We start from the raw sequence: 63,358 nt of genomic DNA on the forward strand, positions 1-63,358 counted from the left end.
GTATGCTGTTGGCACCGTGGTCGCAGCGGAGCTCTACCCGGACACGTCCAGCTCGCTCGGCTGCAGACCACGCCCCCCGCGCAGGCCCTTTTAAGAGACATTTTACGTCATCATTGATTATTAGAATATCAGCAAATAAACATCATTAATTGGATTAATTGTTAAGTGTCGGGATTAGTGTCCACCTATCAATATTATTAATTGGCTCAAAACCTAAGTGGTTAGTTCCGTGTCCACCCACCAAGAGGTGGGATTGTTCTGGACACGGGTGGGGACAAAGGGGTCTTGAGCGTCATTTTACACAGTCAGTGATCTCAGGCCTCGTGGCCAGGTGCAAGGTCTCTTATGAATAGAACATTTCATTACTACTGTGTTCTCATGGCCTTCAAATTATACTATGTTGCAAGTTTAAGGAAAAGTCAGCAATTCCTGTGTTAATCATGTCTTTATAGAAAATACAGTCTTTGTCTATTGTATTAGATGTGCTGGGAAATTCTGTCATGTAAGGTAGTTTTAAAATGAACAAGTTAGGTTATGAGGACAAAATGGAGGATTGAAGAAGTCAGGTTAGGAGGACAAAATGGAGGATTGTCACAGTATAAAGTTAAAATGGAGTTAGTGCAATAATTCAATACAAGTACAATAAGGATTTTTAATAATCCCACATCAGAACCATGTGTCCTGTTTCTAATTTGTTCAGGTATCCCAGTAGCAGAGTCTCAAGACCTGTTGGCCGGCTGCATGGTCCCTGTAGCTGGGACAAAGTCGAAAGAGCCTTTATAAAGGCAGGAGCTGTCACAGTGCTGGCAGAGGTGGACACCTGCCTGGAAGAAGAGAGCTGCAGCCTTATCGGGTGGAAGAGCTCACGCGAAACCTCAGTCAAGCTTTGGTGACTGGGGTTGAAGTGTTGCAGGATCCCTGGAAGTGACTAGGAAGCAGACTTGGTGGAGTTACTCGGTCATAGCACAAGAGTTCCATCACACTTATTCAGTGCTTTTATTTGTTTTACAAATGCGGTATTGTGCAATATATTAATATATTTTTACAGAATGCACCCACCATAAAGTATATATATTTCTTTATTTCAATGATCATTAACTTTTGGCAGCAGGAGCAGAAACATACCAACTTGTCTCTTTTAGAAAGTGAATGACTTTTATGCTGAATAATGCACTAGGCATATGATAGTACAAACTGCAGAACCTTCTTCAGTTATAGTAGCCAGTCACATCAAAGCAGGTCAGACCAGGCGATTTTCCAAATCACTGTCAAACTGCATCTACAAATATTATTCCCTTCTCTACAATACAGTCTTATATAACAATAAGAACCTAGACCAGTGTGAATTAATGACAGAAAGAAATATGTATTCAAAGCATCCTTATCATCATTGGCTATCATAGGGTGTGACTCTGATGGAATGCTTATTCTGAATTTAGTTGAATAGATAACATGATTTGCCGAGGAATTTCTTCACAGAGCAGCTGCAGCTCTACCAATTTAAGATTATATTTATAAACGTATGCATCAGATCAGTGTACAATGAAACATATTAATTCTACCAAAAGCAGATGAACATTAACGAAAAGTCAGCTGGAGTCACAGATTCACATCATTAAACTTGAACATTAGCCCAAGCAGCGTATATGCACTAAACAGAACTCCATGAATGCTGTTCACAGTAATTAAAAGGGGGAGCAACAGCGTCACACAAATTTACTTTCCCTGATATGTCTCTCAGGTTTTCTTTTTTTACTTTCTAAGAACATGGTATCTGAGATGGAGTTGAGAAGCTGTCAGATTCTCTAATATCCGGTCCTACCCTTCTAGATCACCAAATAATGATATGGTCACAGGACAAATCATCCTGCACCCTTTGCTATCCATATACTGTAGTTACTCCACTGACTGGACTGCAAACATTACTTCACTTCCCGCGTAACATATTAAAACTTTTATGTGTGTTAAGTTTTAACTTATCCCTAATCCAGACGTAGTGAAAGGATACTTCACAGCCATATACCGCCACAAGACCCGCTGGTTTACCCCCTAAATCAGCAGGGCCACCCCAACACCAAAGCTATGGCCTCTTCCAATGCATCTTGCAAAGCTAGGTTAAACAGATCAAGTCCTACACCATCAGGTGGACCCCATCATTCCTAAAATAAATAGTTGCGTTATGCTCAAAGATGCAGTGATGCACCGAGAGCCCCCCCCACCCATTCCCCTTACAAACTTCGAAACCTGCTTGTTAAGCATAATTTTGCCCCGTCTCTTGTCGCCTTACAATAGTTCCGAGAGAGAACCTCGGACCACACCAGCTCCGCCAAATCCTTCTAGATCATCTCCCCCAGATCCCACACCGGTATAGTGACAAGATCGTTCCCCCCAGCATGAATCAGGATAACATCAGGAACACCGAGCAGGCCTGACAAATGAACCAATTCGGGCAACAGGTGCACACAGCGCATCGCCTGGGTACCGAACCAACGGACTTCTGCCACCGCTGGCGACAGGCCCAGTTGTAGTCCCCCGGGATGAACCCGCTGCCCGTTGTTGTGCCCAATGAAAATAGAAATGACTGATGACCCATACTCGCTTTCCGGCACCTACAACGACAAAAGGAGAAACGGAATCAGTCCAGTTGGACGAACATATGATCAGAACCTCCCAGATTCCCATCTCCAAATCATCTAGATAACTTCTTCAGCCAACCCCAGGCGAGATGCCTCAGTGGCAGCCCTTATCTAAAAGAAGTACCCCCCAAACTCTGCACCTCCAAATTCATGCGGAAAACCCTGATAAATTGGAACCTGGAGAGCAAACTGGCATCCCTGTGAACCAACAAATGACCCACGCCCGCTGGGCAAACCTCCCAGAAAGCCAAAGGACAGACCATAGAGCCAGGGATTCCCACCACTGAAAACAAAAAAGAGTATCCACTGTAATGTTAGCAACCTCGGGCACATGTACTGCCATGCAAGACACATTCAGAAGCAAACAGCGCAGCACGAGGCACCACAGAAGCCAAACCACCGGAGGAGAGGAAGCTGACAAATTGTTGATGGCCTGCACTACCCCCATATTGTCACAGTGGAAGACCACTCTGCGATCCCTGAGGAGATCACCCCACATCTCTATAGCCACCATGATAGGATAAAGCTCCAGTAAAGCCAAGTTCCTGGTCAACCCCGCCAAATGCCAAACTTCCAGCCAGGCTTCATCACACCAGTGGGCCCCAAAGATGGCCCCAAAACCACATGTGCGTTGTCGGTGAACAGATTAAGTTCGGCATTGGACACCTCAGGCGCCTGCCAATACGATCGACCATTAAACCCGTCCAAGAAGACGGACCACACCACCAGATCATCACGCAATGGGCAAGTGATACGCACATAATGATGGGGGCGTTCCACCTTCTCAGCGGCAATTAAATACCCTACTAGGAATAAGTGGGGATGCAAATTGAAACTTACTCAAGAGCGAGTGCAGGTGTCACAACTGAATCTTCCTGAGGGACATGGCGGCAGAGACCAAGCTGCGCACCTCCAAAACCTTATCCAAACAACATTCCCCAGCAGCAGAAACAGACAGGAAGGACCCACCGTCTTATCAGGGGCAAGCAAGACCCCAAAGAATGGAGAGATGGAATCCAGGGTTCGGAGAAGATGTGAGCACACATTCGAACTGGCTGGACCAACACACAAGAAATCGTCCAAATAATGCAACAGCGAGTTACACGCTGCCTCTTCCCACACCACCCATTCCAGAAATGTACTAAAACATTCAAAATAGAAGCAGGAAATAGAACAACCCGTGGGCAAACACAGGTCCACGTAATAACTGCCCTGGAAAAAGCAACCCAACAGATGATGGCAGTCCGGGTGGACTGGAAGCAACAGAAAAGCAGCCTCTATATCCGCTTTCGCCATCACAGCCCCTGGGCCTGCCCCCCGAACAATCTGAATGATGCGTATGCCACCCTACACAGCTTCTCATTGATATCCCTATTCACCGAAACCCCCGAATGGGTAGGACAAAAGGTGAATCAGACGAAAAGTACAAAGCTCCTTCTTAGGTACCACTCCCAACGGGGAAACACTTAGGTTAGGGATCGGTGGGCAGAGAACGGGCCAGCCATCCATCCCAAAGACAGCTCCTTTTTGAGCTTGTCAGCCACCACCTCAGGGTGCTCCCGAACCAACTTGAGATTCTGACAGATCCCGGGAGAATCTCTCACGCGATGAGGAATCCAAAACCCATCCTGGAAACCCCTAAGGAGCAGCTCCTCTGCCCTGCGGTTCCTATAATGGCTTAGTCACGGACCCACCGGCGTCCTCGCCTTTCAAGACCATGGTATCTCCGCGTTCCGTGGCTGTACTCATCTTGAAACAGCTGGAGGCTGAGTGAACATCCCCACACCAGGAGCTTTTATGCTTAAACCTGCAACTACTCCTCCACTTACACTGACTTTTATTGTATTGCCAGCAGCACCCAGTGTGCTTGGGCAAGGCTGACGCAGCAGAATGACCCACCGCGCCACCCCCCAGAGAAAGGACGACATACTGCCCTAATGCGAGGCAGGGGGAGTCATAATCGCCAGTCACAAACCAATATCCATTTGATCCCAACCAACAAACGGACGAACTGCCATCGGCTAGCGAAACTGTTCTTCATAGCACCACCAGCTCAACCCCCAATATACCCGACATGCAGTCCAAACCGTATCCTGATAAGAGAACAGGGCTGAGCATTTTTCAAGCGCTTTTTGCCCTATGACGCTGGCCAGGATCGAAAAGGCCCTAATCCAATTCGTTTTCGGGATCTTCCAATATCAAAACTTTACTTTGTCCTTCTCAGAGTCCTTAGCCTTCTTATCAGGAGGGGGCAAATCTTTCAAGGGGAGCAAGGAGAAGATCTCGACAAACTCCCCCTTTCAAATTTTGTCCCGCACCTCCGGGCGCGAATGCAGCCCCAGGGGGCCTGACCAACACATATAGACCAACACCATGAGTGTCTGGCGCAACTTCACTACCCGGCTGCACCACCGCGGGCGGGGAGGATTCCAGGACCATTGGCGCAGAGGCTAAGGCCGTCCAACGCGGGACAGGCACCCCCAGACGTCCAGACGAAGTAACTGAAGTAGGGTTTAATCTGCGCGTCCAAGGATAGGGCTGCTGAACTACAGTCCCAGTTATCTAAGAGTCCTCTCAGACACCCCATCAAGGAACCCAGGCACAAGAACTGCCCAGGGTACCCCCACCCACCGCCCAACCCTCTACCAATTTAGAACCGGACTCACCAGAGGGCGCGGGAGTGGATTGGAGTAGCGGAGCCATAACCACCGGAGGCTGGGCCGGAGCTGCCACCTCCATAGGAAGTAAAAACCAGTGTCACACTCAATGAGGCCCGGTCCAAAACCACCTGGGGTGAAACAACAGGTGAAATCACATCCCTTTCCCCTTGACACAGCAACATAGGCCCATCTCAGAGGGACAGGGAAGGCAAGGGGTGCCTGGTAAGTCCAGAGGGAGGGTATGGGGCTAGCAGAGCTACCAGGGGAAGGGGTAGAAGACAGACGCCTCACACTACTCCCAGCCACCACGCTCACTTCAGGAGGGGAGGCCTCTGCCACCGGGGTTGGAGACGGGAAAGATAAGCGGGCACGGACTGCTGCGGACCACCCTGCCACACGTACAGAGGCAGAAGCCCGCAAGGGAGGTGAAGCAAGCCTCGCGGCCACAGACCAGCGGATCCAGGAGATCAGGCCTGCACTCCTTAACCCAGGAGGGCCCGTAGCTTCCCCTTGCAGGGCAAAATGTTCCGGTGGCCGAGCCCACCTTTGGGAACCTGCGCTACCACTGGGAGGGGAGGAGGCATCAGCCGCGTTGGCCTGAAGGTGCAGACCCCCATCTTGTAAGGCCTCAGCCCTGAGGGCAGAGAAGACAACTTAGATATGCACAACCGTGACGCAAACAGCAGTTGGAAATCAGGTATATTGAGCGCAACAACCAGCAATTACCAAGCTGTTACCAACTGATAATTAACAAGGCTGCTATCCTGTAAGATGGCAACCTATTTATACTATGCCACCCATCTACCCCCTTACTACTCTGCCCACTGTCCCAGGACCACTTTACCACATTCCTCTGTATACACTACCCTCACACTCACATGTCCCTGTTCTGCCTAGGACTTGCCTGGCTCCTCATGGTCTAAACACAGCATAGATGGAAGCAAAACACAGATACTAGTAAATCAGCTCTCTTATTAAGAAAACAGGTAATCTCTGATATACATTTTTTTGTTTTTTTTTCAAATCACCTTATTGTTATTAAGTATCATTTGGCAATTGAAATCCTTTCTGCTAAGCAATAAAACTGCCACCATCCAAATAACTGATTATAAGACCAAATGAATCAGCAGGGAAGTGACTATACAATGTTTTCAGTCTCACTTGTTAATTAATGAGTTCTGAGTGTGTCACTTTATCCGTTATCCACTTTAGGGATATCATTAAGTGGCCTGGGCAAACTAATTGGTCAATTTTAAGAACTGATTATTCAGTTTAAATGAGAAACACAATGCACAGTTGAGTATTTTGTCTTTCTCAAGGCTGCTAAAAAGAAGAAATACCATCAAACATACTGCAATATCTATGTTGTGCATAGAATATACAATAGATGCAGAATTAAAGCCGGGCATACAAAAACATCAATCCTTTATGAACACTCAGTGCCTCTCTTGAATTACATGTAATTACTTGTGTACAGTTTTATTTTTTTATTTTTTAAATCTTAATTTAAATAGTTCATTAGGCATTTGATGAACAGTGTGATAAGGAGGGAGTTGAAATATTTCTGTGCCCAGCTTTTGCATTTTATTTATGCCGAGATCTCTGTGTCCTTTAAGTAATGAGTCCAGTCCAAGTCACTCTTCAAAACCATAGTATACTTTATTGTGGGCTAGTAGTTGTTCTGCTTTTACATGTTCTTAATCCAATCTGAATCATCTTGTTAAGAAGTTCATAATTGGAGATTTACTATTGCATTCAAGAAACGTGCAGATCTTTTCAAGACGTCGTAACTGTCCTAAACTTTATAGTTGTAACTGGACACACACAGTACAACAATTTCAAAAACATTCTGGGGGTTCCAATCTTTATAGTGAAAAGTGTACCCCATCCTAAACTTGAGTAATAATAAGCAGTAAAGGTTGGCTGGTTTAGTTTGTGATTATCTAGCAGTTACAAAGAATGTTCACTGTGATAGGCTAAAAGCTCAGAGTCCATCATCATCTAAAGAAAATTATTAAATTAAAGGGACTATCCAGTGCCAGGAAAACAAATCCATTTCCCTGGCACTGCAGAATCCTGCAGTGCCCCCCTCCCTCCCATCCCCCATCCCATGTTGCTGAAGGGGTTAAAACCCCTTCAGTGACTTACCTGAATCCAGCACCGATGTCTTTCGGCGCTGGGTCAGGAACCGCCCACGCTCCTCCCCCACCGACGTCTGCCGGTGTGGGAGCACAATGGCTGCACGTCTGCATGCTTTCCTATGGGGATTCCGGCGACACTGGAGGTCCTCATGCATAGCGTAAGGAAGTCCAGCGTAATTTAAAACACTTTTCGTGTTTTAAGAACCCGCAGGTCCCTCTAGTGGCTGTCTGATAGAGGGTATGGGAGTTGGCACCCAGACCACTCCAATGGACAGAAGTGGTCTTTGTGCCTGGAGTGTCCCTTTAACATGCTACTCAAAAAATGGAAGACATACCCCCAATGAAACCATGTGTCCATTCTTTGCTGCATGTTGTCATTTGGGTTATAGCTAAGACAAACTTACAAAAGCTGCAGTCCATTAAATTATCAGCTCTATCATTTAATTTATTAAATGACAGTAAATTCATATTATAATGAAAGAGAAGTTAACATATAATGTATCACATTAAACGTTTTTTAATACATATATATTTATGTTCTCTGTTTTCCGTTTAATACTGTGCTACTCTTCAATTTGTCTTTAAAAACATGTTTGTAAGTGTGTTTGTGTGGATGCATGTATTCACTATTTAAAATCTGTTTCATATTATGATCTAATTCTGTTAAACAATACTTGGAAAAACTGAAAGCCCACAGGCTAAGCATATTTATAAAATCAGGTACATACAGGTACTGCACCATATTTAAAATCTTTTTTTTATTCATGATTTACTATTTATTATTATTATTATTATTTATTAATGGTTTACTTTACCAAACATAAGCTTGTTAAGCTATACATTATATAAGAGAATGCTGGCTAATGTATAGATCTCTGTTATGTGTTGTATACACATCAAAATAATTAAATGGATGACTAAGCCAAGGTTTGTGCTAAATTAATTTGCATTGCTTTGCACATCACTTACTTAATCATAATATGGAATCATATCTAATGAATTACGACAGGGCTACCATTTAACTGTGTAAAAGGGAGCAAAAGAGAGTAAATAGCACTCCATTACTTTTTTAGGTATATTTAAAGCAGTTAGAGAATATATAGGGTATGTACGTATTTTATGGAGCAATAGTTAGAGCTCATATAACACAATTGCAAAATAGTTCAAATAGCCCATATGGAAATTAATTTTATTATTATTTAATTTATATACTCATTTTATTATATACAGATTAGCAGCATCGTAAGCAAATTCACATATATGCTATATTTAGTATTCCTCCCTCCCTTGAAGATGGAGTAGACCAATTTTTTTAAATAAATCTATATCACATGAGCTGTTATGGTTAATTTACCTACAAACATGTCTATTTTGTTATGTGAAAGGCAGGCATTGTACTAACTACATTTCAAACTCATTTTAGCTTAATCAATATATTGATAGAAATATAGGAAGTCTTCTTATGCGCTGTTAACCAGATGGCATGACTTAGACCTGCCTTTTTATGTTATGTCCCCACATGCCTTTCTGATGTTCAACAAAATGAAAGTGTAGCCAGAAACAAGAAACACTCTGCATAGTCAGGTATTAAATGCAACCACGCCATTCTATCTAACTTATAAAGGGGTGTGTGTGCAGCATTGTTCTGTTCCCTAGCACCCCTCTGGACAGTCACCTGGGGGGACCAAACCACTATGACCACGTATTCTTTTAGCAGTGGTCATGGTGCAAGCAATCTGTTTGTACAGCTTGAAACGCTCCTCCCCCATCCCGCCCCCTAGCAACATCTTTATAACTTGTCATCCTGCATTAGATGTAGGCCTTTCTTTTTGCTTTGTTTTATCTTGCCTTTCATACACAAAGTTAAAAGGAACAAAATATGTAAGCATTTACTGAAGTACATTTTTTTTTTTTTTTAACTACATACAATTCCAATATTAGAAAGGGGATACGTAATAATATTTTATCATGTTCAGCTAATTCTGATTAAACAGAAATGACAAAATAAAAACATGTTTATACTGATTAAATTCAATAAATACTCAAGGAATGGTGGGCACGAGAAAAACGGACAATTAAACTAATGGTAAAAATAGTCGTATTGACAAATTCTGACATATGCATTTAGGAGATGTATAAAATAAATTCATGCACATAAATGTTGAATATTCAGAAGACCTTAGATATACATAAAAATGTATAGAAAAAAATATCACCTGCACATTTAGTCATCCATTACTACATTAAAGGATGTTAAAATAACTTCAAATATACTAGTCGAGATAATAAAGTCCATATCCATTAGAAGTCTATTTGTAAAGGATTTTTTAGATGCAAGGTCGGGTTGTTAATAGTCAAATACTGTACTAACACAATGTTCATTTTAGATAACGTATCCAGGTGTTTCCACAGCTGGGGTTGTGGCAGCCTTTTGGATCCGGAATGCTGATAGTAACATTGATGGGTCCACTTCTCCCTAAAGATCCATATAAATGAACAGCCTCTCGGAGTAGGGCAGTAGAGTCTCCCCACTGACCTCTTCTGGGTCTCCTCTCAGTCGGACATTCCGGCGCCTGTGCCGAGACTCCATGAAGGCCATAGCTCTTTGCATTCGTTGGACTTGCTGTGTAAGTTTCACCATATGGGTATCAGTGGATTGTAGCCTGTCATCCCTTGCTCTCTCTCTCCTCCACCCCTTTGATCTTCTGGACTCAGTTGCACCATACTTACCCAAAACAAAAAAAAACTTACTGAAAATTTAAAAAAAGGTAAGTTTTAACCCTTTTTTAAGGGGGGAAAGAGGGGGACAGCCACTCAACATATTTGTAACACTACAGAGTCAGAAATACACATTTGTATTCCTGACCCTATAGTGTTACATTAAAATAGAAAAAAAGGCAGAGAATGCAAGCCAACCAAAGACAGGGAGGCTCTAACAAATAGCGTAGTGAGGATAAGCCAAAGTAATAACCAGGATATCAAACTCAAATGCTAACACTGTTTCAGATGGACAGGAGCCAGCTGCAAGTGGAATTCAAATGGTGTCTTGTAATAAGGCACACTGTGCCTTATAATCCCTCACAGTCTTGGGCTTTACAGTTGTTGATGCAATAGGCAAAAAACAGGAAAGCCAGTGCAGGGGTTACAGGCTGACTCAATTTTTCCACCATGCATGTCCGAGCTCAATGGAATCAAAGCAGAGCACATGTGCCTAGACACAACCCAATGAGAGTAACATTGTCTTTCCTCTCCCAGTTAGCTGCCAATCTTTTTTGCGTCAGTTCTTGTTAAATCAATGTCTGGTTGAAGGAGAAGAGTATGAGTATTACCAAAAATTTTGTATTTGTACCTCATTTATTGAACTTTTTTAGACAGTATTTGAAATTATTTGATCATTAAAAAAAATAAAAAAACATTAGCCCAGTTTTTCATCCTTCAACAGATGGACAGAGAGACAGATACAGGCCGAAATAGTCGATCTGAAACATATTGTGACAGCTTGTCTATTTTACTATGGATTTTATAATCAGTTTTCAATTTGTCACAATTTGTGAATGGACCCTAAAGTAATTGATACATCACATTGCCTTTTCTAAGATTAAAATTACAGTAATTTGTCCTGCTGAAAACAACATACATCAAATATTCAAGATAATATTATTTCTCACTAACCATAGTTTACAGCTACACGCCAGTGAGAGAATGGTTTATAACAAACAAGAACAAGGTAGACACAAGTTGTTTTTCAACAAATTCCCTTAGGTTTTTCCACTTACCACAACTGTCACTCATTATTTATACAGGTAAAGCATAAAGTATAAGTATAAAATGGTAATTAGTGCAATGTTTGTAACAGAAATAAATACACCTCAAAATTAAACATGTATAAAAAACCACTAATAATGGAATACTTACAGTACACAACACAAAGCATCTTCAATGGGTTAAATATCTAAAAAGCAGGTTTTTACTTCTTCTTGCACTGATTAAATGCGTCAATTATCCTGGAATGTCCTGTATATTGCGTATTGAGATGTGAGAAAGCAATCTGACTCCACTGTTAGAAAGGATAAGAGCTCAGTTGGATATTGTGCACATGTAGAAAGTATTCAATATGAAAGAAGGGATCTCTCTAATGGATCATAATATCCCTTGCTTGGTAGTCATTAACGTATCAGAGATGCCCTCCAGTATTTTCCTATAATGATGTGTTTTTATCCAAGAGGAAGACGATACAAGAAAAAGGAGAACTGTGAGATTTGTGGTAAAATCTATCTTTACAGAATATTCTAGTGCTTACAAATTTAACTGTTCCAAGAACAAATATATAATACTGTAACATAAATATATATATATTTTATTTGTTTATGAATAGTCAAAATGTTCACCCTCCTACCTTCATAGAAACATAGAAACATAGAATGTGACGGCAGATAAGAACCATTCGGCCCATCTAGTCTGACCAATTTTCTGCATACTTTCATTAGTCCCTGGCCTTATCTTATAGTTAGGATAGCCTATGCCATGCATGCTTAAACTCCTTTACTGTGTTAACCTATACCACTTCAGCTGGAAGGCTATTCCATGCATCCACTACCCTCTCAGTAAAGTAATACTTCCTGATATTATTTTTAAACCTTTGCCCCTCTAATTTAAGACTATGTCCTCTTGTTGTGGTAGTTTTTCTTCTTTTAAATATAGTCTCCTCCTTTACTGTGTTGATTCCCTTTATGTATTTAAATGTTTCTATCATATCCCCCTGTCTCGTCTTTCCTCCAAGCTATACATGTTAAGATCCTTTAACCTTTCCTCATAAGTTTTATCCTGCAATCCATGAACCAGTTTAGTAGCCCTTCTCTGAACTCTCTCTAAAGTATCAATATCCTTCCGGAGATACGGTCTCCAGTACTGCGTGCAATACTCCAAGTGAGGTCTCACCAGTGTTCTGTAGAATGGCATGAGCACTTCCCTCTTTCTACTGCTAATACCTCTCCCTATACAACCAAGCATTCTGCTAGCATTTCCTGCTGCTCTATTACATTGTCTGCCTACCTTTAAGTTATCAGAAATAATCACCCCTAAATCCCTTTCCTCAGATGTTGAGGTTAGGACTCTATCAAATATTCTGTACTCTGCCCTTGGGTTTTTACGTCCAAGATGCATTATCTTGCACTTATCCACATTAAATGTCAGTTGCCACAACTCTGACCATTTTTCTAGTTTACCTAAATCATTTGCCATTTGGCTTATCTCTCCTGGAACATCAACCCTGTTACATCCTCCTGTACCAGCTTAGTAAAGGTTTTAAGGGTCAACTGTCGCTTCCTATGTTTTTTGAAAAAAATTTTTTACTTAACTTTGTTACTTTGTTTACCCACACTTTAACAAATATATGTAGTTGTGATATGTTTAAAATAAAATAAAATGTAGAACTGTACACCAATGTATTTACTTCAATCCTGGGACTGAATGTTTCCATCTTGGCTCTCTGTCAAATAAAGGTTATAAAATCTCTTCTTTCTTTTCCCATTAAAATAAAAATGAAAATAAATAACCTGTCAATCAGCAGAGAGACCTCCATTCTTGTTTTGATGTGTGTTTAAGGGCAATAAATCAACAGTCCAGAGGGAACATAGTAAGGAGAGAAGGAGAAACAGAAGTAAAGGGCATACCTGTATTTATCAAAACACTGATAAATACTCTTTGACATTTTAGGGTTATTTCCTGTTATAAAACATACATTCAGATAGGTTTGGACACTTAGGTAGACCTTCTTTCTAAATTCTGATTAAGTATGGAGCCATCTTCAATACTTCACAGGAAAGAATGTTAACTCTCATCATGGGCTGTGTTGGAGAAGTCCTTTTCAGCAAATTTGGATTACCCAATCTAGTTCAGATGTTGGAGTGTTTTGGGGTCCACAGTTGGGGCGATTATAATACAATGGGGGAGCTAGTGTCTCCCCCAGTCCCACCCCTTTGACTGTGGGTGGGAGCTATAATTATACTATTCAGGAGTAGAACCTAGTGCCCCCATGGCCTCAAACCATTGGCAAAGGGGGACGATAAAACTAATTCCTGTAATATAAATATTATACTTATACAGAGTCTCTTCTACTTCAGCTCAAAAAAGGCCAAATAAAAATCCAAAAAATCCATATAATTGCAACAAAAATAATGCAAATAAAAAAAATATTGCAAAAAAAAAAGAAAAAATCAAAACTGCAACACAATAAAAGTAAGCTTTCTTTGTCCCACGAGAGTTTGCCCCAGAGTTAGCTCTTAGCAGGGAAAACCCTTGTAAAGGCTTTGCCATGCTGTGTATCGCAAAATAAATTTTCCCACCCTATGCAATATGAGTAAGAGAACTTGGATTTGTTGGTTTGTAAGCCAATCAATCAGAGTCCTCTAACAACATGGTCTCAAGAGAAGTGGTACTTCAAATGATCGATTCACTAGAAAAAAACAAGTGAGTGATAATTTGGTAATGTGCATTTGAAATTTTTTAAAGTCAGTACTTTTTGAATCTTTTGAATCATATACTTTTTATAGCCTTTTAATCCAGACATCGAACGCATCCGGAAGATTGCTTATAAACCGGTTGGTTCAATTGGTAGTGGCTTCAGCAAATCTGCAAACTGCCAATGCGGTTGGAATTTGGTTATTTTCCCCAGATTCTGTTCATTGAGACAAAATGTGTTATTTATACAAAATACAGGTCAAGCAACAGCGAACACCTAAAAATACAGTTTTACATTTTACAAGGCTAATAATAATAACAACCTTCAGATGTGTCAACACTAAATTCCCCTGAATGTTCTCTAACAGCACTGTAGACTTGTCTCTGCATCCATTCCTCTTTCTGTAAAAATGTGATTCCGGACATTACTCTTCCCTCTTTCTCACTTCAGGTTATGTTCTCTTGATCTAACTACCTTCTTTAACAAAAAAACAGCACTTTCTTTGTGAAATCCCCTGAATGTATTCAATTTTTGTTTAATCATCCGAATCCTTCTCATCTCATGATTTTATTACTTCACTATATCTATCTAACCTCTCTTCCTTCACTCCTTCATCAGCTTTTGATTCTTTGCCTTAGCACTGACTGCATTGTATGAGCTTAACAGCAACTACTACGTACTGTACTATTTCCAAGGTACACGTTGCTTTTCAGCCACTGGAAATAGTGACACATGCTTGAAGTAATGGGAGGAAGTATAATTTAATATGAAGTTTCTGAAATATCTCAGATAAGTAAGCAGACCTCTTAAATATCACATAGAAACCAGTCTGATGATTTTAGAATTTGCCAAAAGATTCCGCACATGCAAACACTCACAGCACATATTGAAATTGTAACAATTGTATTGTATTAAGGACAGAATGTATCAATCATGTATTAATATAGTGGTTAATAATGTTTTATTGAATGTATACTTTACGAACTACTCTGTCATATCTATATACTAATGTAAATATTAATGCAAAAGGCTACTGTACAATTCATTATTATATCCATTCCTTTTATCTTGTGGTGCATCCTTCTGTCTCCTATTTTTTATTTTTATTTTATTTTTTACAATTTAAGTATCACACATTGTGTGCACTAGATTGTATGATGAGCTCCATTCTCCATTCTCCTTTTTACAGAGACAGCTACCCCACTAACCCATAAAAAATTAAAGAAAAACTACAGGGTGTTATGGAGTGGCTTAAACTAAAAAAGAGAGGCAGACTGCTGAGTACACATGCAGACCGCTGAATACACACATGCATATTATTAACTATACATACACAGACTGCTAAATACACACATACAGAGTGCTGAGTACACACACAGACAGACTGCTGAATACACACAGACAGACTGCTGAGTACACAGACTGCTGAGTACACACACAGAGACTGCTGAATACACACACACAGACTCTTAAATACACACACACAAACAGATCTTTCATCTCCCTCACCGGCCGAGAAGGCAGACAACGAGGGCAGCTCTGCATGGGCTGGCAGGGGAGATGAAAGGATCTCCTCTGTCGGCCTCAGCACTTGGGCAAAGCGGTGGGTGCCCTATGCCTGTTTGGCCCCTGGGTAACTGCCCGTGCGGAAAGACGCCGTGCCTGGGCGGTTAAAACAATATACCCTGAGTACTGCATTGATATTATTTTGTGTTATCAGTGATTTGTGTATTGTGTACACTGTCATGCCCAGCAAGCATAATGTATTGCTGCACTATCAAAATATTGTTATTATGTGTGATATGTATAGTGTATAAATGAATGTCTACCTAGTAGAGGTGGTAGGGATGATTACAGCACAGTATGGGTTAACTTGGTAAATAGGAATGTGCTATGTGTCAGATCACAGGAAATTATTTGCAAAATAAATTATCCCTCTAAAACGAGGCACCCAAAGGTTCCTCTCTGCTCAGGTGCAAAATTCTGCACCCAGAGGACCCCAGAGGACATCCACACCTATCTTTTTTTCAGACTCCCTGACTACCCACATTTGTGATGCATTCTTCTTAGCAGACCTCTGATCTTTTGATAAACTAATTAACAATTAGCAGTCAGGAGATAATACTGCTAAATATCATAAAATAGAAAACTCTAGTAATAACCCAGAGATGAATAATCATGCCTCTAGTTATAAATACTCAGAATGGCAAGAGTGTGCACTACAAGTCTAAACATAACTAATGTAATTAAAGTCTTTAGTAGGAACCTTGGGAAGTCTGCTATATTACATCACAGACAGGTCTTGTAAGATGTTTATGAAATGGATGAATTGAGACCATTCCAAAGTTGTAAAGATTATTTCAGGCGTGCAGCAAAAGATCAACTTGTTTTTTTAAACTCCTTTATAAAGATTGGTGTTTAAATTGAACAAAAGTTGAGATGGGAACTGTAATCAACCTAGACTTCTATGGTTATACTTTCCCTCTGCCCTGTACCTCTTCCCAGGGTGACTTGGAAACCTGATATGAGATGATGGGTATAAAGTCCATGTAATAAAAATAAATGTGTGCTTGCCTTGGGAGTCAAAGCTAACTTGCGCGAGTGACAGTTTTCTCTAATGGTAGTCCCCTAAGCAGAATATTTCATTACTGTAATAGATACGTGAGTGTGATGGATTGACCTGGTCACTTTGACATTTGGTGCTGGACTCAAGACCATCTCCTCCACAAGAGAGCGTTCATCACTATGTTTTGTGTAGTTCATGCTGTGCTTTTGCCCTACAGGACAAAATGGACTGTCAGGACACTCATTAGGGACAAAGTGCTCAATCGGGAGGTAACCAGACTCCTCATGGAACTGTACACAGGATCGAAAGACTGCTGCGATCTGGTGAAACTTCAAGTAGGTATTGCTCAGTCACAGGACCACCAAACTGAGCGCTATTTGGAGGAGATATTGGGGAGGTTATTCCGAACAGCCTGGAACGCTGCATCTGATCAGAGGATGGTCTGCCCAATCAAACTTCAACTGGCGATTGCTTGGGCTAGACACCTACGATCTAAGCGTTCTTTGGACAGTTGCATCTCATGTATACACTGAACAAAATTATAAATGTATCACTTTTGTTTTTGCCCCCATTTTTCATGAGCTGAACTCAAAGATCTAAGACTTTTTCTATGTACACAATAGGCCTATTTCTCTCAAATATTGTTCACAAATCTGTCTAAATCTGTGTTAGTGAGCAATTCTCCTTTGCCGAAATAATTCATCCACCTCACAGGTGTGGCATATTAATAAGCTGATTAGACTGATTATTGTAAAGGTATGCCTTAGGCTGGCCACAATAAAAGCCCACTATAAAATGTCCAGATTTATCATACAGCACAATGACACAGATGTTGCAAGTTTTGAGGGAGCGTACAATTGGCATGCTGACTGCAGGAATGTCCACCAGAGCTGTTGCCCGTGAATTGAATGTTCATTGCTCTACCATAAGAAGTCTTCAAAAACGTTTCAGAGAATTTGGCAGTACATCCAACCGGCATTACAACCACAGACCACGTGTAACCACACCAGCCCAGGACCTCCACATCCAGCATCTTTACCTCCAAGATCACCTGAGACCAGCCACCCGGACAGCTGCTGCAACAATCGGTTTGCATAACCAAAGAAGTTCTGCACAAACTGTCAGAAACCATCTCAGGGAAGCTCATCTGAATGCAGTTTGTCATCGTAACTGACTTGATTGGGCAAATGCTTACATTCGATGGCGTCTGGCACTTTGGAGAGGTGTTCTCTTTACGGATGAGTCCCGGTTTTCACTGTACAGGGCAGATGGCAGACAGCGCGTATGGCGTCGTGTGGGTGAGCGGTTTGCTGAAGTCAACGTTGTGGATCGAGTGGCCCATGGTGTCGGGGAGGTTATGGTATGGGCAGGTATATGTTATGGACAACGAACACAGATGCATTTTATTGTTGTCATTTTGAATGCACAGTGATACCGTGACGAGATCCTAAGGTCCATTGTTGTGCCATTCATCTACGACCATCACCTCATGTTGCAGCATGATAATGAACGGTCCCATGTTGCAAGGATAAGTACACAATTCCTGGAAACTGAAAACATCCCAGTTCTTGCATGGCCAGCTTACACACCGGACATGTCACCCATTGAGCATGTTTGTGATGCTCTGGATCGGATGTGTTCCAGGTCATGCCAATATCCAGCAACTTTGCACAGTCAGTGAAGAGGAGGGGGATAACATTCCACAGGCCACAATCAACTTGGATTTTGCAAAGGCATTTGATACGCTTCCCCACAATTGGTTAGTCTTCAAACTAAAAGAAATTGGTCTAGATGAATATTCTTGTTCTTGGGTAGAACATTGGCATAAGGATAGAGTACAACCAGTTGTCATTAATGGTAAATTTTCAAGCTGGACAAAAGTAAAAACTGGTGTCCCTCAGTGTTCTGTTTTAGGACCGCTCGTATTTAACATATTTAACATATAATGCAATAGGCATTGAAAGCCATGTTTTAGTGTTTGCAGATGACACAAAACTTTGTAAAGTAATAAAATGTGAGCAGGATATTGCTTTGCTGCAGAGGGATTTAGGTTAATTGGATTAGATTGGATTTAGATAGATTGGGAGCTTGGGGGACTTGTCCATTCTCAACCTCTCTTGCTACTTGTTTTTCTCTCCTTAAGTTTAAAGGGCAATCCAGACGTGGACCCCTTGCTCAAGTTGCCTGGAGAGATATTGGCTATACCTCACTAATGATACCTTACAAAGTTGAAACAATCATCTGGGGTTGCCGTATCTCTGGTGCAGAGGGAACTTGCTGGCATTTCAGATCTGGACTGCCGTAAGGGTGGGACCTGTCTGATATGCTTCAGATATGTTCTCTCTGTAATGGCACAAGTTGTGCTTAAGATCTGAGCGGGGACCCACTGAAGAGCAGGCTAATTGAGCTGTTTTCCATTCTCACCTCTCTTGCTTTTTGTTTTTCTCTCCGTAATAGCTGCTTGATCCAAGGACATGTATGACTGCCATTTTGGGGTCAAGAAGAGTTTTTTTCCTAATTTGTTGCAAAATTGGAAGAGCTTCAGACTGGGTTTTTTGCCTTCTTTTGGATCAACAGCAAAAACATATGTGAGGAAGGCTGAACTTGATGGACGCAAGTCTCTTTTCAGCTATGTAACTATGTAACTCTGTAACAACCTGATCAACTCTATGCAAAGGAGATGTGTTGCACTGCGTGAGGCAAATGTTGGTCACACCAGATACTGACTGGTTTTCGGAAATTTGGGAAGTTTGAATGCATGCATGGCCCTTACAATGCATGCACATCAGGTCCCCAAAGCTGCTCCATGCCTCTTCCATAGCATTTCAGAAGAAAGAGAGGTAAGCAGGATCGAGGGAGCCTTGGCATTTTAAAAAGGCTGATAAAACCTCAATTTTATTAATTATTATTGGAAAAGGGAGGGGAGGGGGCAGAAACCGGGTTTGTATTTTTGATGACTTAGATATTTTACTAAATTTAGTTTGTGGGACTTAATCTGATTTGCTAGGAGTAATCTAAGTCACACGATTATAAATTGGATGGGATTTCCACCTTTTTACATTGTTATCCCTGAATCCCCTATTGAGAAACCTACCAGCAAGGAAGCTGGGTTTTTCCTCTCACTCTGATATCCAGGTAAGTGCCGCAACTAGCTGTCACAGTTTGGGCAAGAGAGAGTGCTAACACAGTTAGCTGTAATTCCTCAACTCTGCAAGTCTTCACAAACCTTAAAAAGCCATTCATGTCAACCCCCATTTTTTTTATATCCAGAACCCAATAAACCGTTCATTCTGGAAGTAAATGCATCAGAGACTGCAGATGGGACTGTCTTGTCTCAAAGAGCCTACCCTGAAGCTCCTCTCCAGCCCTGTTGTTTTCCAGAAGAAATTGTAATTCTGAGCCCAACTATTAAATTGTCATTAGAAAACTATTTGGCATAGTTCTGCCTCACATGAAATGGAGGCACCTGCTGGAGAGATCAGTCTCTCCTTTCTTATCCTTAGTGACCATAAAAGCTTATTATGTATCAGTGAGGCTAAGAGGCTATATTCCCGACAGGCCAGGTGGTCTACATTCGTATCCAGGTTTAACTATGTAACAATATCCTACAATTCTAGAACCAGGAGTGTAAAGGCAGGTGCCTTATCCTGACAATTTCACCCTGATGAGAACAAGGAAAAACCTCCACCTATTGTACCCTCTAATTGCACCTGAGAAGCCACATCTTACACTCTCTGAAAGGAAGCATATTAGGTGCTCAAGCAAGAAAATCCATTACTACCTTTCCTGGTAAATGGTTTGAATCATGCCTGAATCATTCATAAACTGCTCCAAGGTATATGAGCACCCGCAACATGATTTCTATGTTTTCAAGAGAGTATAGAACTTTTTAAGGATTTCAGGAATATTGTCAGTACCTGTTCCACCCGTGTCCATAACAAGGTTCCCCACTCTCTGCTTTGTAGTCTACTTTCCCTTCTACCTTTCTCCTCTACCTGTCCACAATTTCTCCTTTCCATGGATTGGATTGTAGACCTGTCGTTTAATGGCCTTACCACTATTCTTATTGTGGTTAACAGATTCACTAAAATGGCTAATTTCATTCCTCTTCCTTGATAACTATCTTCTGCTGAGCTAGCTAAGGTGTTTTCCTGGGACATAATCAGACTTCATGTTTACCCACGGTGAAAGTTTCATTTATAATTTTTGGAGAACGTTTTGTGAAGAATTGGGCATCCAGCTCTCTTTCTCCCCATCGTACCATTCCCATACTATTGGTGTCCTGAGTGATCGATCAGTCTCTGGAGCAGTATATTTGTTGTTTTATGTCAGATAGCCAGGACAATTAGCCTGACTTGCTCTCTTGGGCAATGCTACCCTTGATTCCTCTTGTCACATTCTTTATGGTAAATTTGGAAATTCAGCTCACAGTTCCTCCTGTGGGAGATACTGTGTCTTAGATGACCACCTAGATGTGGATCCTATGGTTTTGAGTCAAGAACCTACTGGATCACTCTGTGTTGCTCCAAAATAGACTGGCAGTCAAGGTCGACACCTTCCTATCATGTTAGATCAAGAGTATGGATATCCACTCTCAACATCAAACTCTGTGTTGCATTTCTTAAACTGGCTTCCCAATGTTTTGGGCCCACCACATTATCTGTTCCTTACACCTTAGACCTATCTAAAAGCCTCTGCATTCCTAACACTTTCTATGTTTCTCTAATTAGACCCCTTACTTGTATCAACTTCTCTATCACACTTTCAGTTCCTGACAACCAAATGGAATATGAGGTGCACTAGATTGTTAATTGCAATATATCTCTAGAGGCAGGTTGCAGTACATTGTACATAGAATGGGTTATGGTCTTGATGAGAATCCTGGAAAGATGCTACTGATGTTCATGCCCATCTCCTAGTTAGACAATCCCATGCCCAGTATCCTTCTAAACCTTGGAGGAACCACCAAGTAGGCGGTTCTTTAGGGGATAATGCAAAGACACTTGACAATATTGACACACCTGCGTCAATTGAGCCTGGTCCCAGCATGTTAGGTCATTCACCAATCTTGACACAGCCACATTAATTCAACCATGGCCTCAGCAGTATAAATACAGCGTCATTTTCACCGGGTCATGATTGACTTTAAATAAGCCTCATATAATGCAAGCCACAACCTTCATTCCTTTTTAATCATTTGTGTTGGTGTCTCACCTGACAAACTAAACCTGTACAACAGTAATTCAAACATGATGCAAGGGCCTGGTCCTATTTATACCACACTCAACTCTGGATCAGTGCCCATTGGTGGTTTCACTAGCCCTAGAGCACATCATACTGCTGTTTCTTGAATATTCATTACTGATCCAGTTACTTCCTCAATCCTGAGTTTTTGTCCAGTCTGTGTTTCCTGTGTATCAGACCTGGCTATTTTCTTGAGTTTTGAATCTTCCTCTATCCTGTTGCATTAGACCTTACTAGTCCTCCTTGATATAGCTTATCCTGTGTTAATTAAGTAAGTATTTAGTAATTCCTTTTTTAGCCTAACGATACCCCTGGTTCAGTTATATGCCTAGACATATATTTCCTTCCTGTTCCTTTGGTAGGTAGCTGATTTATATCTTGCTAAGAATCCTCTTATGTTCTGATAGGAGATTACTGATGCATGGAGTTGGTGATTCCATTCCATAAGCAGTGGAAAGTCATAACTGCACGCATCTCATACCATAAACACGCTGACCTTTCCATATACAATAATGATAAGGAACCATTACACCAGTGCATGTTGACCAAAATAGTGGCCAAAGCTTTTATTAATGTAACCTGTTTTACAAACAACTTGTATAATACTCCATCTACACCACAAATGATGTCAGTATACCAACGAATGAGCTGTTGGTTCTAGCGTGGTTCAAAATCAATGGCAGGTCACAGCTCTCACAATCCAGTCAGGTGGTTCTTGAGCATATTAAAAAAAAAAAAAAAAAAAAAGAAGCTGGCCAGTACTATAACACACAGTCTAACTTCAAAAACAACCCATGATAACAAGATAATGGATGGAATGGAGTAGAATTGACTGGATCGTCTTTGCTTAGATTGTGTATATATATTTACGAGGAAAAACTCATATACTAGAGGAAGATGATTTCCCTTAAACATTGCCTTTCCTTTCCTTGTATTGTTCACACACATATTGTACATCATGATGTTTCTTGTCTAAAAGCTATTAAAGACATCTTGAAGCTTGACAAAAGGAGCTATTTATATGTTTTTCTTCATAAACTGCACAGCACTGTTAATACATCCATACACCATAGCAACAGGTACTGAGTGATGTAGGGTGTTCATACTGTGACACTAGAGATTCAAATTTTTGAACAAATACACCTTTTATCAGAAGAGCATCTTTTGGGATTTCAAAATAGATGACTGTCAACTTGTGAATGAAAGCTACACTATGGGCACCACACCCAGACGACTTCCTGTCAATGAAGTGGTTTGTATGCATTCCCCCAAGCGTTTTGCTCCAGCAATGTAAAACATTTTGGACATACAACAAAAACAAAAAGACCTCTAGTGATTTCTAGTGACTCTAGTGAGTCAGACTCAGTTTTTGACTTTTGATGTCCTTACGGATCACACAAAACATCTTCTAAATCTTCTCATAGCAAAGAATTGGATTCAATGCTTCTCTATGAGAAGATTTTCATTGATGCATCCTGACAATTGCTGCACATGTCATCAGCAGAGGCAGATGGTAGAGCATAGAAAGGGGTGTTTCGGTGCTGGATTCCATGCAAGTAAAGTGTTAATTTACTTAAACTTTTACATTTAAAAGGGGGGTCCTGGAATCTAAAATACCCCTCTAACAATTTAGGGCAAGAAAACATTTTTTTATGTAACACTATATACTGTTCCTTTAAATAAATAGGCAAAGGGAAATCACAAGGATAGTAGCTCTAATGAAATGAATTTATGGCTCAGGAAACAAAAGACAAAATAAGGATAGGAAATGCATTCAATTAAATTGACAATAAGCAGAAAGTGAGAAGAGTGTTCACGAACAATTATTTTAAATAATTAACCAAAGTAGTTAATAGAATGGTCTCTCAAACCATGAGTGTTGAAAGCTGAGGTGTGTGTATGTGGGGAGGGGGGGAAGGGGGGGAGGAAGGATGATGAATCCTCACCAGAAAATGTAGTAGAGGAATAAGATGAGTAAGATCCCCCTCCAGTAATAAGGGTGTAGATTTTAAAATCATATGTTTTACTGTTTATGAAAGATAAGTCTGGATAACTATTCAATCACTCTGTCTCTGTGACTCTGTCCTCGTGGTTTTCCTCCTATCTCTCCCAACACTCATTCAGTGTCTCCTTTTCTAATGATACCTCCTCCCTTCATCCTGTCTCTGTTTGAGTCCCCCAAGGCTCTGTCCTTGGTCCCCTTCTATTTTCTCTTTATACAGCCTCTCTTGGCAAACTTGTTACCTCATTTGAATTCCAATACCACCTGTACGCTGATGACCCTCAGATATACCTCTCCTCCCCAGACCTCTCACTGCTTGCCTTTCTTCCATCTCTGATTGGATGTCCTCTCGCTTTTTGAAACTCAATCTCTCTAAAACTGAACTCCTTGTCTTTCCTCCTCCTAATACTGATCCTCCTTTTTCGCTCTCCCTTCAAGTTAGTGGTACCCACATCAGCCCATCCTTGCAAGCACACTGTCTTGGCGTTATACTTGATTCTGGCCTCACATTTGAGCCTCACATCCAGTCTGTTACCAAATCCTGTAGATTCCCCCCTTAAAAACATAGCCCGCATCCGCCCCTTTCTTATGCAAGATGCTACTAAGGAGCTTGTCAATGCTCTAGTAATCTCTTGCATGGATTATTGTAACTCTCTCCTAATAGGTCTTCCCATAAGTCGTACTGCCACACTACAGTCTGTAATGAATGCTGCAGCTAGACTGAATTTCCTTTCCTGTAGCTCCTCTCACACCTCTCCCCTCTGTCAGTACTTACATTGACTTCCTGTATCCTATAGGAGTCAATCCAAGGTACTAATTCACACATATAAAGCACTGACCAATTCTAGCTCCTCCTATATTTCTATATTTCCTGTTCTCGGTCTCTCTGCCTTGCCCATGACCTTTTCCTGTCTGCTGCTCGCACCCGTACGGCCAACTCACGCTTGCAGGACTTCTCGCGGGCGGCTCCCTTTCTACGGTATAGCCTGCCTACCACCATCAGAATCTCCCCTAGTCGTCAATCATTTAAGAAGTGCCTTAAAACCCATCTCTTTACGAAAGCTTATGGCCTCCCAGAGTAACCTCTACCTTACACACCTGTCTCTTGCTCTCTCCTAAAGGGCGGTGCTTTACTCTCTCCTCCAGCTCTGCTTCACTCCCACCTCATCTGATTGCTATTTCCTGTCCTAATGTGTTTTATACCCCACCTCCTGTAGACTGTAAGCTTGTTTGAGCAGGGTCCTCTACAACCTATTGTTCCTGTAAGTTTTCTTCTAATTGTCCTAGTTATAGTTACATCCCCCTCTCATAATATTGTATGAAGCGCTACGGAATATGTTGGCGCTATATAAATGGCAATAATAATAATAATAATAATAATAACTCTACTCTTCTAGGAGCCACCCCCCTACCCCTGTGATAGTGTCTCATTTTACCTGTAGAAATCTGCATGTTGTAACATATGCTACCTAAGACGGTCTGACTTTGTCACGATAGACTGCCCTCAACCCTCCCATTTTCTTTGGTTTCAACTTCAGTGTCTCAAATCTGTGGCATATGTGACTTCATTGGATGCTTTTGACAAGCAATGGGGTACTGCAACAATATCTGTTTAATATCTGTTAATAAGGGTATTTTGAAATAAATGGTGCTGTTAAGGGTATAACAGGTCAATATTAGAAGAGGATGGATGTCTAATCTATTGCTTTTAGTACATGATTTGAATAAATGTTTCACTACCCTACAATACCAATAAAGATGTCATCAATTGTCCCACTTGAATGGCATCTGCATTCGATATAATCTAAGGATGATTAATAGCCACTGAGTCACCCCATTTTGCTGCAATTTAGTGGCGTAATATTCTACTTAAATGACTTGCTACAAGCAGGAGCAGTTTGTGACTTGTGCCCCACAGTGGTATAAAATAACTTATAATTATCCTTGCCATACTCTTTGATTCTTTGTAACTAGTGACACAGTTACAATTATGCTTTGATCTGGTACAGGATCCCAAAAGCAATGAACTGGTTTAGTTTGCTTAGACTTTTGCAAATGACGTCACGGTTAGCAAATTGCATTTAGTCATGGACCTCAGCGAGACACCTCCAGCGAAAATCTAATTTCATGTCAGAGGGGGTAAAAAAAAAAAATAATAGAACACGTATCTCACAATAGAAATAGGGATGCCTGTAAAAACTTCAACTGAATATTGATATATAATACAACTGGGAAAATAGACGTCATATAGTTTCCCCTGCTTTGTATGGTAAATAGACTGAGTGCAGTAATTAGATTTAGGAACACGAAGCTTCCCTGGACCTGCCCATCTCCACTTATATATATTGGAGAGCTCTCAAGAGTGTATTCAGAAAGATACTGTACTCGAATACACACACACTCTGAGTGTATAACGTACAGAAGTGCAGAGAAAAGCTGTCTTTTCCTTTCAGTACAGTAAGTCTGCTTAATATTCATTTGTGGAATTTGTTATTTTCTTAAATATTGCAGTAAATATCATAGTAAAAATAATCTAGGTTATATAAAGCAAATATAAAATGATATGGTTGTATTATTAGTAATATCTAAGATCTTTATGTATCTGTATGAATTTATTAGTGCTTTTTTTATATTCTATATGTATTTAGTAAACTCCTGATTTTTTATTTTTTTATTTTTTTTGTTCTGTTACAGATAATTGTCCTCTTATACCTGGGCTGGATTTAAGGCATTGCTAGTCTTATCTTCCAGCACCTAGTATCATCTTTGCACTTGTCTGACAAACAGTGCACGACAATTTGTTGCAGTCTGAGGCATTTTCTAAAAAGACAGGGTACCATGAAAATCCTCGTAGCTTTTGCTGTAATTCTCCTGGTTTCTGCACAAGTTTTAGCCGCAGATATAGGACTAAATGAAGACATCGACTGGCCTTACAGTGACCAAATCCAGGTAAGATTTTTTTTTAATAGTTTAATTTAAAATTATGCAAAAATTATCTGCTTCAAATATATATATATATTTTTGTTATAGTGACCTTAAACAGTCAAATCCTTTACTGAGAAGCAAACGTGTGTTTGTAGTGAGGGCACAGCTGTTGCTGTCTTGTACAAAGCACTGCCTGCTTTGTATTTTACCAAGCTGATTAATCACTAAACAGCATAGTGTGGTTATTTGAGAACCAGTTTGCAAAATTAAAAACTTGAAAGCCAAGTTGAAAAAAATAATAATTTATTTACGTGATCTGGAGAGTTTAAAAAAAATAAATTATTTTTTAATCTTAATGTTCTTAGAATTAGTATTGTCTCTCTTTACTGCAAAGTAAAAGAAACACCTATATTCAAACTGTTATTTTTAAAGTATATAAGTAGGATATCAAAGCAATCTGATGCATTGTATTTGCAGGTATTATACTGAACAAATATGAATATTTCTTTGCATATGTAATGTGTATAAATTTAGACGCTAATGCGTAATATAAATGGTTAAACATATTAATATCTTTGAAATTAAAACAGGTTTATGATACTGGGAAATTTCAGGGAAGTTAATGAATTTGATTAAATCAAGTCATTGATTCATGTTTTTATAACAATAAATAAATATTCAAACATTTCAACGTGCATGTGAGCTAAACACATTCTCTTATAGCAAAAAGTAATTCACCCTTCCACTTCCTTTACTGTAACCATCAATTAGTGCATGTGAAGAATGATATTACTTTAATCAGTCAAACCAAAACCTCAAGCTATATTTCATTCATCCATTACTGACGAACGTAAGTGCATTAACTATACTTAGAGAATTGCATGAATAAGTGTGTGTTTGATTGATTTTACAACTCCTTGTGGGGGTGCAATGGTGCATGTGTGATAGTCTAAGGGGCTTCTAGTCTACCGAAAAGAAATCAGTTCTACATTAGCATGACCAGATGTTACCTTTAAGAGGAAGGGGACAGCTATGCTAAATATATATTACAAAGCAGCAGGAAAATCAATGGCAAACTGTGCAAAGTATTTCATGTATCCCCTGCACAAGGAAACCTGGTAAGCAATGTTCAAACATAATATATTATACATTAAAGAGGATACACTGTAAATCATTAAATAGTGTACCAGTCCCCCCTCTCTTTGCACCGACCAGCTTTGAGCAAACTAAGACATTAAAATAATTTTATTAACTTAAGACAAAAGCTGCTGTTAAAGTTTTATGGTATTTGAATATCTCTATTCTATAGGATACCATCACCAGCTTCAGTGGTACTCATTGCAAATGAGTTACAAGTTATCGTATTGCTAGTATATGTAACTGCAATCTTGGGGTTTGAACAGGTTCAACAGTTGGTAAACCGTCAACATAATCTATCCCACTGACAAATCTTTTAGAAATAACATTGTTTGTAAACATGTTGTATAGTTCTCTCTATTGATGGGGGGGAGGGGTAGGGAATGGGAGGGGGGGAACAAGTGTTAATTTGGATATATTTAGCTCTATAACATAATATCATTACAATCCAGTTTATTATTTGACACTGCTATGTACAGCAATAGTACTGGGTTTTCATATATGGTACTATTATACTTTATAACATATTCATTTAACTTGTTATTTAATTAACCATCCTAATGCTCTTTGTGTAACTACAGAGCAATAATATTAATATCAACAGATGGTCCATTTGTTGTTATATTATAAGCCTATAATATCATATAAAGCTCAGTTTATGGAGAAATCTATAAATTCACAATGCCCTTCAAGGTGTATTAAAAAATGTGTTATTCAGATATTCAGATATGTTATATATTGTTGTATCCCCAAGAAAAGAGAATTAGCTTTAGTTTTTGCACCACCAAGTTAGTATGCATTTTATTAACTGGAGGTACTATAAATATATAAATACACAGATAACATTATATATATGGTTGCATTAACAGTTATAACGAGGTCTTTATTTTACAGAAGAAGGCGTTTTCTGGTATTCTCCGGTGTTACACTGTACATTTGTGGTATTAATGAGATGCTTTTAATTCATTAAAGATTTGTTGTTCCAAGTTTTCATATTTCACTATTTTATATTCTTGATCCATTAAACTCATTTCCGTTGGCAGAATATACTCACAAACTGAGCATTAACTGGTATTTTATCTGTCAACATTACAATTATATTCCCGGACATATCACTCCGTATGTGAGTTCTAGGTCTAAAATTGACTAAACTGTTCTTGTCATATCAATCAATATGTACCGTAAGTGAATGTATCTAAGACAAAACAAATCAAATCACTTAATTAATTATATTGACGATTATGAAATAATACATTGGTTTTAATGACCTCTAGGATAAATGTTGAAGTTGGTGGACTTTTTCTTCAACATTAATGAATAAAGTAGTAGATAAAAACAGATTTCCTTTTCTAACCTGATCATTGTAAGAACTCAGATTGATTTTTCTCAGTTGGGTTTCAGGATAGTCTACATTCCATTGAATTTGCTCACTGCACCAGCCTTCAGTTCCTGAGCACATGGATAATCTACAATAAGTGTCTGCAACATTTTACATTCTTTACATTAAATCTTAGTCTTCGATTCTTTGCTGCAAATCATGAACTCTGTTTCTTCATATTGAACATTCTTTCATTGTCCCCCTTTCACTATTCCCCTACCCAACACACATATATATGTTCAACTACGCAGTAGATGATTTCGTGAAAAAAGCAACTGTTTTGATATTATTAGTATTTGGTGTTCATATAGTGGCAACATTCTGTAGCGTTGTACAAGAGTGGGAACACAGACAAACAATGAACACATACTAATAGAAAAAGAATCAAGCTAACGGCCCATGAGCTTTTACAAAGCTAGCAATTACAGTGCTTTTATACAAAGTGCCTAGCAATATAACCTAAATGTTATTTGGCACTCAGTACATTAAAAATAAGCTTGATTATGTTTTATGAAAAATTGCTTAAGAAAAGATATCATTACCAAAATAGACTAAATCAGCATTGAAGAATTATCCATTTCATTTCCTTGTGTTTTTAACACAATATAAATTTCAAAGCAAAGTGCATGTAAGGTGCGTTTAAGCTTTTTGCTAACATCTCAATCATGTGCCATTAAAAAGCTCAGTTCAATTTGCAATATATTCTGCACTGAAATCCCCAGAGAAAAACTTCCTAATGCTTTCTGCTTTTCATGCATTCTTAATTAAATTCCAGATCCATAAAACTTGACTTATTTCTTCTAACACGTTGAAGGGCTGGCATCTTTTTTTTTCTTATAGATTTAATAAATTAGACAAAAAAAAAAAAACGCAATAGTTAATTCCTTCTACAATTAGCACGTTGCATTATACAAACCTTAAAGCCACTCAAATGATTAAATATTGCGCAGTTGGACTTTATTTTACACTTGGCTTTTATTAACATAATTTGTCCACTAATGGATTTTAACTTAAGCTATGCGACTTTATCACTGAACAAATATACAGACCACCTTGGCAGTTATTAATTACACTTTGTGTTAATAGAGAGAGGAAAAACACTCTTCAGTGGGTAATTGTTACATCTGGTTCTATTTTAAACATTGTGTTCTGTATTCTATAGAATTCAATGATTGCACTTTTCATAAAATACTCAATTCTTACTATTTACCTATATGGACATACTATGCATTATCTAGATTGGTTTAGACTGATCTAGATCAATTTTGAATACTCTAGAACTAGCAGTTCTATGTTCTATAAATATTTTGTAATTTCAAGCAGATAATCTGCTTCATCTTATTGGATCTTGTGAAGTAGACATGTTTGCTAACTGTAAACCCTTGCATTATATACAATGTGGAATATAGAAATACTTATTAATCACTGTGAATAGTATCCAGATTTAGCAAGGTAAATCAAAAGCAATTTTGGGGGTAAAGTGTGAAATGCCATAAAACATTCCGTTGGTTTCCATATGGATTGCCCCACATTTAGCACTTTGCTCCAGTATAGCACCTGTTCCACCTTGGTTTCTATAGACTGTTGCATTGTACTGTATTGCATGTTGTGCAGTAGACATCACTGTGCACTGAATTATTTAACTAAAACACAAATTGAAATGATTTTAACACAGTTGCAGATTGTCCCCAGTATTAAATGTGTTTCCAGCAATCTTAGCATTTTGTGTGTTTCCCTTATTTTATTTATTTTTTAATCTTTGGAAATTAATTATTCTAACTGTTCTGTTTTTTTTTTTATCAATTAATTTTAGCACTATTATTATTATAGTAATTATTATTACCATAGTATTTTTAAACAACATAATTGCAATACATAAATAAATATAAATTGTCCATGTATTGCATAATTAGAGTAAATGACTACATATCACTTAAAATGCTGCCCCATCAGTTACTTTATATGTAGAATTTGTCCCCATGAAATATTTTTTTACATGACATGGTGCATTGTATTATGTGCTGTATGAGAACCCAAGTTATATTGTCCACATGGGATAGCCAATGTGTTCTACACTAACTGAATACTGGATGACTTCTTTTATTTGTTTAACCCCTTCATGTCAAATGAAATGTCAGGAAAACCATGAGAGCAAAATGTTTGCCTAATTCGAGTCTCACAGGAGTTAAATTATCAGTGACGTTCAGTTATGAGTTTCCTTGTAAAAACCCCGAGCATTTCCTAAGCAAGCCCATTAATATATTCCTTCCAGACAGAGAAAGAGAGAGAGAGAGAGGATGAGAGAGCTGCAGAATACTCCCAAAGTCACCTTGGGGAGAGCACTCCAATTATCTTAAAAGAGTGTTCCAATCCAGCATATTTTATTGACAAAACTATTTATCAGGGCTTAAATAAAGCCATCTGACTTATTGATCAATTGATTTAACATGGTACGGGTAATTACTTTACAGCAGTAAATCCATTCAGGATTCTAATATAATTTGACAATTTAAATAAAAGACACAACCTTTTTCTATTTTTTTTATAAACATAAACCATTACACAACTTTAGTATCTTAAAATTACCTTGTTCTGTTTCCCATACACAATAGATTCTAGTAATCTTTCACCTGAGCATGCCCATTCAAGCCTTATTTGTTCTGTCTCATCCAATATACATGCGCTTGCGTTAGTAATTCCGAGCCATATGTTTTACCTGTTTTGTTTTGTTTGGTTTGCATGGATGCAGTTTTTAATAAAGAAATTTCCTTCAGGACTCATTTGATTTCTGACTTTAATTTGACTTAATGAATGTTGCTCTCATTAGGCAGTGAAGGGTATATATATATTTTTTCCTCTTAATTGAATCGTCTTTATTTGACTTAACTGTTGGAAAAGAACCCAACAAGCCAATACAGTACATATAATAGAATGTAATGACTGTACATGAAGTTAATGCAAGTCTTAAGTAAAATAATTCAAAATTGTGGTATATCTGTAAGCAAATTGTGTACAGTAGCAATATTGTAGATGAATGCATGCTATAATCAGGGGGGCAGAATACATTATCAGCAAAGGCACAATGGGATATTTAATCGGGTAATATCTATTTAATAGACGCTCTAATTACATAAAATTCATTGGATAGAACTTGATACATTGTTCCAGAAGGCACTAAAACAACAATCTAAAAGTTTGATGTAAATAAGCAAAATAAAGGCAGTGTAGTGACAATAGTTATACTGATTACTACATCAACAAAAAGAGATCTTATCTATTATTAATATTTACTTTAGAACATAAACCAGTGTAAGAGACCTGCATAAAAAGCAAGCAGGTTTCTAAGTTACAACCTGATTTAGAGTCAATTGTAAAAGGCATGAAGTTTGCAATTTATGATCTTTTTAAAATCCACCTGGATGTGGAGTGGACTTTACATTTGACTTTTAGACAGTAGCAATAATTTCAAATGTGAGCCACGGTTTATTTTCTTGAACAGCACATTTTCTCTGCAAAGTCCGTACTTTTACTGTGAAGGTGTTCGTCCTTGACTTTTGCATCACAAATGCTTGGATTTTGCTCAACATTGCAATGAACTACTGCCGTGAGCTGTATAATGTATTGATAGGGGCTCAATTACTGGTTACACTGATGTAATGGCACATAGCCAGTGAGGCTAGACAGAATAGGGGGCAATGAAAATGAACATGTGACTCTCATTTGTAAGAAATAAAACACTTATGTATTTATATAGTGTGTTTTCGGGCAAACTAAGCCTTAGCAGTAGCTGTGTTGTTTAGCACAGTGTGAATGAATGTGTGGCTGGGAATAGTAAGATATTTCATTCATGCATGTATAGGGGTATAAGAAATCAGTTCTTTGGGAAGTGATCTGGCCATTTATCTTTCCCAGTGCTCTGAGTTGTTAGAATTTGTATTGGACTTTATTCTACTTTTTATGTGCTTTTTGCTACTAATAAACATTCATTGAGAACATCAGAACAATCTGCATCATTTGTGTAGGAAATGTACAGAAACTGGAGAAATTGGGGTTACTTTTGAAGGATATTCTGTGGCACGGAACATCTGACTGACTCAATACTATTTATCGTGCAAGAGAAAAAGATATTGTACCGTTTTAAAACTGTAAGATATCAAAAATAGTATTGAGAGATTTAATCACTACCGGTGATTTGTCTGGGAACTTGCAAGATTTGGACAGAAATGGTCAATGTTTGGAAAGAAAATCTGTAATTCAGCTTAGATGGAGATTTGTCAAACTCTTATTTTGGACCCACAGCTCACTCATTCAAGAAAAGTTTTTTGCACAGGAAAGGAAATTGCTTCATATTCCAATATTTAATATGTTCTGCACAAAAGTTTTGCTTCAATTGATTCAGTAAATTAACCTGATCATTCAGAAAAAACTAGGTGTTCACACAAGCATTCCCATCAGTTATACGCATATGGAACTGAGAATGTGTGAACACTTAATTCCTATTCAGTTCCCTAGTGGTGAGGTTTAAGATTGCAAGAATGAAGTACTTTACATGCCACCATTATTTATATATATATATATACTTATTTAGTGGCTATTAAATACATTGTTAAAAACAGATTTGCGCACACCAGTCAAGCCATAAGACTTACTTTTCCCGCAGAAATTGCAAATTTGCAGTGATGTTGTTTTCAATCACATTTTTCCCCACCATAATGTTCTTGGTGTGTGCCCTGCAAGTAACTTCAAGCCACAGTAGCAAGCAAGTAACCTACCTCATGCTGATGAGTTGCATTGACAACAAAACAGCTGTCCATGAGTGGTTCACTGGCTTTGCATCTCTTCCTGAGTTTTGTTCAAAGCTGTTGTATACAGCAAACACAAAATCCAAGGAATCCATGTTTAAAATGGAATAGTGGGCAAAAAAGTGGTTCTTTGTTGAACTCATTTACATATGTCCACCCAGAAACCAATGAAGTAGTAGCATCACTGCAAATGTGAGATTTCTGTGGAAAAAGCAAGTCTTATGGCTTGCCTGGTATGCAGATCTGTCTTTAACAATGTATTGACTATCCACTGACTTTAGGTGGAAGAGGTTTTCAATCACTTTCCCCACCCCACCCCTCCCTTCATACAACATACAAGATCCAGTGCACACACTCATTTACTAAACAGCAATTTCAAAGCTCACAGAATATAATAGTTTTTTTTTTTGTTTTAAAACACCTAGCCACCTATACACGTATCAGTAAAGGGAGCATATAGCAAACATATTAATACTGGAGATAAATAATCTACCAGGTGTATTAAAACAGATATAAAAAATAAAAATATGGCAATATGCCTACATACAATTGAATAGCATATACGCTTACAAATATTATCTTTACAGTGTAAGAGCCCAAAACCTGAAATGAAAGTCTACTAATGTACTCATACCAATGAATGCAATTTAACATTTGCTCCCTCAAGTTTATAATTGTTATTTCTACTATAACCTCTGTATGATATAGTATAACGATTGTAGGGGGACAACCACAAAGGCCCTCTAGTGGCTGTCTGAGTGAACAGTGTCAAGCAAAATGGACTTGAGCTCATTGCAAAACAACTAACAACGAGGAGGGACAAAGTAACCTCCCTCCCCTTTTACTAGAAACGATATGTGGAGAGGTGTACAAAATAATAATGTGTCCTTCCCAACCTGTGACCTTGAAGACAGGGAATAATAATATAAGGGTTACCGTAGGCTCCTTAATAACCAGGATGGTACCAATTCTTTCTCCTTGTCTATCACTCGTTAAAGAGGATTGCTATATTTAAAGAGAGTTGGCCTGCTGGCATCTCCTACTTTAAGCTTTATCTCCCGTGCTATGAGATGGGGATAGCAGTTAAATTGATTAATGGCTTCCCAAACTCCCAGCTTAAAGAATGTCTATACACACCACATATAGTGCCCATACCACCCCTTAACATAAAGTGCCAAAAAGTGCTGAGTGCTAAAACTGTACCTTACACCAAATGTCCCTAAATATATTTAGATAAAGGCTTTTATCTTTCATAACATTGTCACATAAAATAATCTTAGATTTGATTTAGAAAAAAAGAGAGCCTGATGTGAAAGTATATCTAGGCAGTGAAGGGGTTAACCCTACATAGAATTTGGTTGAGAGAAAAAGGAGAGCAAGGAACACTGCCTATAAAATATATACGTGTGTCCAGAAAAATAAAGATAAAAATAAAAAATATATTTATTAGTGAACAGGATACAAAGTGATTATTTCGTATATCCACTCCTAAACCGTCTGTATAAGTACATACAGGGGCATACGGAAGTGCTATGCAGAAATAAAAAAGGTTTAAAAACGAAAATCAACAGCATATGAAACACAGCTATTCTTAAGTTAATCTTTGCAATGTCTATATTGTCACGACTGGTAGTACTTTTAGCAGTTCGTATAACTATAGAAAAATTGCTGTCTATAGCTGTGGTCAGCTTAAGTTAATCTTTGCAATGTCTATATTGTCACGACTGGTAGTACTTTCAGCGGTTCGTACAACTATAGAAAATTGCTGTCTATAGCTGTGGTCAGACGGCAGGAGACAGTATTATCAGAGTGATGTTTCTGCCGTTGTGATTAGTCTCAATGATGTCTTAGAGTTATGGAGTACTGTCTATAACAGTGGTCACAAAGCAAGAGACCGTGCTGTCTAAGTAGTATCTCTATTGTAGTGACTAGCAATGTCTCGATGTAGTCTGTCAGGTCGCAAAAGATATATTATCTGTAGCAGTAGTTAGGACAGGAGACAGGTGCTGTCTAAATGCTGTCTTAGAGTTATACTGCACCGCAAGCTATGGTCGAAGTATCTCTTATTTCTGAGCTGCTAACTCCTCAGGGTAGTACATATTGTAAGTCACCCTAAAATTAGTAAGGAGAAAAGACAGATAGGAAGATATATATATCTCTGTGCCTTCAAGGGCACCTACCAGATAGGAGAGCTAACTACAGAAGATAGAAAGGTACAGGAGGAGAGAGTTATAAATGAATCAGAGGTTAGTCGGATAATGAATACTAACTGTGCCTTCAAGGGCACCTCCCCTCAAAACAACTCACTAGCTTGCGTCTAAATGGTTAAAGTATAACCAGTGTACAGTGTAAAGTCTTATCAGACTGACCCTCCCGATTCACCCACAGCCTATATATGGTTGTCGTTTCGGAATCCAAATATTTGAAAAATATTGACTGCTAGTGCAGAGAGGAATATTAGGAGGGAACAGAAAACACCCCGACGCGCGTTTCGCCGGTAAGGCGGCTTCTCAAGGGGAAGCTTGAGAAGCCGCCTTACCGGCGAAACGCGCGTCGGGGTGTTTTCTGTTCCCTCCTAATATTCCTCTCTGCACTAGCAGTCAATATTTTTCAAATATTTGGATTCCGAAACGACAACCATATATAGGCTGTGGGTGAATCGGGAGGGTCAGTCTGATAAGACTTTACACTGTACACTGGTTATACTTTAACCATTTAGACGCAAGCTAGTGAGTTGTTTTGAGGGGAGGTGCCCTTGAAGGCACAGTTAGTATTCATTATCCGACTAACCTCTGATTCATTTATAACTCTCTCCTCCTGTACCTTTCTATCTTCTGTAGTTAGCTCTCCTATCTGGTAGGTGCCCTTGAAGGCACAGAGATATATATATCTTCCTATCTGTCTTTTCTCCTTACTAATTTTAGGGTGACTTACAATATGTACTACCCTGAGGAGTTAGCAGCTCAGAAATAAGAGATACTTCGACCATAGCTTGCGGTGCAGTATAACTCTAAGACAGCATTTAGACAGCACCTGTCTCCTGTCCTAACTACTGCTACAGATAATATATCTTTTGCGACCTGACAGACTACATCGAGACATTGCTAGTCACTACAATAGAGATACTACTTAGACAGCACGGTCTCTTGCTTTGTGACCACTGTTATAGACAGTACTCCATAACTCTAAGACATCATTGAGACTAATCACAACGGCAGAAACATCACTCTGATAATACTGTCTCCTGCCGTCTGACCACAGCTATAGACAGCAATTTTCTATAGTTGTACGAACCGCTGAAAGTACTACCAGTCGTGACAATATAGACATTGCAAAGATTAACTTAAGCTGACCACAGCTATAGACAGCAATTTTTCTATAGTTATACGAACTGCTAAAAGTACTACCAGTCGTGACAATATAGACATTGCAAAGATTAACTTAAGAATAGCTGTGTTTCATATGCTGTTGATTTTCGTTTTTAAACCTTTTTTATTTCTGCATAGCACTTCCGTATGCCCCTGTATGTACTTATACAGACGGTTTAGGAGTGGATATACGAAATAATCACTTTGTATCCTGTTCACTAATAAATATATTTTTTATTTTTATCTTTATTTTTCTGGACACACGTATATATTTTATAGGCAGTGTTCCTTGCTAGATTTGATTTAGCATTGTCATTTGAAGACATGCCATCATTTTCTTCCCTGGGATATAGTAATTGCTAAACAAAATAAATGACCATCATAAATGCTTCAACTTAAAAAAAAAAAACCATTAAAGAGAAATGAAAATCTATGCCATAATGCATTGTGGCATAGTAGTAATACTCCACTTGCATTGCTCTTTTAATTTTTTATGCAACCCAGCCCTTAGTGGAAAGACATTTAACAATTTTAAGCGACTCTGCTATGCTAAAATTAAGTTTATTTTATTTAGCATTTTTGTCCTTTATAGATTGCGTCAGCCAAAGGTCTAGCAAATTAATCTTCCCATCTGGTGCAGCATTAACGAGAACACTGTTCCGCATCCACATTATCACAGAGAATTACATGATTTACTTATACCTATAAAACATGAAATAGAAGGGTTATTTTCAAAAAACAACCACTTGACTTGACTTGAGAACCCACTTAAAATATTTAAGACCAGTGAAGAAGAAAACAAAATCAAAATTTGTTGAGTTATAAAGTTTGCAAGTTAGTCTTCAATATTCCAAAATTCAAAGTGTATTAAACATAATATATGCTTTGTGCTTTTACTTTTCCAAAAAGCTTCAGTTGTTCCATGGACCACTTAAGGCTGTTTTTCAACCATCATAAAACATCACCGTGAAATGAAATGACTCTGCACTCTTCTTATCAAAAATAACCTCCCTGCTTACATATTTCTGTTGTTTTTTTCACCATAAATTCTATTGAACCTAAAAAGGTTTAAAAAATTAAAAAAGAGCTTTTTCATATGGAGCAATTTTTTTTCAGAATGTAATGTAATATTCAACATAGTTGGCTGACAAAACCTTCAGTTTCCCATAAGTGACGTTTTCACCAACTCCTTAATTCACACTTAGCTTAATTGTGAATTTCCGTATTATAGTACCCTGGAGAGCTCTTTTCTCCTACCTTCCAACAAGATAAAGTAATGGTCATGTGGATAAAGGCCCTGAAGCAATCATTAAATGGGAGGAATCACCAGTAAGTGGGCCAGCCTGAGCATAGAAGTGTTTCTCATTTAAATGGGTGGGAGAAGATAAAATTACATAACTCCTTCCTTCAACTAGATCTCTCAGATGTCTGTTCTGCTGGCCAAACTTGGAAATATTTTCTGAGGACCGCTAAGATTAAATGTTAATTATTTAATGACTAGTGGTTGTGCAAATCCTTTATACCAGGACAGTCATAGCAATAGAAAGTATGGCAAAAAACAGTTTTCATTCAGTAAAAAAGTGCCGTACTAGTAGGTCAAGTGACATTTATCGATGCTGGTGCTTACATAAGCCGATACTGGAGGTGACAACATTCTAAGGCTTATGAGTTAGGACATTATTGAAAGTTAGAAACACGGAGTGGGATATGGGGAAATCATATTAATATATTGTTTAAAAAATAGTTGAAATGATATAGAAATGAGTGGTTGTCTTGGGTGATTACACACATTTTCACATCACTGTATATCTAGGTACAGCATATTGTATGCATAGGCGCTTAATTGGCATCTCAAAGCAGGAGATGCTTCTCTAAGTGTAATTTTTTTTTAAAAGTTGTTTTGGTGTACAATGTGTAGATGAATGTTTTTTTTTTCCCAAAACTAGTTGTATAAAGTTATATAAATAAAATAAGAACTGTAAATGTTGTAAATAGTACACAACTTTTCTTTACCAACAAATCATCATTAAGTAATTTATTTTGTACATTTTGATGATGTAGGATACATTTTATTATTATACTCTTCATAGTTTTTTTTTAATTTTGCTAGCTATTAAGGTGACATAGTATTTGATAATTATCATAGCAGTCATAGCGTGATCAGATGTCTATCAGTGTTAAAATATAATGAAAACATATGTCTAACTGTGACTTTTTAATGAATTACTTTATTAGCATACTGTTAGCTGTCTTGGGCTGGTATATATTTAAAGGGACACTGTACGCATCAACACAAGAAATAGATCATGCCCCTGCAGTATCACTGTTCCACTCTGCCGTTTAGGAGTTAAATCGTTTTTGTTTCTATTTATGCAGCTCTAGCCACTCCTCCCCTGGCTGTGACTCATGCATCCTACATGAAAAAATGGTTTCGATTTCAGTCAGATGTTAGAGCCTGCAGGCTCTAGAAGGGCTATTAACCGAGGAGGAGATAAGAAAATCTAGATTAAACAGACTGTACAATACAGGAAGCTAGAATATCTAGGTTCTTTTTGAGGAAGTGCTTATAAAAGCTTTAAAGGTCACATGCAGAGAGGTGTGACTAGAGCTGTACAAACAAAGTGATTTAACTCCTAAATGGCAGATAATTGAGCGGTGAACTACAGGGGCATGATCTATACACCAAAAGTGCTTTATTATGCTAAAGTAGTTTTGGTGCCTATAGTGTCCCTTTAAGGTAATAGTAAAATAGGTGATTGATTATAAATAATAATACTTGAAGCAGGGCTCAAATCATCTGTGGTTCAGCATAAGACTTGAAATTTTGAGCTGTGAGGGATACATTGAGGGATATATTATCAGCAGGTAATGAAACATTTGTAGAGAGACATTAGAAGGTAAAATCTAACTCTTTTAAAATTCTATTTGGTTACTTGCCATTCTTAGCCATTTGAACTAGTCTAGAATTTAAAGCTTGACCAGCATCCTAAACACATACAGATGAGAATAAACTAAGAGCAATTCCTCTTCCTCTGACTGATCTAAAATGCAGACTTTCTTAAGCAACACATTTAAAAAGACCTGTAATCAATAATGACTACACACTATTTTAAAATGTCTCTAAAAGTGAGAAGCAGATTAGCTGAACTTAAAGGAACACTCTGGACATCAACACACCTTAAATGCATTTGTAGGTGTTGGTGTCATATTCATGCTGTGTTTTTCTTCCTATTAAAGAACCTTTAGCTTTACTAAAAAAATAAAATGTTTTTGTTCTTTCAGCAATAAAAATTAAAAGGAAGAACCTAAACATTCTGCAAAGGTTGGTGCAATGGTGGTTTATTCGGCCGTCACAGAAAACCAACACACTTCGGCACATTGGGTATCTTTCTCAAAGAGGTTCTTCCTTTTTATTTTTATAGCTTATAGTCCTGTGGGACCTGGACTTGCCCATGGCACAGACAGCCAAAATTGACAGAAACATTCCTTGATGCACATTACCCATTTGTGTATTTGATCTTTCTGCACCATAACCCTTAGTTATGTCTCCCCTTATCACAAAATATTTTCAGTGAGAGATCAGTGTGAGCTGAGCTGTTGATATGACTTAATTCCATAGACAATTACTGTTCTCAAATTCTTGCTAAGGGAAAAGGGGACAAATAAGAAGAAAACAGTGATTGTCTGTCATGTCTGCAACTGAACTCATATTGATCTCACAATGAGTTAGCTGAGTATATACTCTGAATACTTCTAATAAGGAAGTTGCATTGTAAAAAAAGGAGACATGGCTAAGGGGGTGGAGTTAAAGGGACACTATAGTCACCAGAACAACTACAGCTTATTGTCTTTGTTCTGGTGAGTAGAATTATTCCCTTCAGGCTTTTTGCTGTAGACACTGTCTTTTCCGAGAAAATGCAGTGTTTACATTACAGCCTAGTGATAACTTTACTGGCCACTCCTTAGATGGCTGCTAAAGCTGCTTCCTTGGGCAGTGCTGCGGAATAAGCAGCGCTACCCTTCAGTGTCTTCACCATCTGCATGCAGACACTAAACTTTTCTCATAGAGATGCATTAATTCAATTCATGTCTACGAGGAGTTGCTGATTGGCCAGGGCTGTGCTTGACTTTTGCTGGCTCTGCCCCCGATCTGCCTCCTTGACAGTCTCAGCCAATCATATGGGGAATCATTGTGATTGGCTCGGAACACCACTTCTGCTGATGTCAGCAGACAGGGGCAGGTCAAAGGCAGACAGGGGCAGAGCCAGCAGCTACAGACTTGAATACAAGTAAGATTTTACTATATTTAGGGAGGTAAGGGGGGAGCCTGGGGTGGAGGAAACGGGTGCTAGATGGTGGTTTTAACACAATAGGGTCAGGAATACATGTTTGTGTTCCTCACCCTATAGTGTTCCTTAAGTTGTAGAAAGTTTAAAAAAACATGCTAAAAAACACAACATGCCTATAAGGCCAAAGGCCTAGGGAGACCTTTTGATGTATAGTGTTACTACCTTGACTGTGGGCCGCCTGGATACCTTCTGGGCCGGTGCACAGCCGCACCGGCCTGTGTCTGCGGTTGCCGAGTGTCTGGCAGGAGAAGAGAGCTATGCTGCTCCCCTCCTGCCTGTGTGTAGGGTGGCCTAACGGTCTGACAGGAAGTGAGCACTTCCTGTCAGACCGGGAAATGCAGTGAGTCAGGTACAGGAGGGGGAGAGAGATAGAACTGGCACAAATGAAGGGGAGAGGAGAGAGAGATAAGGGTATGAGGCACAGGGAGTGGAGGGGGCAGAGAGGGAGGGTATGTGTCCAATGAAGGGGGGGGGAGAGTGGGGCTATGGGGCAAATGAAGGGGAGGGGGAAGAGAGGTAAGTGTATGGGACACAGGGAGTGGAGGGGGCAGAGAGGGAGAGTATGGGAACAATGAAGGGGAGGGGAGGGAGAGAGGGTGGCTATGGGACAAATGAAGGGGAGGGGGTAGAGAGGGTGGCTATGGGACAAATAAAGGGGAGTGGAAAGAGGTTGGTTATGGGACACAGGGAGTGGAGGGGGAAGAGAAGGAGGGCATAGGACCAATAAAGGGGGGGGAGAGTGGGGCTATCGGGCAAATGAAGGGCAAGGGGAGAGAGAGTGGCTATGGGGCAAATAAAGGGGAGGGGCAGAGAGGGTGGCTATAAGGCAAATGAAGGGGAGGGGGGAGAGAGGGTGGCTATGGGGCAAATGAAGGGGAGGGAGAGAAAGGGTGGCTATGGGGCACATGGAGGGAAGGGGGAAGAGCGGTAAGGGTATGGCACATAGGGAGTGGAGGGGGCAGAGAGGGAAGGTATGGGACCAATAAAGGAGAGTTGGGGAGAGAGGGTGACTATGGGGTAAATGAAGGGGAGGAGGGAGAGAGGCAGAAATGGGACACTGGAAGGAGGGGAGAGAGACACATGGGATAGGGGGCCCAGGGCAATTTTCGCACCGGGGCTCGGTGGCCTCTGGTTTATTCTAAAAATATTTGGGAAATGAAAAGCTTTAGACAGTATACAATGGCCTTTATCTTATCACTCAAAGTCTGAAATGTTAGTATAAAAGCAAAAATGCTACTTTTCTCACAAACAGTAGGTGTGACAGAAATATATAAATACAATTGGTCAGAGGGTTATCTGACCCTAAAGCTGTACTAAGACTGTTTGCATTTAAACATACTGTCCACATACAGTAAATACAGTTAAATATTTTTAAAAAGGGTAATTTAAATGGATGTAGCAAGCTTTCTTGAAAGCTAATGAAATAGTAGCAGTGAATTGGTATAGTCCATTGACTCCTCCCACCTCCTTGACTGTAGGAACTATATGAACCATTGAAACCTCCTGTGCTGTTTGAAAGTAGTGGATGAGCTTTTATATTCAGCCACTTTACAGGCCTTATATCAGTGACTATAGCTTCTGGCAGTGTAATAATTATTTTGCAGACTGGCAATCATAACTATTGTACAAATGAGGGCGAATGATGCTTTATAGACTAGATTTCATACTGCAAAATACATGTGGATAAAAAGTTTATACTCGATTTGGTGTAGTGATGTCAGTGTCATATATAAGAAGATGCTGGTGGGATTAAAGGATAGACAAATCCTGGAGAATAAAGCAAAGCACAGGATGTAGTCAAAATGACGGTGAGAAAAATTAATAAACAAATTCTTTTGTGATGCCATGGGGTACCTGAGAAATTATGATTATGATTTTAAGGGGAGAACTTAATTTATTTAAGAAGATCATTAGTAAAACAGGATGGTGGTGATATGAGATAGAGAACACACAATGATATGGTTGTAGGTAACATGTTGGAAGGATGTTATAAGGTGAGAAAATTTGTAGCATGATTAATACTACTAATAACGAACAGGTATGATATTCAGCAGAGTAACAGTAGGTTGATACCCTGGCTCCATATGCAAAATCTATCACTGATAACAATTCCGATGATAAGCACACCCTTCACTATCCAGATTGGCGTGACACATCCCTTTTTTCATTTTACAATATTACCAGTAATTATTAGTTTTTTGTGATGTACACTCTGATCTGTATCATGCTTATGAAGAATATTTTAAAAATGATGTAATGGTATTATTTTTACATTATGTCTCCTTCTAGGAAGAGCTGCAGGGACCAGTTTTTGAAAGTTTACTTCAGAGAATCGCAAGAAAACCTAGACCTGAACAGTTCTACGGTTTAATGGGAAAACGTAACAATGGTAAGTGGAACCGAGAGGGTATCAAAACCACAAAAACAAAGCATACCCATTTTTTAGAGATACTGTAAACAAACTATGTACAGACTGCCAACTTATAACCTTATCAAAAATGTTAAAAAGTTATACTAGCGTAAGCAAAAGATAAATAAGAAACAAAAACAAGAGAGCCCTGCATGAGTCACTTAATACAATTAATTTAACCAGAATTAAATAGCCACACCTGTTGGTTATTGCATAATAAAAAAATACATAACACATGGTTAAACCAACTAAAACACACCAAAAAAAAAAATTGTGGCATGTTGTGATTGGAACAAATAAGAGAAATCAGTGTGAATTCACAGGTCACTTCAATTCATTTTAAAATACTGGAACATGTTCAGTTTTCAAAGCATTGTTAGACATCTGTCCATAAAATAAACACCCGATCTCAAGTGATGTGAACACAAGAGAGTTGCAGTTACTCACAGTATAGCTATTACGTTTTATGGTGAAAAGTTTAACTTGTGCTATAGAAAGTGTAGAGGTAGAAAATAAATGTATTAAACATTGAGATGAGTAAAAGTACAACGAGGATACATTTCTGACTTATTTACTATGCAAATTGATATTAGAATATTTATTCCAAGAATGTTTACACTTTGAATGCCATGAACAGGAACGTAAAATGCATAAATAGCCCATACCAGGACTATATTTACACCCTACCCTACCAACCCTACCCTACCAACAAATCTCATAAAATATCTTGCTTCATGATTTAAAGGATGTGAGAAAATAAGGAGGAGATAGACAGTTATGCACTCTGCCTATTGGCAAACCTCACCTTGCTAGTTACATTGCAGTTGAGTTAGCACTCCGTTGCAGCATTAGATGGCAGTTCACATTAGCAACTTTGAGATGTTGGAATAGATTTTTATACATTGTAACTTTCACTGAAAAAGTGACATGTTGTGGGGAATACATGTTGTGGGGAATACACATTGCTTCTTTTACATGAGATAGATAGGGAAATATTACTTTAAGATTAAAGAATCTGTAGGCACATGATATTAACCCATTATGGTTTTTGGTAACAGCCATTCCAAGTAAAACAACGTGCTTAGAGGGCAAGAATAAAACACAAACATTAAAGACTGGCAGTGTTTTATAACCGGAATTTGCAAAGTTCAACTTTCCTGGGGTGTACAGATTGTACTGTGACAAATGGTGAAGTTACAGGGAAACTACGACTAAATGAACGCTAAATATGACATTTCTTAAGGTCCAGGAAATACATTTCTTCTAGAAATAAGACTTATATGCACTAAGATAATAGGCATAACATTTCTCCTTAATTAATTGTGCAAATGCAAACCTATATTTCAATAGCCCATAGAAATATAAATTGTAAATATGGAAAAAGGCAGGTCCAGGTACTATTCTGGGGCAAAGTGCTAAATAAGGAATAATCACCATGGAAACCAAAAGAATGTCTCTCACGTAACACCTGCAATGGCACCTATTTTGCCTTTAAAATTCTCCCCCGCCCCCATAGACTTTACAGCAAATGTCTGAACAAATCAAAATATATGTTTGTTACTACTGCATTAACTGAAGACTTGTACTCCTCTTTTTTCCCCTAGGATTTGGTCAGATTTCACGCAAAAGTAAGTGTGCCTTTAATTTTAGCAAATGTATCAAAATAAGATCTTTAAAAGTACCTAATAAATAATTTGAGGATTTAAAGAACCTTGGGCATTCAAACGGTATATCTTAATCTTTTTCTGGGTGTTTTTAGGTGTGAATTATTATACCTTATTGATTTTCTTTCACAAACCATTTTTTTTTCTGATTATACTCACGTGTTTTTTTTTTTTTGATCATGCTTCAAATCTTCACTTTTCTTTGATTCAAAATAAAGATTCAGATTATAGTTCCCCTGATCTGAAAAATAATGGTTAGGGTATCATTTAGTTAAGAGAACAATTACTTCATATGGATACTCCTAGTGAGTATGCAAATAAGATGCCCTTTAATTAAATCTTGTGATTTACACCAATTGCTTTCACTCTCTTAATCACTACCAAATTAAGGCACTCAATTTCAGTGAACAATTTGCTGTTAAGACTATAAGGACATAGTTTATATATATTTTGTTTTTTTCTAGGATTTGGTCAAATATCTCGCAAACGTAAGTTGGCGATGGAGATCTAGTGATTATTATTGATGTCTTACAGCAAATTTCAAACACATTTATTTATCCAGCAACATAAATAAAAATACGTTTTTAGATTAGTTTTGAAACCAGCGCAGAGAAGAGATGTATAGAACTAAGGCCTCAATTAATATTTTTGGATAAGGGTTTGAAATTATTTAATATTTAATATTTTTTTTTATTTAATATTTTTGCATATACTTTTAAAAACATTTTTTTTCAAAATATTAAAATATTAAAAATATTATGTATAAAAAATATAACAATATATAAAAATATTTTTCAAAATGTTTTAAAGTTTATCCAAAAATATTAAATAATCTGAATAGCTTGTGATGCCTAAATGTGAAAAAGAAATACAGATTAATTTTACCCTTTAACTTACATATTACAGTCTTGTTCTCAGTAGTTCAGCCAAGGAGCATAGTGGGAAAACCATTAAAAAATGGTCTGTATATCCATAAATTACTTCAGTTAACTAATTACCCATTATCAATGTGCAAGCATCAAGAATGTTTTACCACCACTGTGTATTTGTTAATTTTCCCTATGGTTGTTTTTTTTTTTAAATAGATTAATAAAGTTGTACATTTTAATACTCTGGTATTCAATATAAAGGTCAGTTATGGAGATGCAGTCCTTAATCACTCATTTTCTTTATAACTTTAATTTTTAAAACCAGCTCAAGTTAATAGAAGGTTATTAATTGGAGACAACCCTGCAAATGCAATCATGACTCACTCATTTCTATATTAATCCAGGATTAAATACAAAAATATTTAATTCTAATAAATGTATAAATACGATTACATAAGATTATCTTTATAGACTGGTTATTGATAATAAAATAAATAAAATAACAGCATAACAATGTAACTGTATCAATATTGGGCTTTTTAAACTCCTCCCCTCTCAGAAACAAAAGTATTTTAACTAAAGTTCTCTAAAGTAATACATTGAAACTTTACATGCGTGTTTTACATATTTACAAAAACTATTAATCCCTTTCCATTGCAATCAGAGTGTATAAATGCTGTAACCATATTTACACAACTCAAACTAGGGACAAACTTTTTTCAAATAAAGAAAATAATATTTATGTAGGCAGTCATCCTTAAATATAATCAAACGACTACCATACCTAACTACTGGCTGCTTGCCACTAATTTGGTTAATTATTTTTTGGCTTCCACCAGTTATTTTCTTGCCAGGATAAATGTTAAGGTATAAATTGTATTATGTAATGAGAAGAAAATAACTTTAACTAGACTCAGTCATTAAACCCCAAAATGATCAATACGCCATGAAACACTTTCTGTTGTGCTATGTTTTTTTACACTGCAGTTGTCAATATATTTTAATAGCCTAGTTCAACCTTTCTTCTTGAATTGATGATACACCGTTTATTAAACCAACAACTCTACTTAAATGCCCTATTTTGTTTGAGTACAGTAGCCATTTCAAAACAAATTACAAGGTTTTAAAAACTTCCAAAACAAGAAAAACAGAAGCCATATGTGTGCTTGGGGGCAAAATGTATGTATGAGGTGCCTTTAGGCAATTCTTATGTGTCCTTTCCCCCCCAAAATACAATTCTTTGCTACCTGTATGTAGATATATAGATAGACAGACAGACAGACAGACATAGATAGATAGACAGCCAGACAGACATAGATAGATAGATAGATCATAGATAGACAGGCAGACAGAGATAGATAATAGACAGACAGATAGATAGATATATAGATAGATAGATAGATACATGGATAGATAGATCGATAGATAGATAAATAGATAGATAGATCATAGATAGACAGGCAGACAGAGATAGATAATAGACAGACAGATAGATAGATATATAGATAGATAGATACATGGATAGATCGATAGATAGATAGATAGATAGATAGATAGATAGATAGATGGATAGATAGATACATGGATGGATAGATAGACAGACAGACATAGATAGACAGATAGATAGGTAGATAGATAGATGGATAGACAGATAGATAGATAGATAGATGGATAGATAGATGGATAGACAGATAGATCGATAGATAGGTAGATAGATAGATAGATGGATAGATAGATAGATAGATAGATAGATAGATAGATGGATGGATAGATAGAGCACGTGCAATACATTGTAAAGTGCTACAATGGACGCTATAACACTTTGGGCAGTTTAGGTCAAAGTAGCTAAATTGGAAATGTTTTAATTAAATTTTCTAGTTTGTTTTTAATTAGTCACAACTCACTCTTATTGATTAATAAACCCATCAGTCCTACTTCTTTCAGTTACAAAATATATAAAGACTCAAATAACAGTAATGTTTGAAAGATAGGCCCCCGAACATAGATCGCCATTTCAAAAAGTTTTTTCTTCACTCCTCGAATGCACGGACATTGTTGAAGATAAATAATAACGAGGGAAACATATGATGAATTGGCATAAATGGAAGCTAACGGATGAGCCAGTCAATTTTACCTTTTTAATGTCTTTTACTAGTTTAAGTGTTAGTATATTAGCTGCACAGAATATTTGTGTGAAACCAGGTATTTTATTCAGCAAACGTCAATTTGTTATGAAAATATTTAAGTCCCTTTAAAGAAAGATGTTGATATGAAAAATAAATTCAGAAACACCATCCATCAAATGTATATTTTGCAGGGTTTAAATCAGATGCCTTTTATGGACTTATGGGCAAAAGATCTTTATACTCTGGTATGTATCCCTCTTATCTATGGTGATAGATAAAAAAAAACGTAAAAAAAAAAACAACAAAAAAACATAATGTCATGCTTTTTGCAAGAAATATTTCTGTACGTTATTCATTGATATAGGCTTTAAACAATGATGTATTTCATTATTAATTTTTCTTCATTAAATTTATAGATATAGTATAAATATTTATCAGCATCTGCAGGTATGTTTATATATCCAAAATAACAGAGTTTGCTGAAATTGTAATATATACACGTATATATAACATAGATACAAAATATAAACCATGATTAAATTTAAAGGATATAAGTATATCCATTATAAATGCCAGGGCATACAAACAACTGGCAGATGTAGTGTAGTGGAGAGTCAGGTTATAATATGTTATCTCTATATTATTTTCTTATTTCATTCTCATGTAAACCTTTTTTTTATTATCTATGCTGGGTTTTATTGCAGATATATAGATATTTTTAAAACTATTTTTATAGATCTACCACTTATAGATCTACTCGTCCTAATTGACGTGAATCCCTTAAAATTCGTTCCTGTGCAGAATACCGTATTTATCGGCGTATAACACGCACCGGCGTATAACACGCACCTCATTTTTAGAAAGAAATTCCAGGAAATTTCCCCCCTCCCATAGTATTCCCCCCCCCCTCATCCCATAGTGTTCCCCCCTCATCCCATAGTGTCCCCCCCCCTTCCATAGTATTCCCCCCTCCCATAGTATTCTCTCCCCCTCCCCTCCCATAGTATTCTCCCCCCCTCCCCTCCCATAGTATTCTCCCCCCCTCCCCTCCCATAGTATTCTCCCCCCCTCCCCTCCCATAGTATTCTCCCCCTCCCCTCCCATAGTATTCTCCCCCCCTCCCCTCCCATAGTATTCTCCCCCTCCCCTCCCATAGTATTCTCCCCCCCATAGTATTCTCCCCCCTCCCCTCCCATAGTGTACTTCCCCCCCCTCCCCTCCCATAGTGTACTCCCCCCCCTCCCCTCCCATAGTGTACTTCCCCCCCTCCCCTCCCATAGTGTACTTCCCCCCCCCCCCTCCCATCCTATAGTGTACTTCCCCTCCCATAATTACTTACCTGTCCTGAAGCGTGGGCCGGCTTCACAGCGCGCACCGCGGTACAGGAACTTTAATTTCATGTTCCGGTTTCCGGCGGGACTGAAAGGAAGTGTGCACACTATTGTGCACACTTCCTTTCAGTCCCGCCGGAAACCGGAACATGAAATTAAAGTTCCTGTACCGCGGTGCGCGCTGTGAAGCCGGCCCACGCTTCAGGACAGGTAAGTAATTATGGGATATCGGCGTATAACACGCACCCACGATTTTTCCCCTATTTTCAGGGGAAAAAAGTGCGTGTTATACGCCGATAAATACGGTATTTAGCCATTCCTTCCAAAAATCATACTGCGTTTTGTCCCATTCTAATTGGCAAACAATTCCTTTTTCCATTTCACATTGTGTTATCTGATTTTTTTTATTTGAGGCCAGGGTGGTACCTTAAGAGACTTCCAGTTTCTTGCAATTAATAATTTGATAGCAGTTAGCATGTGAAGAATTATCTTTGTTGCTTTAGTGTTTAGATTTGGAAGATTTAGATGTTAGAACACCTTTTCTGGGGTTAGGTTGCAGTCTATTTAAAATCTCCCAATTATTCTCTGAGATATGTTACATAGTTACATAGCTGAAAAGAGACTTGCATCCATCAAGTTCAGCCTTCCTCACATATGCTTTTGCTGTGGATCCACACAAGCTGTATCTCTGGGCAAGCCCACCAAATGCGCAGGAAATCAGCCTGTGTGGAACGTTAAACAATGATTTAATTAGTAATGTAATGAGGTATCCTAATCAAACCTTGTAGTTCAGCTTTCATGTCAAACAATGCTAGATATATGATACAGAACATTGCTACAGAACTGCTGTCAAATGCTTATTAACTAATACTTAATCCATAATGCCTTAACTTGGAATGTTTAGGAATAGGTTTAAACTCCATTAAACTAAATAAGAGCCTCTTAATTGTCTGAGCTACTACCTCGTACACACAGAATGTAAAAACTCTTATTTGCAATTTAATGTATTTAACACATAGGAACCACCTTAACCCTAGAGTAACCCTTCATATCTGAACAGTGGATAATTTCTACTCTTTGATATATTTTATAGAAACATATAAACATAGAATGTGACAGCAGATAAAAACCATTCGGCCCATCTAGTCTGCCCAATTTTTATATATGAACTCTTTAGAGTACATATGACACCAGGTATTCACATGAATAAAATCTATTTATGGTGACGTTCTTGCCAAGTTCAGTCTATTAAGTAAGAAGAAACAGGATGCTAGTTGGAACAATTCTCAGGTCAATGGGCATGGGCAACAAGATCTGAGTTTACAAAGTACTCATTGAGGTTACTTTGTCAGTTTAAAATGTGGTCTCATCAATTCTCAATTTTGCAAACCAGGAGAAAAGTGAAAGCACTGGAATGAACCTATTTGGTGGACATATTCATCCACCGTATGGAAGCAGGCTGACTGCAGAAAATTTCCCATTCTTCTAACCCATTGGAACTCTGCAAGCTTCAACTAGAGGCCAGTTATAAGTGGAATTCTATGCCACAGTTTTGTTTTCCCTTCAGGTACAATTAAGGTTCTAATCAATTAAAACTTGATTTTTCCAAGTTACGTCTAAGCAGGCAGGCAACAAGTGTGACTGAATAGAACACGTTACTGCACTCCTTCATGTCCATTCCATTTTTTTGGAACAACCATGATACCACAGAAGATTGTCTGGGATGCTACATCTGGCTTAAGGCTTTGAGGATGCTTATTTTTGTAGAAACAAGGAGTTTATATTCATCAGATTTATTTAGGAAAACTTTCCAATTCCCTTTAAGTCTCATTGTTTCTTTGGGAGTTTGCTTAAAACAGTTGAAGGAAACTATCCTGTGCTGTAGTTAATGTCCTGGATAATATCTGGTTTTACATGTAAAACAATTGGGCCTAGTATATGGAGGTCAGTGCTTGTATGCTAAAAAAGATGCCACCATGGAATTCTGAAGTCTGTCTGATAGAAGGCTCTTGGTAACAGAAGATCTGGCATATGTGGAGATATTTGGAGATATATAGAAATATCAATATATGGAGATACAGCATACCTACAATAAAGGAACATAAACTATCTAATGTAGCGTGTATTAATATAAAATAACAAACTGCAGTCACAGTTGTGATATGCAGTCACCCTGAGCCTGAGGAACCTACATCTTGCTCTGGTGAAGATCCACTCCCACGAGAAGTCACATATCTCTTGAGAACCTGATGGAATCAAAGCAGGATATATAATAAATTTTCACCAGAGCAGTCATGAAACTATCACTATGTCCAGAGTGTGATCATCTAAAAGCAATATCTACACAAGGAGAACAATGTCCCTAGTTATTTTTAGCCATGGGGACCTTATCTAAACATATCCTATTTCGACTATAGGAACTATGATACTTGAGCAGTTATTCTTCCCTAGTAGGTGGAATGATACATTTCCTTTTGTCTCACATTTATATTTCCAAGAAAATGGGAAGGGGATGTTATCTTGGAAGTTATTAGGTTTTTTTTTTTTAATGACTCCCTACCATAACAGTTATTCATAATTTTAGACTTTATCAGCAGTTAGACATGGATGCTAAAGTTAAAACAGTTGTCCGGTTTTACTTTTTTACTTATTGTTATGCAATTTGCTTCGCTTTAAGATTGCATATTACCCAGATATCATTCATTAATTTATTTTTATTTATTTTTTTTGTAACAACTGTGATGGGAATATATCAGAGAAATTTTATGTGCCTAGTTGTCTAGAAACTTATAATATTTTTCTCATTAGGCAGACCAAATATGCATAGTTGTCATTCCGCTGTTGCCTACTTTAGTTATATTGACAGTATAACCCATACATGTCATCAGCTCAGTTAAGGAACAATAATTCTGATCCAACCGTATAAATGATGCATACTTAGCCATGTCATGAATACTTAACCATGCCAGACACTCAGAAATAAACATTTACAATGAGATTAAACCACAAGTGAGATCATTTTAACAACAGCATACTGTAACTAGAACATTTCTAGAGTAAGAACAAATCTTTAAAATTCAATATAGAACACGTGAGAATACTGAGTACAGTCAAGAACTCAAATATCTTGTTTTTTGGTGGGTCGGGCTCAGTTCTCCAGCTAGTTTAACCTCTTAAGGACCAAACTTCTGGAATAAAAGGGAATCATTACGTCAGACATGTCATGTGTCCTTAAGGGGTTAAGCTCAACTTATGCAATTATTTATTGATAAAATATTTTACCAGGAAAGATACATTGAGATTTCTCTCGTTTTCAAGTATTTCCTGGGTCCACAAATCATTGCATTGTTACAGTTAGTGTACAATAAAATACAAATACAATATTAATATACAATATATACAAAATGTAACATAGAACAGGTAGGATTATAATTATAAAGAGAACCTAAGCCATTTTCATATCAGACCAATACCACTCAGAAAGGCCGTCCAAATCAGACACACTCTAGACATTTGCAAACAAACACAGAACTTCAGACAAATTGCATTTCAGGCACACCTCAATGACTAAACCTAACCAAGTCAAAACAATTGTCTGGAGTTGTTTACCTTTTATGCAAAGTTAACCATTTAACTTTTTTTATAAGAATTGCACTTTTTTTTTTTTTTTTTTTTTTTTTTTTTTTTTAAATTCTTTATTTTTGTTGTGCATGGTATAACAACAGGCTTGTTTAGCCACAATAGCAGTCACAAGCAGTAATGAATGAACAGGTAAGACATAACGTGGCATATGAGTGTACAGCACAATTTTAGTTTTGTAAGAGAAAAAACATAAGAAACAAGCTATTCCGGTACCTATGCCTATCTGAGTAGGCTGTTATATGAAAAGTGTTAAACAATGCATTAGCTTAGGTACGCATTATGTAGTTACATTGCGAGGTCGTAGCAGAAGGATGCCTAAGGTGGACGGTATTATGCGTGTTAACAAGATTAGGCTCAGGCTTAAAAGAGAAAACAAATAAAATAAAAATAAATAACTGTTGAACTAAGTTTGCGAACTAAACAGTTAATGGAAAGCAGGATACAAGTCAAGTGTTACGATTCACACGTGAGTAAGGCAGGCAATATACTTTGATCTAAACATAAATATCCCTGCATGCGAGATTCACTAAACTGGTTTACAAGCGGTACACGTTTGTTACATAAGGGGAGCAAATTAAGAGAAACAATTAGGCCTACATGACTGACTAAACACACTTAACAGTAAATTTGTTTAGGCTATCTTGACACAATTTACTGTGCTTAGTTCTAATGCTATATATGTTAAGTGAAAGAGTGATAATCTGCTTTGTCCCTTTGGTATCATTCTAACAGGTTAATACAAGACGGGTGCTCAGTTAGGGTTAAACAGGCTGAACGGTGAATTGTAAGATTATAAAGTTACAGGCTTTTGTACACAGGTGAGACATTCTACTCTAGACTTGCTTATATAATAGGGTTAGCTTGCAGGCAAACCTGCAGTTTATCAAATGTGTAGTTCTCCTGGCATATGTGTTGTCAAAGAATGTAAGGAGCCTGGTAGGACAGTCCGCTGGTGCCTAGCCGACGCCCAATCTAGAGGCCTTAACTTGGGCCTCGGGATGGACGCCTGTGGTCATGGATGCTGCAGGTACTCCTCCATTGCCTCCCAGTCCTGTGTGAATGCCTTGGGTGGGGGGGACATATGCCTTGTGGTGTGACAGTGTCTCCGCTCCCCTTGCTGATTGGCGAGTGTGAGGTTCAGTGTGTCCCTTTGTTGTATAGGTGTAGCTCTTCAGAGTGCTGGTTGCAGCTGTGGATCGCTGCAATGGGGTGGAGTGCTGACAGGCCTTCTGGCCTTCGCCTGGTGTAGGCCGGGTGCAGGTACCTCGAGTGCGCCAGTTTAGCTTGTGGGGCGGCAGGCAGAGTTTGGTGGCTCTCTGAGCTTGTCTGGAATCAGGCTTGCAGTAACGGGTGCTCGGTCTGCTGCCTTTAAGTCTGGGTAGAGCTCTCACGACCTTCTGCTGCTTTGTGTCAATCGGTGGCGTTGCCTTGCGTTTCAACGGAGGTGCCTTTGTGTGAGTAGTGGCGGACCGTCGAGGGACCGCTGCGGCTGCATGATTTTGTGCCAGCATAGCCTCCCACCGTGTCCAGAAGAGGTCAAATGCCGCTGCTATACGATCCTCCTGATGGCTCACGTTAGGTATCCGCGCTGAGAGAGGTTGGGCGGGTGGGGGCATTGAGGCTCGGTCTGCGTCCGCCATCTTGGCCTCTGGGTAAGTGCTGTTTGCAATCCCGATAGCTTGTGGGGTTCCGTAGCCCTGTGGAGTCTGGACCGGGATAACCCCCGCCGGTCCATGGGGGGGGGGACAGGGGCGCTTAGTCGTCGAGGTGGCTAGCCGCGGCGGTGGGAGGGCGGCCGTCCCTCCCGCGCTCGCCATGTGGGTAGGCCTCAATTGCTTGTTCGGCGAAAGTAGGTCATAGCATCGTGTGAGGGGTAACATTCTGTTCCGCTTGTAGTCCCTTCACGGTTGGTGACTGTTGTGGCCCGATTAGTGGCTTTTTGAGCTGAATATTTGCGATAGAGTGCAGCTTATTGCAGGAGCTTGTGAGGTTCACGTCCTCCCTGCTCAGCAGTCAGGCCCCGCCCCCAAGAATTGCACTTTTAGGAGGAATCAGATGGGAGGAGTAAGGTGCAAATTGTGTGGGTTCTCTCTGTAATGGTACAAGTTGGGCTAAATGAGATTGGAAACAAAGTGGGGACCCACCAAAGGGCAATCTATTTGACTTGCCCAGTTTCCATTATTCTCTTGCCTACCATAATAAGAAAATGACAGACTTTATATCCTTTCTGGCTACTTTCATATCAAATACACCTTTTTGTCTTTCTTTAATTTAACTGCTTTCCTTTTCTTATTTCTCTATGTCTTATTAGCATCCAGGCTATATAAACAAAGATGCTCAAGTATCACCACATAATTGTTTTAATTGGTGGGAAAGTAGATTAGGGGACTTAATGTGTTTTTGAGACAGAATGTTACAGTAACGTCTTTGTTTGTTCATGCATATTTTATAAGCATATTTTTTTCTTTATTAATTTCATTTCTCTCGGCTGTTATCTCTTCCATTTAGTTGTCTTCCTTCATTTCTTACTTTTTTTTCTTTAGAACAATAGATCACTGTGGTAATACAATAAATATAACTTCTACTAAATGCTATGGTACCCACTAAGTCCCCATGTTCATTTTGCTGTTTTCTATATTAAAACCACATTACAATGGAAAATAAATGACAACAAGAGATTAATTATAGGATACATAAGACTGAAATAAACAACAGTGGTTTCAAAATAAGTAAACACTGTAATAAGAGCTTCATGGGTACTTTGAGTATTGGGATTAAGGTAAAAATACTGTTATCCTAAGATTTGCAAAGACTAGTAAAACAAAAAGAAGACAATATATTCAGTGCTTACGCAAATGTTACTTTGATTGATATTATCCTGACAAGTTCATGTTAACATTTCTTCTATCTATCTATCTATCTATCTATCTATCTATCTATCTATCATCTCACTCTCACTATCTATCTATCTATCTATCTATCTCTCTATCTATCGTTATCTATCTATCCATCCAATCCATACATCCATACAGCCAGCCATTTATCTATCTATCTATCTATCTATCTATCTATCTATCTATCTATCTATCTATCTATCATCTCACTCTCACTATCTATCTATCTATCTATCTATCTCTCTATCTATCGTTATCTATCTATCCATCCAATCCATACATCCATACAGCCAGCCATTTATCTATCTATCTATCTATCTATCTATCTATCTATCTAATTCTATCTATCTCTATTTCTCTATCTATCTATCTATTTATCTATCTATCTATCTATCTATCTACCCATCTATCTATCTATCTATCTACATATCTATCTATCCATACAGCCAGCCATTTATTCATTCCTGTCTTTCTATAGCAATCTGTTTATGTATCTGATGTTATCTATGAGCTTGACAAAGACCTCGTAGCAGGTTGAAACGTTGCTGCTCTGTCACTCTTTTGACCTAATAAATCTTGCAATGGTTTGAACACCTTGAGTGCCTGGAGAACCTTTTCCTCTTTGCCTCTGGTTTTATCCATATTTCTATATACATGTGTCTGTTTGTGTATCTTAGCTGCCTTTCAGTATCTGTAATCACTGTATCGTGCACTGTCTATCAATACCATTAGTCCTAGGGCAACACCAGTACATATATCTAATTGAGATTGATGAGAGCCCGATAGATCCTGTTCACTTGAGGGCAGCTTCCCATTATGCTAGAGATGGGACTACCTCTTCTTGTATGACAGTATGGGAGAGAGACTGAATTAGTTTAAGTGTCTACAGAATGGCTGCTGCCTGGTAGTGTAACGTGTATCAATTCCCAGGAGTTAGCAACACGTGTGTCCCAGTGATGCACTAAAAAAAAAAAAGCAGATTTGTGTTTGTGTGTGTATATGCTTGTATGTGTTTGTGTATTGCATAAAACAGCAGCTGGAATAGCAGGAAATATATATATATATATATATATATAATAATTGAAATAAAAAAATTAATGTAACATAAAATATTCACAACACTAAAGTATGTATTAGGGTAATATAATGCTGAGAGATCTGGAGAAATACAAAATAACTTTTGGTCTTGTGGGTTAGGATTTTGATGGCATTATTTTCCAATTGTACATATTTCCCAATTATCGGTTGTCTGCTTGGCTATTGTATCGTTTTATATATATATATATATATATATATATATATATATATATATATATATATATATATGTGTGTGTGTGTATATTTACAAAAATCTATTTCTTTTTTCTAGGGTCATCAGAAAGAAATACACTACAGAATTATGAAAGAAGACGTAAATGAGAACTTCCTTATGCTATCCGTTAAACTTCATTCATTGAAAATGAAGATGAAGTGTATTATATAATACCCAGTGTAAAATGAATACTTATTTATTTTAAGATCTATTGTTTTAGCTTGTACATTCAATAAATTTATTATTTTTAATAGTGTGGCAATGATATTTGCTATCTAAATGTGCTGTGATTTCCCCATTCTTACTCTTTACAAACTACTGGAAGACTACTGGAAGAGGCAAAAATACATCAGTGATCTAAGTGAAGAGACCCATTCGCCAATTCTAAAATTCCCCCAAAAATATTGTTTCATTATATTCATTTCCAAAGCAGTGAACAATCAGCGTCAAGTTCAGTGAGACAAATCGTTTCCTAGTTTTGAAAAAAAAAAATGGTGTAATTTTGTCTTCAATTACAAATCAGTATCATTGCAGCATGTTCTTATTTTCAAATGTGAATCAAAAGTCTTCATTTCACAGTCTAGATTTTTTCTGATAGTGGCACTTTGAATAAAAAAACTTGAGATTTTGCAACATTTCTCTGTGTCAGTAGTATATTCATTTCATGTAACCTGGTTTCTTCATGCATGGTGTGATAAGAGTCGATGCAGGAATGAAAAAGGAGGGCATTGGTTTATGAAAATCAATGAAGATCAACCTTGGACCTGCATGTGTTGCTGGAGAACATTTTCCATCATTTCTTGTCAGTCAATAGCTGTCAACACCTGGAAGGCCAAAGTTGGAAACTCATGGTTTACAAAAGGTGTTTCTTTGTAGTACATATTTATTGGGTTTAACATACAGGACTACAACTTCCTTTGGCATTAGCTATAGGTTCTCTGGCGGCATTGAAACATTTTCCCTGGCCCCTCATTGAACATTTATCTTTCATGATCACTCCAAAATATGAAATATATTTTTCATGTTGGTATTGCACCACAGTGTTTAATCCTTTAATGAAAGTTATAAAACCAAACATACAGAGTTTTTAACTGTGCAGGAAATAGAAACGGGCCCTTCAAATTGTTATTGATGCTATATAATCAATATGCAATGAAAGAACTTAAAAGCAGCTAGTAATATTTAACAAATATTTTTAAAAAAAACCATACAAAACAAGTTTAGTAATTATCAATAAATGGTATAGGTACTGTTAAAGTTTATAGTAGGAAATAGACAAGTAAAAAAAAAACAGTCAAACTTAGACTGTCCAATTTTTTGCCGATCGGCTGGTCATCTGAATTCTATCACTGAATCAGAAAGTAAATTAAATGTACAATGTATGAGCTTTTTGATTCCAAGTTCTTGCCATGGCACCAAGAAATAAGATGATGAATAGGAAAAAAAGTTTATTGATTATTTGGGGAACAGCCACTAAATGTTGATTTTATTCACAGATCAGAGATTCACAGATGAGATGTGACAAAGAGAAAGGAAAAAAGAAAGGAGGAGCCGTAAATAAAAATTAAATCTATATTTATATATTATATATTTAAAATATATAATATGAATTTGAAATGTAAACATCTGGATTTTATTTCTGCTCTTACTTTTTTTTCTCTCTCTATTGGTTGCTTCTTCTCACTTGATCTGTGAACTAAAGGGTAGGAAAATGCACATATCAGTGAACTGCAAAATATTTGCATAGTGTTTATATTATGTATATATTTGTAGTACACTGATTGGTACACCTGAACCAAAACACACTATGATATTTTTTCTCAGGAGAATCGACTCAGCTGAAACTAATTGTTGGACTGTGCACGTCTAATCAAAATCATCTCAACTAATTTATGTGAATTGATATTTAGATCAAGTATGAGAAAAAGATCATATGATGTCCTTGATTTAATATTTTTGAAAACGCTTTTCAATAATTTAATATTTTTGAATAAAATTTCCAGATAATTTTTTTCAAAATATTAAAATATAAAAAAATATATATATGATATAAAAAACAATATTAAATCATTTTAAAAGTTTATCCAAAGGACCAATATTTACGTATATTTACTTTTTACGTGTGCTGCCAACACACGTAAAAAGGTTGTCATGTACTAACAAGTGAAAGGGAGCAGAATATCCTAAAGTGTCATCACTTGCTAGTAAGACATCATATTGAATATGCAAACACATCTGGGTCGCATGTTAATATAAAATATACATAATTAAATAGAAAATATTAATTCAATACAAAAATACAATAAATTACTCTATAAAAATGAAATGCCCTAAATGCAAATCATTTACTCAAATAAAAATGTACAATTGTATGAAAAGTCATCATGAATATATTTCTGGAAATGTCTTTGTGCAAACATCTTTACAGAGGTCACCTTTAGAGGAAAACAAATCTCCTGTTGGACATGTAAGTGTTGTGCTTGTTATGTTAGTATTGTTGTGGAATGCACAGCCAAATTAAATGTATTTAATGGATTCGATACATCTGCTTATATATTGGATAGAGTGACTTTTTGTCTAATGCAGTCAAACAGGGTTATAAAAATACAATCATTAATTGTTGACACAAATAAAAAACTGATTACTAGTGAAGTCAGGATTACTGTTAAAATGTTAGGTAATATTGGAATGAGTGACATTAGAATATGTTGCTTTTTTCTGGTTGCTTGATGTACTCTGTCCCATTTTCAGCATATATAAATATACATATATACAGGAATATAGTGGAAAGTTAGTAGAGATTCACATAAAAAGAGCAATGAAGGAACAGACTTATCTGACCGTGTGTGTGTTTGTGTGCGGCTGTATATAAAGGTGTTTCTGCATAGGGCATGTTTTTCTAGCATTGCCTTTTTCACATCGATAATTAGCCACAAATTACTGTATGCATTTCCTCTTACAGTATGCAACCACAGACAAACCTAATACAGTTAAAACCTATGATGTGTTAACAAAGTATCAATTAAAATACTTATTCACAATAAACACCAGTAAGGTCCATTTACGAAGGCTTATAGCTGTATCTAATGCATAGTTAAACACCCATAATATACTATGGCCTGATAAACCCTGGCTCTACTCAGCATCCAAAGCCAATCTTCTCTGTAGCTACTCTCATAATGAAGCAGATTCACTTACACATTATGTCTAACCTGCAGCCTAAGACTGCCATCCAAGGTTGGATGACTTTGGATAGATAATGAGGAAGTGAATATTTTGCTTTACCCAAGCGGCTACAGAGAGGCGTGGCTTAGAGAGCTGAGAAGTGAGAGGTTTTTGTCAAACCGCTTTAAAGTTTCTCACCCTTCTCTTATGAGGAACACCTCTTATTCTACTAGCATCCCAGCTGTAACACCATCTACTACTGCTCATCTCGTTCTCTTTTTCAAAAGCTCTTCCCTGCTCTTATTCAAACTCATCTATGATCTTTTATCACAGCTCAAATTCCTCTATCTGCATCGCATTCTCCGGCTTCCTCAGCCCAGATCTCACATTTCACTCTAGCTATCGATTTCCACGTAGGTTTTTAATCATTTATTTGTCAGGTGAAGATAGTGTAAAAAAGAATATGTATAATAATTTATAGTTCCCAGGGCCCCTATTTATCCCCTGGGCACTAGATGGGTGTCTATTCTTGCCTTCTGGCAAATCCTGCTCTGACCTTGCAACATTGTAATGAAGAATGGAATCCTGGTGGAAGAGTAAAGGGAAAACGATGCTAAGTTATCAATCAACATTCTGGTCAAATGTGAATTTAATATTATTTATAGACAAATTTCTGAAGTGGCTCTAACAAATACGTAGAGACTATCAAGAGTTTGTTAGAGCTGAGGTTTTACTAAGTTAATTGTAGAACTGATGTGAGTACACAAATATTTGTAATTAATTTTGTAATTAATTTTGTAATTTAATTTTAACAGAACAGGGAGCCACAAATCAACACAACAACCCATATGCACATTTTACATGTTATAGAGATGAAGAAGAAAGTACAAATATATTTCTAAACCCCTGATTCTATTAGTCGGCATCCTCCAATCCAACTTAATTGTATGATTGTGTCATTGACAATTCCTATGCTAATTTTGCACAATTGCTTAGCATGCTTTTTGATAAATTTATCCCAATGAGAAGATCCCATTGTAATGGCCGCAACTAAACTCTTGCAGTAGAAAGGCTTCTATCTTTTTATTTAAGCAATCATTCCATCCCATTCTAAAGAACTCATTGATTTTCTTGCAGGCCTGCCTGGGAATATTTATTCACATGAATGGATTTATGTGGACTTCTTCCCCCTCCTTTATTAAGTACAAACATGGGTTTCCTTTTATTTGTTGGTTTTTTTATGATTAAATGCATTTTGAATGATTTATAAGAGTGTATTTTCCAAAACTAACAACAAAAGCCACATATTTCAGCACAGAGCTCACATGCCGCTCACTAAACATATAAATCATGGGTTAGCAAACAGTGCTACCATTAGGTACAATATACTGTTTGCAATGGTATAAAATAGCTATTATACAGATTAAAACTATTGATTTCCGGGGATGAACAGGTAACAGAGGAAAGTGGCTAGACAAAATATATATGAATATCTATCCTTTCTCATACTGTGCAGGGGGTATACAAATATAAATATCATGTATGCACTGTGCTATCCATTCTGTTTTAACGAATGTTCTCCATTTCAGTCAGTTGTCAAGGAGAAATACTTAAGTCACCATCAAGATGTTAAGGGGGGGTTAAAATAGTTATACATTTTTCCTTTTTAAACATTTCTTTTCAATTTACAAAAACTGGAGAGAACAAACATATATTAGAACTGATTGGTCCTTCTAGAGTTGATGGTAAAAAAATGACCTATGGTATAGAATCCATTACCTTTAAAATAGTAAATATAATTGCCTGGTTAAATCCAGGCATCTGTAATTCAAAGAACAGGTGAGATCGTATACAACACCATCCATTTGCATACAGACGAGAGACTGACTATGCAGGGAAATTAATTTCTTGGTGGGTTAAGGATGAGCTAAAAATGTCAGGGAATGTGTTTTCAAGCTGTTTTTGAATGTTTTAAATTTTAATTTGCAATGCTAATGCAATGCACAATAAAGCTGGACCCTGCATTCATTGGGTCAGTAAGGAAGGGATTAATCTTCCTTTCGTTAGACTTCACATCTACCAGTAGATAAAATAGTAGTGTCTTATGTGATCTTGTTGGTGAAATCATCACGAAAAACACAAATGCTGATTGAAACACTAAGGTTAATGGACTTCATGCTGAAAGACTGATTAGAACCAAAAGATGACTGCTTCCCGAGGCAGAGAAGTAGTTTATATCATAAAAATTAGCTTTTTATGTTTTTTATTGTTTAATAA

At 37.8% G+C, this 63,358-nt stretch overlaps 1 protein-coding gene across 2 annotated transcripts; it reads left to right on the forward strand.

The window, feature by feature from the left end:
- The first annotated feature begins 26,066 nt into the window (after positions 1–26,066).
- Positions 26,067–58,551, forward strand: LOC134608109 (tachykinin-like peptide). 2 transcript variants are annotated; one of them, XM_063450748.1, is made up of 7 exons: positions 26,067–26,166; positions 26,404–26,658; positions 43,958–44,057; positions 45,683–45,706; positions 46,207–46,230; positions 48,929–48,982; positions 57,974–58,551. In XM_063450748.1, exons 2-7 carry the CDS (start codon positions 26,548–26,550, stop codon positions 58,021–58,023), a joined length of 363 nt encoding a protein of 120 aa, XP_063306818.1. In that variant the 5' UTR covers positions 26,067–26,166; positions 26,404–26,547; the 3' UTR covers positions 58,024–58,551. The 2 variants fall into 2 exon arrangements, with proteins under 2 accessions (XP_063306818.1, XP_063306819.1); XM_063450749.1 differs by lacking the exon at positions 46,207–46,230.
- The last annotated feature ends 4,807 nt before the right edge of the window (positions 58,552–63,358 follow it).

This window comes from Pelobates fuscus, chromosome 4 (assembly GCF_036172605.1).
Source record: "Pelobates fuscus isolate aPelFus1 chromosome 4, aPelFus1.pri, whole genome shotgun sequence".
NCBI classification, from domain to species: domain Eukaryota; kingdom Metazoa; phylum Chordata; class Amphibia; order Anura; family Pelobatidae; genus Pelobates; species Pelobates fuscus.

Coding starts and splice junctions, on each gene's coding strand:
- LOC134608109 (XM_063450748.1), top strand. CDS start 26,548: ATGAAAATCCTCGTAGCTTTTGCTGTAATTCTCCTGGTTTCTGCACAA. Junction 45,707..46,206: donor TGGTCAGATTTCACGCAAAA/GTAAGTGTGCCT, acceptor GTTTTTTTCTAG/GATTTGGTCAAATATCTCGC. Junction 46,231..48,928: donor TGGTCAAATATCTCGCAAAC/GTAAGTTGGCGA, acceptor TATATTTTGCAG/GGTTTAAATCAGATGCCTTT.